The sequence below is a fragment of the Chenopodium album genome, chromosome 12 (genome assembly GCF_948465745.1).
Source record: "Chenopodium album chromosome 12, dcCheAlbu1.1, whole genome shotgun sequence".
Classification (NCBI taxonomy): Eukaryota; Viridiplantae; Streptophyta; class Magnoliopsida; order Caryophyllales; family Amaranthaceae; genus Chenopodium; species Chenopodium album.
Genome location: NC_137845.1, coordinates 2,539,771 through 2,609,249, shown reverse-complemented (window position 1 = coordinate 2,609,249; position 69,479 = coordinate 2,539,771). Strand labels below are relative to the sequence as shown.

General features: G+C 34.5%; 11 protein-coding genes and 2 long non-coding RNA genes across 13 annotated transcripts in view; 4 read left to right on the top strand and 9 right to left on the bottom strand.

Moving 5' to 3' along the window:
• The window catches only part of LOC145570018 (glucan endo-1,3-beta-glucosidase-like), a 2,508-nt gene extending 668 nt beyond the window's left edge, over positions 1-1,840 (top strand). Inside the window, exons 1-3 of the mRNA XM_081628999.1 lie at positions 1-426; positions 905-1,193; positions 1,448-1,840. The exon at positions 1-426 is cut by the window's left edge and continues 668 nt beyond it. Of these exons, the coding sequence (XP_081485125.1) occupies positions 1-426; positions 905-1,193; positions 1,448-1,476 (744 nt within the window). The 3' untranslated portion in view covers positions 1,477-1,840. The remainder of the gene's footprint in view (positions 427-904; positions 1,194-1,447) is intronic.
• A 2,508-nt stretch (positions 1,841-4,348) lies between these two features.
• Positions 4,349-8,009, bottom strand: LOC145570016 (pentatricopeptide repeat-containing protein At1g07590, mitochondrial-like). The gene is made up of 2 exons (XM_081628998.1): positions 6,974-8,009; positions 4,349-5,892 (listed from the first exon to the last, which is right to left on the bottom strand). Exons 1-2 carry the CDS (start codon positions 7,307-7,309, stop codon positions 4,642-4,644), a joined length of 1,587 nt encoding a protein of 528 aa, XP_081485124.1. The 5' UTR covers positions 7,310-8,009; the 3' UTR covers positions 4,349-4,641.
• A 300-nt stretch (positions 8,010-8,309) lies between these two features.
• LOC145570017 (uncharacterized) lies at positions 8,310-9,171 on the bottom strand. The gene is made up of 2 exons (XR_014096370.1): positions 9,033-9,171; positions 8,310-8,570 (listed from the first exon to the last, which is right to left on the bottom strand). It is a non-coding gene; the product is annotated as an uncharacterized LOC145570017 (long non-coding RNA).
• Positions 9,172-12,860: 3,689 nt separating this feature from the next.
• On the bottom strand, positions 12,861-16,250 carry LOC145571593 (bifunctional protein FolD 2-like). Its single transcript, XM_081630627.1, has 7 exons — positions 16,091-16,250; positions 15,449-16,003; positions 14,357-14,712; positions 14,025-14,261; positions 13,765-13,932; positions 13,357-13,535; positions 12,861-13,254 (listed from the first exon to the last, which is right to left on the bottom strand). The coding sequence occupies exons 2-6, from the start codon at positions 15,597-15,599 to the stop codon at positions 13,365-13,367; spliced, it is 1,083 nt and encodes a 360-aa protein (XP_081486753.1). The 5' UTR covers positions 15,600-16,003; positions 16,091-16,250; the 3' UTR covers positions 12,861-13,254; positions 13,357-13,364.
• A 1,080-nt stretch (positions 16,251-17,330) lies between these two features.
• LOC145570015 (uncharacterized) lies at positions 17,331-20,888 on the bottom strand. The gene is made up of 4 exons (XM_081628997.1): positions 20,723-20,888; positions 20,573-20,637; positions 18,121-18,472; positions 17,331-18,032 (listed from the first exon to the last, which is right to left on the bottom strand). Exons 3-4 carry the CDS (start codon positions 18,469-18,471, stop codon positions 17,448-17,450), a joined length of 936 nt encoding a protein of 311 aa, XP_081485123.1. The 5' UTR covers position 18,472; positions 20,573-20,637; positions 20,723-20,888; the 3' UTR covers positions 17,331-17,447.
• A 1,391-nt stretch (positions 20,889-22,279) lies between these two features.
• Positions 22,280-23,123, bottom strand: LOC145570014 (uncharacterized). Its single transcript, XR_014096369.1, has 2 exons — positions 22,864-23,123; positions 22,280-22,599 (listed from the first exon to the last, which is right to left on the bottom strand). It is a non-coding gene; the product is annotated as an uncharacterized LOC145570014 (long non-coding RNA).
• A 754-nt stretch (positions 23,124-23,877) lies between these two features.
• LOC145570013 (putative GTP-binding protein OBGM, mitochondrial) lies at positions 23,878-27,758 on the bottom strand. Its single transcript, XM_081628995.1, has 6 exons — positions 27,640-27,758; positions 26,502-26,668; positions 26,268-26,376; positions 26,065-26,147; positions 25,899-25,961; positions 23,878-25,795 (listed from the first exon to the last, which is right to left on the bottom strand). The coding sequence occupies exons 2-6, from the start codon at positions 26,649-26,651 to the stop codon at positions 24,548-24,550; spliced, it is 1,653 nt and encodes a 550-aa protein (XP_081485121.1). The 5' UTR covers positions 26,652-26,668; positions 27,640-27,758; the 3' UTR covers positions 23,878-24,547.
• Positions 27,759-28,506: 748 nt separating this feature from the next.
• LOC145571591 (protein TRM32-like) lies at positions 28,507-31,525 on the bottom strand. Its single transcript, XM_081630626.1, has 5 exons — positions 31,388-31,525; positions 30,974-31,169; positions 30,824-30,894; positions 29,454-30,420; positions 28,507-29,337 (listed from the first exon to the last, which is right to left on the bottom strand). Exons 2-5 carry the CDS (start codon positions 31,137-31,139, stop codon positions 28,745-28,747), a joined length of 1,797 nt encoding a protein of 598 aa, XP_081486752.1. The 5' UTR covers positions 31,140-31,169; positions 31,388-31,525; the 3' UTR covers positions 28,507-28,744.
• Positions 31,526-33,107: 1,582 nt separating this feature from the next.
• Positions 33,108-34,710, bottom strand: LOC145571590 (protein STRICTOSIDINE SYNTHASE-LIKE 10-like). Its single transcript, XM_081630625.1, has 3 exons — positions 34,410-34,710; positions 33,724-33,990; positions 33,108-33,620 (listed from the first exon to the last, which is right to left on the bottom strand). Exons 1-3 carry the CDS (start codon positions 34,685-34,687, stop codon positions 33,182-33,184), a joined length of 984 nt encoding a protein of 327 aa, XP_081486751.1. The 5' UTR covers positions 34,688-34,710; the 3' UTR covers positions 33,108-33,181.
• A 1,894-nt stretch (positions 34,711-36,604) lies between these two features.
• LOC145571589 (fasciclin-like arabinogalactan protein 4) lies at positions 36,605-38,456 on the top strand. Its single transcript, XM_081630624.1, has one exon. It carries the CDS (start codon positions 36,910-36,912, stop codon positions 38,371-38,373), a length of 1,464 nt encoding a protein of 487 aa, XP_081486750.1. The 5' UTR covers positions 36,605-36,909; the 3' UTR covers positions 38,374-38,456.
• Positions 38,457-41,420: 2,964 nt separating this feature from the next.
• Positions 41,421-44,161, top strand: LOC145572784 (patellin-2-like). Its single transcript, XM_081631751.1, has 4 exons — positions 41,421-41,960; positions 42,972-43,066; positions 43,390-43,525; positions 43,844-44,161. The coding sequence occupies exons 1-4, from the start codon at positions 41,421-41,423 to the stop codon at positions 44,159-44,161; spliced, it is 1,089 nt and encodes a 362-aa protein (XP_081487877.1).
• An 11,528-nt stretch (positions 44,162-55,689) lies between these two features.
• Positions 55,690-60,799, bottom strand: LOC145572783 (uncharacterized). The gene is made up of 7 exons (XM_081631750.1): positions 60,465-60,799; positions 60,206-60,396; positions 59,428-59,591; positions 57,370-59,340; positions 57,195-57,272; positions 56,145-57,128; positions 55,690-56,055 (listed from the first exon to the last, which is right to left on the bottom strand). The coding sequence occupies exons 1-7, from the start codon at positions 60,797-60,799 to the stop codon at positions 55,690-55,692; spliced, it is 4,089 nt and encodes a 1,362-aa protein (XP_081487876.1).
• A 3,917-nt stretch (positions 60,800-64,716) lies between these two features.
• LOC145572782 (uncharacterized) overlaps positions 64,717-69,479 on the top strand; it is a 9,679-nt gene continuing 4,916 nt past the window's right edge. Inside the window, exons 1-2 of the mRNA XM_081631749.1 lie at positions 64,717-65,071; positions 65,512-67,028. Of these exons, the coding sequence (XP_081487875.1) occupies positions 64,717-65,071; positions 65,512-67,028 (1,872 nt within the window). The remainder of the gene's footprint in view (positions 65,072-65,511; positions 67,029-69,479) is intronic.

The window sequence follows — 69,479 nt, the reverse complement described above, 5'->3', positions numbered from 1 at the left end:
TTCAATGCTTCAATGATTGAATTCGCTATATTCAAGAAAAACGACGGCGTTTTGGACAAAGCAACTGGGTTAAAGTACTACAATATGTTTGATTACTTGATGGATGGGGTTTACTCTGCTATGAAAAGGTTAGGCTACGATGACGTGGATATAGCTGTTGGTGAAACCGGTTGGCCTTCGGCTGGTGATCCGGCTACCGAACCGGCGGCTACTTTGGATAATGCGGTTTCTTATAATGGGAATTTAGTTAAGCATTTGAAATCCGGTAAAGGAACGCCGTTAATGCCGAACCGGACATTCGATACGTATATTTTTGCTCTGTTTAATGAAAATCTTAAGGAGAGTGTTAGTGAGAGGAATTACGGTTTGTTTAGACCGGATTTTAGCCCGGTTTATGACGTCGGAGTTCTGAAGTCGCCTTCTCAGGTATGGGTATATTCGTCTTTTTACTTCTTGTTTGTGGTAGCTGAATTGATTAATAACCTGACATTAAAAAAAAAAAAAACCGTCCTTTGTAGTTTGTACAGCAAGGTGTAGGTTAAGCTACTTTATCAAAAACAGTTTTTAAAAAATTGAAATAAAGGGTAGTATTGTCATTTTACGTCTTTTTATTGGAAAATGTTTTCCCGGGTTTCTATAGCATGGGTCCCATCTCCCTAGAACGGGAACTTTTTCTCTAAATCACATAGGATCTCGCTAATGTGACGACTATCTTTGTTTTAAGTTACTTGTAACAATTTTATGTTAAATTGTTATAGTACTCGTAGTAAATAATTTGAATTAAAAATATATATAATTTTTTATTTTAAATTTTACTAGCATTAATTTAAAAATGCATGTCACTGACTGAATTGATGATGATTTAATGTTGCCAAAATCAATTGTTTTTTAAATTGAATTTTAGGCGGGAGGACCCACAACGGCACCAACAGCTCCATCGCCAACGGAATCAGGTGGGAAATGGTGCGTGGCAAAACCAGATGCAACTGATGATAAATTACAAGGGAACTTAGATTATGTTTGTAGCTTAGGGATCGACTGTAAGCCAATACAGGATGGTGGGCCCTGTTTCGATCCCAATACTGTTAGATCTCACGCATCTTACGCGATGAACGCTTATTACCACATCAATGGTCAGCAAGATTCCGATTGTTTCTTTGATGGCACCGGTGTCGTCACCTCCAGTAACCCTAGTATGATCTCTACTCTTCACTTATAGTCGCATTCTCTTTCCCGTACACAGTACACTATGTGAATCGTGTTTAGTGTTTATGCATAACTTTAACCATAATTGTTTTTAGAAATTGCGAGTGATGTTTTGAAAATTGGTATCGAGGAGCATCTAATGAGAAATGTAAAATTATCTTTTTAATACAAATGTGCAAGTAAAAAGAAGAAAAATATTTTATTTCAAACTCTAATTTCATTTATTTTTCCTCTAATGAAGGTTATGAAGCATGTCAGTATGTGACATAACGACATTGGTGGGATCGTGGGAGCTCCAGAATTATTAATAAATATTCAAACTACTACGGAGTACGTATTTAGGTTAGTAGATCATTAATTTTTATTAGTTAATCATAAAATGTCAGTAATTAGTACTTTAAGATGAGTTGGATGTATTGTAGTTAGCGAAGAGAGTATCGCTGCAATATTCTTGCAGATGATACATTATGCTGTTGTGAATGTAGCATGGTCATGCTACGATTTGATTTGTGTTTTATAATGTGTACTACCAGTACTGTACTAATTACTTTATTTCTTGTGTTGCAAATTTGCAATTACATTAAAGTATATAGGTTTTTTCCTCCCTCGGGTAAAATATAAATGGTAAAGTATAGATCTTAATCTAATTAAGATAGTTTTATATGAAGTCTTATAGTAGTAGCTTAGTTAATTGGAATGTGATCAAATTTCAATAGCCTAGTGTATTGTGTGATTTGTGTCAAACAAAATTCAATGTATCACATAGGATTTAATAAACCACCAATTCTATATCCCTATACCTTCAATACTTTAATAAACAACTTGTTCAACATCAAATCTATACTCACAAAAGTACAACATCGATCGATTCTTACCCCTGTCCTTCTGCTCTCTAAACACTAAAAAAAAAAAAAAAGTACAAAACCATGCTCGACTACGTTCTTCATATGGTTGTTTCTTGGTCCTTCATCCCAGTGAAGTCAGCTGCGATGACAAATCATCTTCATCGGTATGAGAACATATTTGGCACATGTATCAATTAGGAAGCTCAACAATTTAAAGAGAAAGCCCTGAAATTAAATCATCATATGTGATAGGACCGCGACAAATAGGACAAGTAGTATGTGTCCTTAAAAACCAGCTGTTAATACAAAAAGTGTGAAATCTATGTCCACAGTGCCTCAAAATTGTTCCAGAAAAAGTATTACGTATAACTTCACCATCTACTTCCATCGGCTCCGTGTCATACGATTCAAAACTATCTAAACAAATCACACAATCCAAGCAACTTTGAGTAATTTCATTTCTCCTCTCTTCGTCAATTTGTAGTATTACTGGATCCTCCTCGACAAAGTAGTCTGTTTGAATTTGTATCGTGTTGGCGGTAGGCATTGCACGCAAACTAGGCATAGCTTGAACTTGATCATGATTGTTCTGGGCTGAACCGGTGAAAAAACATCTGCTGTAACAATCACGAATTATTAAAATTACTACGAATACTAAAGCAGCAAAGAAAACGAAATTCACTGGTTCCATTGTTGAGTGCTAAGTTGCTAGATCTCTCCACCTTCTATACAACATATATAGATATTCAACCTTGACACTTAAATTTATTCATCGTATAAATATATATCTCCGTAACATAATTAAAATCCTTGCTATTCAAGATATTATTTTTAAAACATGATATATTTTTGGAATATTTATCTTGTATAGGCCGAAAGATGTTAGAGTTGTAATTTTTGGATCTTAAAAATAAAATAATAAGAATTACAATGATAATTCTAACTATTTCAACTAGATATTACCCTGTAAATTATAAAGATATTTAGGAAAAAATTATCATAAGAAGAATATTAATTAGCACTAGCTAAATAATCAAACTTTGGTGAAACTACAACTAGTCACGTCTATTGTAAAGAATAAGATTGATTAAAAAAAAAAAACCCTACTATTATGACACTTCTGTAAATGAATCGATTTTACTTAATAAAAAACCATACATTTTTACAGATTTTTTTTTCCTTTAAATGCAACAATTCTCATTACACATTTGTCAGTGCATTATTTCAATCATTAATATCTTAAAATTTTAAGAAATTAATATTAATAAACTATAAACCGAAACGATCTAACAAGAACCTAACTAACAAGAATGGAAGAAGTACATTAGATTGTACTCCGTATACAAGTGCGACAGACACGTTTGGTGCGTTGTTAGCCATCTCTGAATACAAAAACTGTGAAACCCATGCCCACATTGCTCCAAAACCTTAACACTACCGTTGTCAACATCATGGTCGTTTTTTGCAACGTCAAAACTATCCAAACATATTACACAATCACTGCAACTCAGAGAATTTTGCAAGATTTTCTCCACGTCTAACATTATTGACTCCACATCTTGCTTGGGCTCCAGTTGGACTTCCCCTAGACATCGAGGTTGTCCTGGGTTCACTGGTATACTTTGGGCTTCTCGAAGGACTCGACCTTGAGGTTGTGTTGGGTTGGCAGACACATGAATAACACCACGGTAGGAACGATTCTGGATGCAGCAGCAGGAACATATGAGATAGGAGATACCCATACCGCCGCACATGCCTAACGTTAAATATAAAAAAAATAACCCGCCACTCATCTCCTGATACATGATTTTTGTATATGCTTAAGTATCAAGATAAGAGTTCTAAATATGATACATGAATAGGCAAAAAGATAGCACTTCTGAATTTTTAATCTTTTTTTTTTTTGGTGGTCACCTTTTTTTGAGTTCTAATAGAACAAGGAGTATTTCCTTTAAAATCAGGATAAACTTTTTCAGGCTTCAGCCTTTAAAGCCCTTTTTCGGTCCGGACTTAATTTTACAGTTCATATTCTAAACAAGGTATTTTCTCACATTTTATAAAATTTATCTATTATCAAAATTTCCTTGATACTTAAGGCCTAAAGTCTAAACCCTAAACCCTATATACTACACCCATCATTCAAATAAAATGTTGAAGGCACAAAAGTTCACTAAATACCACACCCATCATTCAAATGCAAAGAATAACAATAATAATAATAACAATTCAATATCCACTAGCATTCCAAAATTAGTTTGAATAGGATGGAAAATACAAAACCTAGAAGGAATTCAACTACAATGATTTGACTGTTTAATTAGTGAATTAAGCTGAGAAGTCTTAAAGATTCACCTTTTCAAATATTCTTTAACCTGTGATAAAAATTTCTTCACAAGTGCAAACCTAAAGATTCAAGAAATTAGGACAGACCTGAAATTAAAGATCAAAGATGTCATCTTCTATCGGCCAGATCACTCAAATATCCACCAGCCCCTCGTCCATTTGATTGTACTGCATAATTCCAATATATGATTAGAGTTTATTGTTGTGGTTTTTTACTCTACAACCAAGCAAAGGATGCAGTTTCCACTCAAGTCCTAAACTGTTCGACAAGCTTAATCAAGCTGTAGGTCTCAGCATCTGGCCTAGCCCCACCGAGAATCATTCTTCTTAAAAGGTTGGGATTGTAGACCTTAGCACGAACATAAGCTTTTATTAAGCTGTTGTACACAAATGTATACCTAGTATAGTTTGCTTGCTTAAGCTCTTCAAACAAATTCTCAGCAGTCTCCACATCTCCGTTCTCGGCAAACATCTCAAGAATGGACAAGGTAGTCTCCAGCCATGGGGTTGATTTTTTCACCTTGCTACTGGTGAATTGCTTCGAGCCCATTTCTATTGTTTTCAATGCTTCCTTGGTCAATCCAGCTTTTAAGCAGCCCAAAGTAAGATGTCTATAGGTTATGGCATTAGGTTTGCATCCATTCGTCTTCATCTCTTTAAAAAGACCCGAAACCTTATCAATAAATCCATTCTGGCCATAAACAGATACCATGGAGTTATAATGTTCGGTTGATTTCATAACCTCCCGCGACTTTATATCTTCCCAAAGTTCCTCAGCACGATTCAGCTGTCCAATCCTACCAAATGCCTCTATTGCCAGCAAAAAGCTCTTTGACCTAACATGAGGGAGACCTTGCACAATGCGCCAGATCCGATCAATCTCCTTTGCCTTCCCCATGTATCCATACAAAATGATGAGGACATCGAATGTTGACCAATTATTGCCTGTTTTCGACTTCTCGACAGCCTCTACATATGTCTCACATCCACAGTACAACCTTGCAACTGCATGTGCAGTCGCTAGAATGCAATATGTAACTTCATTTGGTTCAATGTTCGCCCGCTTCATATCCCCAAAAACTTTCATTAGTCCTTCTATGTTATGATCATTAGCTTCAATCTTCAAGAGAATGTTGAAAGTTGAGACATGAGGGGAAACCTTATCTGCCCTCATTTGAGCAAGGATTTTGGGGATCATTTTCCTACGCCTAGGAGAGGAGTGAAGAATAATGAGACGGTTGAAGATCAAGTGAGAGATAGGATGTCCTAATTCTCTCATTTTTTTCATGTACTCTAAAGAAAGCCTGACCACTCCTTTATCCAAGCATGCAATCACAAGATTGTTGTAGAGCAAATCATTCTGGAATTCAACAGGAATATTAGTAAACAGTCTCTCACCATGAGATATACCGTGAAGTTTAATGGTAAATTCCAGCAGATATGAATAATCCAATTCCTTTGGCCTATATGGCTTCTCTCTAATCACCCACTCCATTACCTGTCAAACCATAAGAAAACTTACATTAATGACATTCGGCAGAAGGTACTTCTAAACTTTGTTTCTATTCAACTAATCACCAGCAGTTATCAAAATCATACTCTGTAAGAAAACTCACATCAATGTCAGTTGGCAGAAGCTACATCTACAATTTGTTTGAAAGTTCTACAAATTAGAAGGAATAATCAAACACACAGAAATCATTAACTAGGTGAAAATGCATGCAGTATCATACTCCTAGGGCCAGGTTTATGTTGAAAAGCAGTTCAGAAAAGAGGTAAACAGCCAAAATTACCCTTCTTTTGTACATTCTTGATGTCTCAGCATATATCATACTTAAGGATGGGTGATTGCATTCAATCCTGATGTAGTATGATTGAAATGGTTAGTCAGATGTCCTTAATTTTTACAGCAACAACATGAAGTCAGCCATATGATCTTTTCTCAATTCTAGATGATGATAAAAGAAAGCAGAAGTAGCATCCCATAATTTAGCCAATGAACTTTTGAATTCTAATTAACCTTTCAGTTATCAAGACCCTTTCCAACGCCTTTTGCAATTGCAACTTCGCCATCTAAGTGTAGCATAAAGTAGTTTCTACATTAAAGAACATATCCAGATTCAGCTCCTTAAGAATAATTTCAAGCCTTAAAGAGGTTGATGGTTATCTTAGACATGAATAGATAATCTATTTGGTTCTGGGCTGAATATACTGCAGCCTATCACTCATTCACTCCTTACTTTTTACTAAGAAGTAAGATTACCAATGGTTATTTCAATAACACAATCAAAATACCCAGTTCTATGGTCTGCACCGAAGGCGGCTATCATTCAATCAATGCTAATATCTGAGCATCTATAAAGGAAACCTCTTTCCAAGCAAATTTAGGCAAGTTCAATAACTGAAGTTCAATGAATAACAAATATTATAATACAAGATATAAACTCAATAAAATTAAGCAAATTTAAGCAAGTTCAATAACTAAAGTTCAACCAATTTCAACAATGAATATTACATAATAATAATAATGCAAGGTATAAACCCAATAAAATTAAGCAAGAGGGAAAGAGAGAAGAGACCTCAAGAGCGCGTTTATGCAACCGGAGCTTCCTCAAACGATTAATGGCATGAAAAATATCACCCCTATGAACAGGAAAACCTTCACCCATCCATTTCTGAAATACATACCCAATTGATTCTCCTCTTGGAAGCCTCTCTATTCTTAAAGACAACATCTTGGGTGCTTCTTCGCCATTAGAGCTCGAATTCTTCAAATCCAATTCAGATTGCTCACTGATTGTTCGAGTACAGAATGTAAATGGGGCTAATTTGTTGCTCGTTTTCAGAGGCACACCACCTGTTCGATGAAATGCCGCAGTGAGCGAACGCCCTAAAGCAAGGGCGATTACTCTCATATTCGTTAGATGTAAGACCAACCCAGTTCATTGGAGAGGTGTTTCAGGATTTCTACAGAAATTTAATGCCTTGTTTAACGTGTTTTTAGCCTTCTTTCTTTTTGAGCTTAAGTTGCGAGAAGTATACGTGAAAAAGAAACTTTCACTCCTTCAAACTCTGCTTACCAATATGTAACCACCTTGTTTGTTGCTATGTTTAACTAAATATGGTGAAATTATTGACTTTATTTTTGTACAAGTCTTGGCATAAACAATTGTATTCACCAAAGCTAAGAGTGGTTAGCCTTTATCCATTATATAACTAATTTATTATATTATTTCTTTTTATTCAATTATGTTTTTGGTAGCCCCCAAATTTTTTAGTCAATTCTAAGAGCATCCTTATTCAAGAACAAAAAAAAAAAAAAAAAAAAAAAAAAAAAAAAAAAAAAAAAAAAAATTGTTTATATTACTATTCATTAAAAAAATATTTTCTCTCTCATATACATAAATCAAACAAATAATTTCCAAAATCCTCCTCTTAACCATGAATAAAAAAAAAAGTGTTCATGTTACTATTCACCTACCACACCTCAATTTATCTTTAATTAAAAATTAAAATACATACATAAATAATAATATTATAATCTCATGGATGGACAAACAATTTTCATAAATGGTTTGGAAAACCAAACCATTCATACTTGTTCATCCCACTATTCACCATCACCTAATTTTTTTTACATTATTTTATTCAAATAGTAACCCAAACAATTTTATTTATTCATGGTTAAGGTTGCTCTAATGATTTTTGGTGGCAAACATGAATGATGTGAAATAGTCAAATGTTCTGAGCATAAAATATGGATATAGCTTCATTGAAATTGTCTCTTGGCTACAAAATCACCTGTTGGACCAATGTTCAAGCTTTTATAAAGACTAGAAGGAAGATCACACAAACAGTAGAAGTTTTTATAAATGCAGGTCAATAGTTTATGAAACAGAACAGGCAAAATACAAATTCAAATTAGATATTTCTTTTAATTCAGCAATCAGTATTACACACAATAAGAAATCCATGGACCATGAAACATCACAAGATCTAGTTATACACTGCATCTGATGATGCCATGGCCCATTTATTCAGTTCACAGCACAATCTTTTTGACAAGTAAGCAAATCACACGTATCCATAACACAGGATGGCAGGCGAGTTTAATCGCAGTTGCATGGGTCACAGCTGCAGTCGTCTCCACAGCCACACTCAGTCCTTCCGTACATCCTGCAAAATGAGTACGAATCAGCATATTATTCACGCAAACAAATTTTGTTTCTTAGACATTCAATTTTCTTAGAAGAACATCATTATACACGACCTAAATTGAGTAGCCAATCAAGATACATGACAAGTATTTCAACAAGCTAGAGCTAATCAGTAATTGCTGGCTAGGAAGCAGCACACACAAACAGTCTGACCAATGGAGTTCAGGCCAGAGATCTACTGTCCAAACCCGGCCAGGCCAATTAAACCAGGTCAGACTTTGTGCAGCATTCCATCGAGCTTACCAATATTTGCTCATCCTTTAATGCAAAATCAACATGAGTATTAACTCATGTTAGCCTACAAAGCAATTAAGTTAAAGGCCTAGGTGTACAATGATCATGAGTAGTTACTAATACTTGAAAGTTTTTAGCATGAATGTTCAGAGTCTTCAGACTCCAATAATAAAGAAAGGGAATATACCTGTTGCAGTTGCAGTCGTCACAGCTGCAGTTGTCACCACATCCACAGTTTCGGGCCATTTTCTTTCTTGGAGATTGCTGATTACAATTGGGAAGAGATGTTGCAAAAGATTGATATGAGAGCAATGCAGTTTGTTGGTGATTCAGAATGATGAATATTGACAACTATATATAGAAAGTAGGAGGCAACATAGGATAGTTTCAATCATACACGTCTAAGAATCCTGGCCTTTCAAAAGGTCAACTGACCCCAAGATGTCACCTTTCACACATCAATGTCACACTAGTAATGAAGGGTAAGTCTTAAAATATTTTACAAACGTAGGGGAAGAAATGGTCGGCAGAGCTAAAAAGATTCTAACAGATTAATCTGTCTTACACATTTCTTACTATATATGTATGTTTCTTTTTCCGTCATACAACCTAAGACTGGATCCTTTTGTTGTCACATTACTAGTTCAAATTACATTGTCAATGTAACAATCAAATACGGATCAAAATATATATACTCCTAGCTTCTTGTTTTACCCACATATAACCCTCAGCTAAAAGGCAGATAAGTCTGAAGTAGTGCACATCAGTCATTTGCAGCTAACTTTCTACTTCTCAGTCCTTCAATCTCATCAAATTCACCAGCACTTTCATTTTTCTAGTCATAGGTAAATCTATAGTATCCAGAAGCTTGTAAGTTTTAACAAAGTGGTCCCATATGTTTTCATTATAATAAACATTGAATATTTAGATGTTTAAATGACTTGTGAAAAGCAATCAAAAAATTTAAACTTATAATCTGAAGCAATTGACTCTGGCTACAAGTTTTGTATGTTCTTTACAAATCTAGAAACCTCTAGATTTAACTCTAACACAACCAGAATCTTTTGCACCAGAGCTGCACAATTATTATGAATTAAATAAGTTAAGTATCCCACAGAAGTAATATCCAGGTTGATAAATTCAATTACAAGAATATAATATCAGGTGATGCTGCTTTTAAAATAATCAAAGTCAAAACATTGAATTATTCTAACTCAATCTTCTGATACAACGTAACTGTCATAAAACAGCATGAAGCATGCTTCTTTGCAATTTGAGATTGAAAATTCTGGATACAAGTCCCAAATATAAGAGAATTTTGAAATGCTTTTATCCATTATTAGTAAAATTGTCATAAATAATTGGTTTGATGTGGCAATAAAATATCTTTCATTTTGAAAAATCCAAATGCATAATAATTAACTAATCTTAAGCTCCATTAGAAAAATAAAAAGAAAGAAAGATAGAGAGAGAGAGAGAGAGATATAACAGATCTGCCCCTTCTCCTCTAGCAAACAAGTTACAAGATCAACTAAGCTACTTTGTTTAAGCAGGGACATTCCTCTATGAGCATGTCTTGGGTGAAACTTTTTCACAATATACCATAATATAGTTAGAGTCAGCCTCTCTCACAATATGTTAGTGTGTGACCATCTCATCCTAGACTTGGCTTTCGCCTGTTCATACAGAAACAAAAATTTGAGCTGTGCTCAATGCAGAATTTTTTTTTTTTTGCTGTCTTTAAGAGCAGCAGCCACGTATGCTAGATTTTGGTCCTTGCTAGAAAATGCATATAAAAACCATGAATCTCATAAGCACACTAAAAATTAAGATCAGAAGCTATAGTGCTGCTTATTGTAAGGCTATGTAGTTCTATACAGCAATTACAATTTTATACACGTATTATGGTAAACATCAGAAACTTGACCTGATACAACAATTCAGGTGTATAACTAGAATACTTGTTGCAGAGCACATAATGAGAATTTACGAACCTGAACAAAAACTTCTAGCACAATCACCAATTACTAGAACAAGCACTGTTTCATTAAAATCTGTTGATCAAAGCTCCCGAATATTGCATTATGTTCACAACGAAACCTTTGCCCCACACCACAAAAGAAAAACAAATGTGAGAAACTATGTATAAGAAACAGAAGCAGAATCATTCTAGATCTATCAGGTGCAAAAGTATCATATACAGACTCTCAAAATGAGACCAAACCCACTGCCACAATAGCCTTACGATATCAGCCATAACTCATCATAGTTAAAATTTTCATGCGCAGTCTCAAGGTTGTAATATGTTAATCAAAGAAAGGTTGGCTCTGGAGTCTGGATGTAGACACCAAAAGAACGCACTTACAAGTCTTTTGACATTTTCACAAGGCCCACATCAGAATACCAGCTAGCCTTGGCTCAGACAAACCAACACTTAGGTTAGGCTTATATTTATCATGGGATTTTAATACAATCATTCTTATCAAAACCATATATACATGCTACTCAAACAATCAACAGCAATCAATTGGATTATCTCCAGAGAGAACTCAGAACAAGGGAGTCTCTGCTTTCAAAGGGATTTCACTTTCTACTTGACAGATATGAGTAAACACAACCTGCAGCACAAGACTTGACTAACTTGATGAATCAACCACATCACCAATATAATGACCCTAGTTAAAAAAAAAAAAGGAATCATCACTTTGAAAAAGTGAACCAAAAAAAAGAAAAAGAGCTTATGTACTACTTTGTCCCAGCAACAGGTTTAGTCTTTAAGGCTCCATGTCCTCAACATTTGTCTACTTCATTTCTTTATTTTAGTCTACTATTATGATCATTATCTAATGTCCATCATTCAAGAGTAAGGCTTTCATTCGAGCAACAAATGTGAAGAACATTATCTTGTGTCTAAGAGATGATAACAAATAATTAGCCAGCAGAACACCAGGTGGGAAATGGGTGCTCTCATACTCTCATTTCATAATTTACAAATATTAAAACCTGATTAATCAGTCACTCCATCCTAGCACTTATTACAACACATTGTTCAGTTAGTCAACAGAATCATGGCTAAACAGCTTTCCATCATACCATGTGTCTCGAAGTCTGATCTGGCATTTATATGACTTCTCAGTCATGAAAACTTGAGATTCACCTAATGTTTACTACAATATGCTTCTGATTCAACAAATCCAAAACTTTATTTTTTAATGACAACCAAGAAAACAACAAATAATAAACTCAAACATAAGAAACTCAATGTATAAGGATTGCTATGATCAAGTGTTTAATTTTAGTCTACAGACAACAACTTCCACATTAATTGATCACCCTTAAAAAATATACAGATAGATACAGTAACAATATAAAAAACAATTTGTCTAAATGGTGAGAAATTTCCTATAAGTTCTATATCAGGCAAGCAACTGAACTTTTCTTTAATCAGGCTCATCATGCAAGTACAATATCTAAAACTAGTATTAAACCAAACATAAGACAGAAGTAGTTGTTATAGCATTTGTTAGCTACCATACATACACTTACGCCTAAATGTTAGTTACGTTAGCTACTCGGGGTTTAACTATCGAAGTACTGGTTTTAGAGCAAAACTAATATAATGATTTTCACCCTAAAAAAGTCAATCAACCCCATGAGCTGCATTTTTCAGCTCAGCCAAAACAGGGTGTAATTAGTTGCTGAAGAGTAAAAATAAAAACAAGAAGAGGACTTCAATAAGAACAGGAAATAAAAGGCAGCTACAAGCTAGCTAGCATGGTGTCATTCCATCAAAAATTGAATGATATTGCAGTAGTGCTTAGTGTACTAGTTTGTGCCCATGATATTGGGAACTCCTCACCAAACCTATATAACGTTGTACTTTGAAGAGCTGAAAACTATCATTTGGCTAATCTTTTCAGAAGAATTATTTAATCATGCTATGTTTTTTTTTTTTTTTTTTTTAGTATTGGATCACTACATAATCTACATAAATTCAGAAGCTCAAAATCCTGAATCGGATTTGTATACGTACTTCTATTGTAGCACACCCACCTTTAACCATTAGGCCGTGTTTGAATCTACCTTTACAAGTTGTACTGAATCACAATTACACCATGAATTATCACAACTCCACAAGGTTATTGAAAGAAAACACAGCTTAATGCTAAAAAAGGATATTGTCCCTAATGAGATGGTTTGTATTTTCACAATTTATAGACAATGCATACTAAAATCCTAAGTATACACAACTAAGGAAACATAAATAGTATTTTTACAATTTTTAATTTGGTATTACTACCCAAACAAAGAAGCTAATACAGTAAATCACATTTGCATGGAGATTAGAACCTCAGCTGCTGCGGGTCAGTTCAAATAGATTAGCCTTCAACATCCAAGAGACACTACAACTGCAAATAATTAAGAAGTGTGTTGAGCTAAATGAATTCCATATGATAGATAGGTAGCAGACTTTATAGGAAGGAGTGAGAGCTACTATTAAGGATACATACCTAAGAAATTAGACAAATTTGTAAGCACGTTTGGCTGAATCAAGAGTATTGGAGAGCAGCATGGAGATTGTTACAGGTCCCAGCCCACCCGGAACAGGGGTGATTATAGATGCCACCTTTACAGCTTCTTCAAAACATACATCACCCGTTAAGTGGAATCCATGTTCCCTGTCTGGATCCTACAATCAAAGAATTATTCAGTGCATCAAATAAACATTTTAAACAAATATGAGCTACAACCCTTATTTCTTTTGGAAAAATGTGCCTGGAAATAAAGATTGCCATAATTCATAAACAGGCCTTTCATATCAGATATAAAGCTGATAATTACAAGACCACGCTTGGTTTCAATGGAAACAAAGTAATGCATTTGTTTTTAGTTTCCTGTAGGATGTAGCAAGTTTTTACCTTGACTGCATTGGTTCCTGTATCTATAACAACAGCGCCTGGTTTTAACCAATTGCCTTGAACCATGTTTGGCACACCTACATCTGTAATGACTATATCTGCCTCACGGGTTAATTCTTGTGGATTCTTGGTGAATGAATGCACAACACTCACAGTGGCTTGGTGCCTCTTCAAGACATAACGAAAAAAAAAAACATTGCACAATAAAAATTCTGCTCTTAAAAGAAACATAAAATAGACTAGTCATATGTGATAAGTACCTGCAGCAATAATGAAACAGGCAATCCAACAATTTTGCTTCGCCCTATCACAACCGCATTCTTTCCAGAGATTTCAATACCAGACCTCAACAACACATCAATACAGCTTTTGGCAGCACATGGAACAAATAAGGGCTCCCGCCCCTTTATGGCAAGACATCCCATATTCAAGGGATGAAAACCATCAACATCCTTTTCGGGATTAATAACATCCATAATCTTCTCCTCATCCAAATGCTAAGCAAAAAAATGTCAGCTAGTTACAAACACAGAAACCAGGAAATGATAAATGCCACAGCAAACATTACTGGCACCAAGGATTAAAAAAATACTTCTGGAAGAGGAAGTTGCACAAGGACACCGTGAACTGATGGATCTGTATTTAGACTTGAAACAACATGAAGGGCTTCATCTTCTGTACAGTCAGCATGCAACTCAACAACGGACGAAGAGATTCCAACTTCATTACAAGCTTTTATCTTGGTGCGGACAAAAGAGTGAGAATCATCTCTTTCACCCACCAAAACAATAACCAAACAAGGTTGTTTCCCAACAGCATCCTTCATCCTCATAATATCACTAGCTACTTGTGACTTAATTATTGCGGCAATAGACTTCCCATCAATGATTTTAGCAATCGGACCATCAAATCCCTCTTTAACAGAAAAGCAGGGAAAGAATCTACGCCCTAAAACCAGTATATTCAAAATGCATAATCAGCACAACTCATACTTATTGAATAACAAGCAATCAACCAACACTAAGCAACTGCCTTTTCAAAGGCCTATTTTCTTAGAATGAAGGGATAGTACTTTCTTTCTATAATAGTACTTCTTGAAATGAACAAAACAAAAGTAGTTATGAAATCTATGTGTTTACACGGGATTCAAATTCCATCAATTCACATGTAAATTTACCCAAATTAAAACAGGCTCTAATTAAAGGATGATTTAGAAAATTAAGATTAAACATGCCAAAGAGGCAAAGATCATTGGTTTAAGCACACAGCAGGCAGCCATGGTTGCTTAAAATCAATCAGCTAACAAAAAATGTCAAATGAACCTAACTAAATACTACTTACTCCCTCTGTCCCTATATTTTTGCTCCATTTAACTTTTCACGGTCGCTAAAACGCACCTTACATGTATATTTTCATTTTTTTTACACGTAAGAATTATAAAAATGCGATATTAATAAAATATATATTGAGACAATTTAACAAAATTCCACATGAATATATTATCTCTTATAGATTGACGGTAAAACTATGGTCAAAGTTTCCAAAATTTGACCCAAAATATAGCAATGGGGCAAGAATAAATGGGCGGATAGAGTAGTAATACTAAATGTGGACATTTTGGAGCCCTCTAATGAGAAAAGGATAAACCAAATTACATGTTTCAATAGAGAGAAAGAGATATTACAGTGAGGTTTAGTGGAAGGTAATGAGGAGGTGCTTGAAGGCCATGCATCAGGAAGGTCAAACCCCAGATGACTGAGTCTATCAGATTGATGTGACCTGTTGCAGTCATCACAACTGAAATTGTGCCCACATCTACAATATCCCGGGGCCATCTTCTGATCTTCTTTCTCAGAAAATGCAGACTCTGATGGAGAAGAGAGGTTGCGCGACAGCAAGACAATGATTTACAAGAAGTATAGTTTGAACTTTAAAGATAACCCAGAATGATGAACATTGACACCTATTTATAGAATGTAGGAGGCATCAATTTTCATAAGATTACTCCTTATAATCCAAGAATCCTGGCCTTTCACAATGTCAACTGTACCCGAAATAGTCCCCTTCACACATATCTCTGTCAGCATTGGGTAATTCAACGTTGGTCTTGAGTATTATACATATTTAGGGAAAGAAAATGGTCGGCTGAGCTCAAAATACAATTTCTTAAAGACTTGACTAGTTGACTTGCCTCCATACACGTTTCTTGCCATAGATGTAATTTTGTAACACTTCTCCTCTACATGATTTAGTTGACACGTTATTAGTTCAGATTACACTATCAATGTGACAATAAAAATGCATCCAAAGGAATACTGACAGCTACCTGTTACTCGGAGTCAACACAGCTCAATTACAGTAGTAGCTCATTTCGGCTGCTTGAGGTAGGCTTTCCATGGGCTGGTGCAGAGATGAGATTGTGTAGTGGGTTTGAGTTGTTGCTGAGTCCTGTCTATATTACTCCATTAGATCACAGAGAGATCATCTTGCTAGGATTGTGGGCAAGCAGTATGCGTGAACCGGAGATTTCCAAATATTAAAGCAATCTGGCAACTTGGCAAGGAACCTTGGTTTCCTACAGACATCAGGATACTTAATTAGGAAATAACAGGTGTTACGGCCCTAAATAAACTAGTTTATAATAATATAACGTGTGTCAGTTTTTTTGGATAAACTGGATTAATTGGGGAATAACGTGTTGGTTAACATGTTCAATGATATTTATTTAGAAGTAAACATCTGAATTACACAACATATACTAAACACCAGACATCTGCATACACAAAAAGAGAAGGGCCATGCTTCTGAAACTACAACTGGGCACTGTAAAAAACTCCTATTAAGTAAGTTCGATGGCAGAATCAATACATTAACATTGATAAAGAAAACAGAACAGAACAGAAACATTCGGTAGCTAAAGTATCAATCCAGAACAACATTGATAAAAGAAAACAGAACAGAAACAGTAGGTACCTAAAGCTTCGATCCAGAACAATGTTGATAAAAGAGAACAGAACAGAAACAGTAGGCCATGTAGTCTCCTTTACATCGATCCAGTCCCAGAAGGCACACTCACAGCCATGGCCTTAATCCTCAGCCTCATAAGTCATAGCTCATCATAGTTACATTTAGCCTTGAGGATGTATAGGCATAGAGACCATAGTGACCAATTTAAGGTTGCCTCTGGATATAGCACCCAAAATAGTGCTTTTGCTAGCTCTGGCATTCCCACAAAGCCCACATTGAACCCTTTCAACCACAACCATGAAGCTGGCCTCCGACTCAGACAAGCCAACTCACAGGGACCTTTAAACTTTCAAAGTAGCCATTCCAATCAAAACCACAATTCATGTCAGGTGTCTCCTAACCGACACACTACGTAAAGCATCTACAATTACATCATCAGTCAGCAGCAATTATTTGCTGCTCTTCATCAAAATGTTCAACATTAAACTGTATTTTTTTTTTCCCAGTCTCCTGCAACTCTTATCAACTTCCACATCACTATCACCTAGCATGCTTTAATAATGTTATTTTTAGTCAAATTGCAAAACTGAAAGCAAAAGTAATAAATTATACATGTACTTCGTATTAAATGGAAGAAGTATAGTTTATTTACAAGATCATTTTGAAAATACATAGGACCTCTCTCCTACAAGGTAGCTGCAAGTCTGCAACAGAGTTCAGGAACAACCATTATCGCTAGAGCCAAGGAGACTTTTGACATACTGCTTTTTCAAATAGGTGGGACAATTAAAAAAAATATTGAGCTTATTTGGTTGAGCGGTTAAAATATTTGCTGCCTCCAAAGCCTCAGCTGGGGTTAAGCCATCTAACTTTAATAGTTCACCCAAGACTTTGTTACACTTATCCGCTATATCTTGCTCACGGTCATCAGCACGAGACCAAACCTTAGCCATGGTAGAAAGATGGGCATTCATATCTTTCATGAAATTCTGCAAGCATGCTAACTCTAAACCACTGGAGCACTGAGCCACATTATCACTTCCTTTTTTCTTAGAAGTCTTGTCTCTTTTCACCTTCTTCAACGGAGGAGCAGATTCCGTAGTTAGGATTCCACTACCACCCACATCATCATCACTTGATTCAACGTAAACTTGCGCAACTTCCTCTTTATCCATGTTGTCTACAGCATCTAGAAAACCCTCGGCAGGCTTTCCAGTAGCAAAATCCTTACCATAGATCTCCATCATAACATGCAAGTGAGGGAAAGACACTCCATACAAATTTTTGCAAGTAGGATGCGCCTAGGGGAGAGAAAGACAGCATATATATTAGAAGAAAAGTTGAGATTAGATTCATGCCTATATAAAAAATTAAATTAAAAAAGTTTACCTTGCAATATTCTTCATACACTGATCTCTCCACACATATCATGTGCTTCTTCTCATCCCATTTGAATCCCTTTGTTGCCAACATTTGAAGGATAGCTCTAAATTTGCCCACAAGAGTTTTTAATCTAGAATCAATGTGAGGCGAAGCTTTAAGCCCACAACCTGGAACTGACTTTCCTATCATCTCCTCCAAGCGAATCATATAGCCATTTCTAAATCCATAATCACATTTCCAACGTGGATCGGTGGATAATTCATGCAATGCGTCAATGAGAGCCTTGTCTTCTTCACTATTCCAAAATCGCTTGTTTCTACCCCTTCGACTACCAATTGCACTACTACTTTCATCCATCCTATTATAAGAATCAAAGGTAATGAAATGTGCAAAATCCAACATAATCAAACAGAAAAAAGCCAAAGGTCATAGTTCAAATAGCACAATATAACATCCAACAAAACATGATAATCAAAATAAGGCATCAATAAAACAACACGCTACTACAAGTTTAAACCAAGAGCATCCAATACAAAATAGTATAGTCACTCTCCATGGCCTCCAGCTTGCCAACTGTTAAACATAGTTTGAGCCAATGAATTTCTAAAATTGGTCCAAGGAATTAATGTATCAATAGAACTTATATATTCAACCTCACTGTCTTCATCATCATCGCCACCACCATCACCATCATCATTCTCATCATCAGATATGTCTTCAAATATAGAACCAGGAGGCATGTATCTCTTTATTAAGTTATGCAATAAACAACATGCCAAAACAATACGACCATGAGTTTTTAAACTAAACCAAGAAGGGCTTCTAAGAATCTTCCATCTTCCCTTAAGTAACCCGAAGCATTGTCTCGTCACGTTTCTAGCCATTGCATGTCTTAAGTTGAAATTCTCTTCCACGCTTTGTGGTTGGCGAGACCCATTGTTCCACTCACTAAGATTATAAGGATGTCCTCTAAACGGTGCAAGGAATCCCTCTCCACTATATCCAGCGTTACACAGATAGTAACAACCTTTGCACATAAAAAATGAATTAAAAAAAAAGAAAAACATTTATTACGTACTCATCTTTATAGTATTTGACTTGAAAAAAATATTACTTTCAATTACTTTACCTTGTGGAGCAACTAACCCATTAGGCCTAGAAATAGCATCACATAGTACCCGACCATCATCTACTGAACCCTCCCATCCAGGTAACACGTAAATAAATTCCATATCAGGTGAGCATGCTCCTAAAACATTCATAGCAATGCTACCTTTTCGTGTTCGATATTTAGATCGATCATCAGGAGGTACACTTACACTAACCAATGTGCAATCAACTGCACCTACACAATTCTACAAAACAAATAAAACTTTTTAGATAACGTGATGGCAGTATCGTTGTTTTCTAAAAATGAGATTGCATTTGTAATACCTTGAAAAACTTCCACTTATCATCACTGCAATCTTCTGTTACAGATGAAGGTTTCTTAAGCAACTCAGTGTGCAACTTTAACACAGCCTTTAAGCACAAATGAAACTGCCTACTCACAGTTTCACCACTTCTGTAAAAGTAAGCACCAACATATCTATTCGTCTTGTGGTGAGCTAATATATACAAGAAAATCGCAACAATCTCCTCCACACTCATGTGTCTTGTCCGACTCAAACCACCAATCCCCTTAACCATCTCACAAAGTTTATTAAAAGTAAAACGATCCATACGAAGATGTTTCCTACACAAATCATCACTCTCTCCTATAAACCTATTTAAATTACTCGATCTCAATCTCCTTCTCATCCTCTTCTTTCCTTCCAATCTTAGTGAACTATTCGATACCTCTTTCATTGAGTACCACATCATATAAACCAAAACCACAACATTAATCATGAGTATAACATATTGAAGGAACTCCAATTCTCTTCTCCTTTTCAAGGAAAGACCACGTCGAGCCATTTCTGTGCATATATTATAAATTAAATCATGCAAAAACCACACTACACGCTGTAAAAATAAAATAATAAGACACTCATAGGGTCCTAAATCGTAACCATGTGCTACACACAACAACAAGAGGTTCTTTCTTTGAATACACTCATCAATCAACCATTAAACAAAACAAGGAGTCCATAATCATTGACCATATCATATCATACAAATTATATCAAGCAAATACATTACAATCTTGCAGCTAACAAACTTTGCAAATTTCATGTTACACCAAAAAAAAAAAAAAAAAAAAAAAAAAAAAAAAAAAAAAAAAAAAAAAAGATAAGACATTTTTCAGAAGCATTACTTAAAACCAAACAAAAATAGAAATTAAAAAATAAGGGCTAAAGATTTGAACTTTTTCACAATAATTGTCAAACACAATAACACAAAAAATAGAAATCAAAGAATATGGCATGAATAGATGAGCGTCGAGGTTAATCAACACAAAAGGGAAAAAATTTTATACCTTGAACAATTAGCAGAGGATATCAAAAGTTTGCCGGGATTCTGCCGGAAACCACCAAGTTTTACCTGACGAAACGGAGGAGAGAGAAAGAGAAAAGAAGGGGTTAGAGAGAGAAATGTTATGGGAAAGAAGATGGGGAAAATTAGGTACCGCCGTGAAAATCGCCGGAGATCTGCCGGAGGTGAGGACGACGGGTAGGGTTTGAGTGAGAGAGTTTGAGGTTGTAGAATTGAGGCGAATGAGGGAATTCAAGTCTGGGGGCGTTAGAATTAGGCCGTACGATGCAAGGGTTTGGGGGAACTCCAAACATGAATTGGGGAAATGGAATTAACAATAATAGTCAACCAAACGGCTCCAAACTCACACACTTCACACTTTGTATTTTTGTTTCAAATCGTGTTATACGTGGGTGACGAGTCATTTGATTTGGTTTTGATCGGTCCAATACTATGTGATATCATTCATACTCGTATGAAGTAGTGCAAATCATTAGTGTATATAAAAAACATTTGTACTCCGTATAAGTTAGTATTATACACAATAACATGTGTTTTAGGTAAACGTCAAAGCTTTTTATTTCAAGTAGTTTGTATTATCTTTGTCAATTAATCATACACAATCCAATTCTATCAAGTCCAATTTGGATAACTCATTTGTTATTCATTTGGAGTTTAAAGAAATAATTCTTTGTTATTTATTTGTTATAGGCAAACTATCTCTACATTAGTTAATTTGATTATTAACGGTGTGTTTGGATTGAAGGAAATGGAGGGAAAGGAAGGGAAGGGAAGGGAAATGGAGAGATGAAATATCTTTTATTTGGATAACAAATGAGGAAGGAAGGGAATTGGAGGGGAGAGAAATGGAGGGATTAAATTGTTGAAAATTGATCCCTCCAACAATAGAGATATTTGGAAGGAAAATTCAACATTCTTCCCTCCCCTTCTTTTCCTTCCTCCTTTTTTTTTATCCAAACACAGTGTTAACTAAAACTTAATATGCGTAATAAATATGGTGACTGTGTTCCTAATAGTGATAAGTTATATTATGCATCCAAAAACGTCAAGTATGTTGCTGCCACTTTTAGGTTCAATAACTAACCAACCTTTACTAATCAAGATTTATCAACATGAATTTCAAAAATTGAATTTGAATGATGAATGATACATTCATTATGTGTACTAGATGCATCATGTATGAATTACCGGCATTGTCTGTCTTAAACGAAGTATATGTGTGTGGACAACTTGAATTCTCTTTCTTTATTCATTTATATATATATATATATATATATATATATATATATATATATATATATATATATATATATATATATATTTAATTTTTTTTTATCTTGTTGCAATTTCCCTTAATACATCATAGAGTTTACATCAACACCTAGCCACATAATTCCACGGGTTTTGGGAATAAGATGGCAAAATGCTAAGTTGCAATCAAGTTTCCAATTCTTGTTGTCAACAAGGATCGATCCCTATTCTGCAACCGAGCACTTGGGATTTTGGGAAGATGGGATCATGGGAGTACCACTAAAATTTAAGACACGGATATACACAAAATCCTAATCATTGAGGTACCAAACGGAAAAAACCAATTCCTTTTCTTCCACTTCATTTCAAAGGTCATCCAAATTGGAAAAGTTCCATAAAACGTCAAAACCACAATATCAACAAATCAAAAACCAAAGCAGACAAGAAAATATTAAACTGTATTTTTTTTTTTTTTTTCAAATCACAAATTAATATGAAGTTTTACATAGACAGTTACACAATCCATTGAACATCTCTAATTAAGTAATTATAGATCTACATCGGACCAGAAGAAGCCATGGCCTATTTATTCAACTCACAATACACTCAATTTTTTCTTTTCTTGTAAACTTTGACAGCTTAGCAAACCACACATAATTAGTTCATAATACAGATGAGACAATTGCTCGTCTTTAATCACAGGTGCATGGGTCGCAGCTGCAGTCATCTCCACAACCGCACTCAGTCCTTGAATACATCCTGGAAAAAAAATAAGTTCAAAAAATGAAGCATGTTATGATGTATTCTTGCAAGTTGCAACCAATTGCCCCTACTAATGGGCATAGAGAAAAACGATTGATATACAACAAATACTATAAAAGAGCACAAGTTTAAGTCAAATTTATGAACTGAAAAGTCTAAGGGCATTAAGGAAACTAACAGATAGGGAAAAGCGGTAAGACAAATATCGTAGTTTACTCCATATTACAAAGGAATATTGAACTTAGAAAGAAGTAAATATACCTGTTGCAGTTGCAGTCATCACCACAGCTGCAGTTATCGCCACAGCCACAGGTTTTTCGGGCCATCTTCTTTCTCAGTGAATATTGATAGCGTTTGGAAGAATGATTGCAAGAATATGTTGTAAAGAGAAATGAATTTGTGGATGATTCAGAATTGATGAGCAATGACACCTTTATATAGAACCTTGAAGGTACTTAGCAAAAATCCCAATCATACACGTCTGATATCTAATATCTTGGCCCTTCACCATGTCAACTCTACCCCACATACATCTCAGCTCTAAGAAATGTAAGCAAAGATATTGATAATATTAAAAATAAATAAAAATAAAAATAAAAATGGTGGATGATATGGTCATGGCGGCTGAAAATTACATATATGACTTTAAATTACCATATAATACATGTTTCGTCTTGTATAATAAATCAATGACAACCACTCGTTGCATTGAGTCTTACACTCTATTAAACACTGTACACACATAAAACCTCAAATGAAAGATGAATACGTCTCAAGTGCAGCAACTTACAAGTCAATGAATTTTAGCCACATTTCTAATTCTGATTCCTTCAATTAAATGAGGGAGGTGGGAAAATGGAGTGCCAAATGAGCATGAAGCACAGGTAACCCAAAAATGAAGTCAAGCTCAGAGATAAAAACACACGCAAAAAAAATATCTGAAATGAACAAAATCAATATCAATGATTAACATACAGCATGTATATTACAAATACAGAGTATATAACATACTCATTTTGAGTCCAATACATATCATATTCATTTTTAAAAAGAGATCACATTCATCTTGAAAAGATAGACTACTTATTTGGAGCAAAATCTGGGGGTGTAGCTCTAAAGATCATATTCACCAGCGTATTATCATTACGCATCACATACATTCATAAGTTCAAAGCTTTGTCAAAAGCAGCCAAACTTACCCACCTTTTTTCTTTTCATTTTCACAAAGATCAGAATACTAGATGATTTCTGTCAGGAAGCAATTAAGATAAAAACTGAAGCAATTGACTATGTCTGACAGAGCGAACCTTTCAGACACTTAACATTTTAAGTGCAGAAACATCCTATGTCATGATACAGTTTTAGATAGAAAAAACTATAAGAAAGAATAGCTAATGATGATTTTTTCAAATCTAATCATAGTCCAGATTGACTTATCCCAACAAGATCTTATGCTGCAATTTCAACATACTAAAACAGCATGAAGCTTGCTTCTTTACAAGTTGACATTGAAAATTTGGTAATTCAAGCATCAAAGCTAAGAAGAAAGACTTCTTGTAAACATGTCTTATTAGCTGAATCATATAATGACAATTGACTTCAAGATGCGGCAAAATCCATAACTCTAGCCATACCAACAGAATGGCACTGTATAAGAAATCTAAGCACTGCCTGCCAGAAATAACCACCATCTCAGACATTTGGAAACTACACTCCTCCCCCCAGGGAAAGGGGTAAACTTGGTGTGTTGACATGAATCTTCAAAGAGGACTAGCCAATATACTCAACTCAATCCCAAGAATAATAGTAAAAGATAAGATGTCTATGTTCTAAAGTTCTAAACAACAGAAATATGGAATAATATCAACTAAGATATCATTTTCTTCCTCTTCCTTATCCCAACCCAACTCCCAACTCTCCCCTTGGTGACTTAATTATGAAATAGTTAATCAACTAATATATTATCTAGTGTCAGACTGGCAGGTTCCCCACCATTAACAAGAACTCTTAACCCAGCTTTCAGATCCGGTATCCCCTCCTCCAAAACCGCACAAACTGGGTAGATAGGAATTCCGCGCACCCTTCTCTGTAGCTCCTCCAAAACACATTCAGCCCCTGCCTCATCAGTTTTATTTGCCACCACTATAGATGGACGGTCAGATAAGCCTTCTTGATAAAGCTCCAACTCTAAGACCAAATCTCTGAGCTGCTCCCAAGGTGGAATTCCTTTGCGGCCATCAAGTGCAGCAGCCAGGTCAACCACATATGCCAGGATTTTTGTCCTTTCTATGTGTCGCAAGAAAGCATGTCCTAGACCACGATTCTCATGAGCACCCTTAATGAGTCCTGGGATGTCAGCCACTGATATTGATAGTTCATCATAGTTTAACTTCCCTATATTAGGTCTCAATGTTGTAAAAGCATAATGTCCTACAGCAGGTTTGGCCCTAGAAATAGCACCCAATATAGTGGATTTTCCTGCATTAGGCATTCCCACAAGCCCCACATCAGCAATACTCTTTAGCTCCAGTATTATAGTAGCCTGTGACCCAGGCAAACCAATTCTTATGTTAGGTTGATTATCATCATCAGAACTTTCTACGTTATCATTCTTATCAATAACAAGATTCTTATTTTTTAAGTTCTTTAGATGACGCTTCCCAGCTGACACACTGCCTAAACCCCCTTCTCCCCCATGAGCAACAATTAATTGCTGACCCTCTTCAGTCAATTCAGCAACATTATATTGTATTTCTTCCACATCTTCTTGAAACTCCTCTTCAAGCATACCACTATCAATTTCCAGATCACTGTCGTCAGCCAATGTACTTTCACAATCACTTGTATTCTCATAGTGGGAAATATGTACATCCTCAATATATGTCGATTTACCACGACTATGAGAAGGTGGAGAACAAGTAGGAAGAGGTGATACAAGAGAGGGTGACTTAATATACACTGAACTCTTAGCAGTATCATTAGTACAAGAAGATGAGACTTGAGCGCCACTCTCCACCAGATCCATATCTGGACCCCGCAAACTAGAAGTGGATAACTGATCAGATTCAAGGAAATCAGAAGTAACAGTACCTAGAAGATCCCAAGGATGAGTCACAGAAGATGGTTTCTCCACAGCTGAAGGGATTTCACCCTCCACCAGATGGATAACAGTACCAACAGGTACTTGCACAACCTGTGGAAAAAGATTTGAGCAATCAATTAACCACAACACAGACACACCTATACTAATAAACAGATATGACCAATAAGAAATTAAAAAGTCTATAGATCATAACCTTGTCTTCTCCACGGCTGCCGATCTTATTCTTTGAGGCTCCATGCCCACCATATCCTCCAGTCTGCCATCCGCCACGATGACATCATCAAAAGTGAATCAATTAGACTAAACTAATTTTTTAAGCATTTAACTGTTCAATGACACAAAATACAGCAGATACATACAATGTGATGCTGCAGACCACGGAAGTCCCAAACTGCAGAGGTGCACTGTAAAATCACATCACCGCCTCTTCCACCATTTCCGCCTGTAAAAATATGGGAGTATATAGATTGTGTAATTAGTCAAACTATGCTTCTAATTAGAATATGTTCAACTAAAATTTATATCACCAAGGGTTCAGAACTCATGCTAGAGTCAAACCCACCATCAGGCCTGCCATAGCGATCAGTTCGACTACGACGCAAGCTGCCATTTCCACTTCCACCATCACCTCCTTTAACATGCAATCTAAATCGGTCAATCATTCTCCTCTCCTGAAATAGATTAGCAACCTCAATTCAACTCTATGCCTAATAGAACAATAAGATGAGCAAGAGCAACCACTCTTTTCTTTGAATGTCAGCATTTAATGAAATACCTATGAATATAAGTTACAAACCTGCAAAGGAGTAGCTTTAAAATTCTTTCCAGAAGCATTAGAATATGAAGCAAATGACCAAAGAAGCCTCGGTGATGTAAAAAGTTTTCTCAAAGATTCTTCCTGATGAAGGCACCTTGTTTTGCATAACAATGTTCTCGAAGCTAACATATTGGTTTTCACTCTCCCTGCATTAACAATACCACATGAACAATGCTACATATCAATCATTTCCGCACCGATGTTTTGGTAGTTTGCTTGAAACTAGATACAGAAAACATATAAGAGCAAGAAACTAAATTTGACATAAAGATCCATCCTTTCTTCAACACATACAGATTGATTGTAAAACCTCAAAGAACAACAAATTACCTAAAATAACATGGCATACACAGAAAAGCATTGCACTTTTCCATTAGTGTCAAAGTTCTTCAATAAATTATCATTCATCACTTTTTCTCTACTCTATTCCAACTTCCAAATCCCACATATGTACAGAGAAATTTAAGTGATTCAACGACTACTAAAATCAATCGCCTTGAAATGTTTGTTTTTGCCTCTATTAACAATTGATTGATGGAAGACATTCAATAGTAAGTCCTCCCTCTAAGAGGTTCGAACTCACAAATCATACATCCATTTCAATTGACCAACCTCTATCATAAAAAAGATAAATTGAGCAACTTTTAACAAGATTAAATAAAACCCTTCAGCTAGCTTACACCCACAAATGTCATCTCAATAAGGGTGCACAACAGAAGTTAAAAACTACAGTTATCCTCTAATTCAATTGCATTACGTTTCAATTTTTGCCTCCGACACAAATAAGCTTCGGTTAATGCTAGTTCAAAGCTAATGTCATTCAGTAATAAAGCTAGAATCAAATGAAATTCAAATTATATATCATCAAAATATCATAAACATTTCATCAAACAGGTGGTATGCATAACTAATATGACATTAGGGTACACCCTAAGAAATTAAATCAAACGAAATTCAAATTATATATCATCAAAATATCATAAACAAACAAAAATTGAACATTTAAAAGAACCAAGTATTGTTGAAAAGCACACTCAAATATTTAAAAGAGGGAAAAAGGGGGATTGTCATAGAACTTTGGTACTGAAATTATAATGTAAAAATTTAAGAATCATACTTTTCTGGGCGACTTTGTGATTAGTGACAAGAAACTCCGGCTCGGCTTCGGAAGCTGAAACGGTGCTCTGCCTCACCGTTTTTTTTCTCTCTTTTTGAAGAGGCTTGATTATTTTCTGATTTTCTTTACTCCGTACTTCTTTTTTTTTTTTTTTTTTTTTTCAGTCGTACAGTCGTACGTAAATTCTACTGAGTACTATTGTTGTTTTCCTTTTTCTTCCTCAAGGTAGAATTTGTTATACACACCCGGATGTACGATATATCCGCATTATTTGCTCATTTAATTAACAAATAAGCAATTAATATTTTTACTTATTTGTTGATTGAATGATCAAATGACTTCGGATGTATAGTACAGTGGAGTGTATAAAATAGAAATTAAACACAAACCACTATGAGGTATGAGTCTTATGACCTTATTAGATGATTAGCGTATTTTAGAGATTTTACTCTATCCCACTGAGAAAAATCAAACTTTGTCAAAAAAATGTAACAGTATCATCCATTTTCAAATAAAAAATTGTCCTACTTCTAATCTCAAGTAAGTGATTGGATATGTGCTTAATGTCTAACTCAAAACAATCTAACTAATTGTTGTGAATGAAGCACGATTGCAAGGAAGTAACCTACCTAGCCTTGTTAAGTCCCTAATTGAAAACATTCAAAGCCTCTTGGTGCGATAGTTGATTGGCGGTGCCTACTATTCGGGAGTTTTACGACTTGGGCTTTATTTGAAAAGTTTGTGTTACAATGTGGCGAGATAGGGCAAGTGATTGATAGCACTTGCAATGTTTTGCCTTAACTATGCCTTATTTTTACCTTTTTATAATTTTTAAAGAAAGGGCACGTGCTTTATCAGACAGTTCAATAAATTTGCAATCATGTAGTAAGTTAGAATATAATACAAGTAATACTATTATATTAATTATGATATGTCATAATCTAATAACAATTTATACTTTTCCTATACCTTAAGGCTTAAGTATATACGGAGTAACTAATTAATGATAAACAAAAGAATAAGGCACATTACTTTATACAATATACATCATCCTGCATGAAGTATTAATGCAGGTGAGTGGTGAGCCAACCAAGAGGCATAACAATCAATAACTAACAATTTCATCCAACAACTCATTGAAAACCGAGTCCTCCAATTCAAGAGCAAGACCTTCAGTATATGTTTGAAGATTGACCCAACCATTTTTGTCCTTTGACAAGTCATGAGCCACTGCAACATCAAGTGAAGGGTCTAACTCCGGCATCCAACTCAAGTACTCCCTAACAAATTTCCAAACTTCCCCCACACCGCGCCTTTTTCCTTTTGTTGTAGGACAAACATGGCACCAGAATGATAAGGATTTGGGGTAACATACATAGGACCGTTCATTAATATCAATCAAAGCCTCATTGATTAAATCAAACACGAGCTTGCGGTGAGAGCTTGACATGAAAATTTCATCTTTGTCTAATGATTTGGGCTCAAAAGGACAGCAAACCTCAATTCCATCAAATAGTGCAGGATCAAGTGGCTGAGTCTGTGAATGCCATTCTTCGCGTTTGTTTTCTGCTGTTGCCAAGCCTGCTATATCAAGTACATATTTCACATACTGTAAATCATCGTTGAAGTTTAAGTCTTGAGTGTCATCCTCCGTTTTTCTAGAGAATGTAGACAGGCGGTTTAACTCTAATGGTGATCCTGAACAGAAAAGTGACTGATGTTATAACCTAGTATTAACTTGTTAAATTCAGTATTAAGTTGCATACTGTATATTTCTAATAGAAATTTTAGTACTTGAATTTCTAAGAAATTACCTTCTGATGACATAGGCCAATCCACATGTTCAATCTCATCATTCTGAGTACAAATTTCTAGATGAATTTCGCGACTAGCTATTGCCATAGCATCAAACTGTTCCTCAATGAACCTATTTTCCTTTCCTTTTGATAGTGATTTGGCTAAACTCAAATTTTCTCTAGGGGAATCAAGCCTTAATCCTCTAGCCTCTCCATAATTCATGGTGTACCATCTTTCAAGACTAGCTCGAGATGCTTCATTCGTAGTGAGCATATGAGACTCAATCTCAGACAAATAGAGTCCCTCTTTAAAAGATCTCTGCCCTTGAAGATCATTCAATGTTCCGAATTCCTTCTCATTCCTTAACCTTACGCTCTTAGATAGATGCTTCTTAATCGCTTTATTACTACTAGTATCAAACAAATAAGCATATTTATCCAAGGAGTGCTCAGTAACAGACAATGATCTTGCAATGTTGTGTGACTTGGCCTTCTTCAGCTGACGCGCAGTGCCAGACACAGGCCAAACTTCATTGTACTTATGTTCAACTTTGGCAGGTCTTCTTTCTCTTTCAGAATTCGAAGAATTTAAGGAAGGAAATGTCCCACACTTAACCAACTTCATGTTTTTTGGAGGACTATTCTGCATAATTCTTAGGAACAAGTCATGATCCACTTTGTACAACTCCAATACACCCACATAATCATTTTCCATCTTCGAATCCTTGTGATTAACCTTTGTTTCCGGCTTCATATTACTCGATTCATCAACACAATTAATGCTTTTGATCAACTTCGGATTTGCCTTAAGAAGAGACATTAAAGTTGGAGCATAATCATCATCATCACATGACTTATCCTTAAGAGTCTCTTGATCAGGCAAATCTAATTCTCTTGAATTGTTTTTTTCTTTCATTAATCCTCTAATTCTGGATTTAATAGACCTCTTACTAGCCGAACCATTTCTTGAAGAGCCCGAATTAACCTGCTCATAATTCAATTTACAAGTTAAATACTCTTGTGAAAAGTGTAACAACAATCCAAACCATAAAAGTTCTATATATGGAGTATGTTTAAAAAAGACTATTATATATCCATCAAAAATAGTAATGGTTTTGCGATCATTATTTTTTCTTAATTCAAAAATACGCCAATAAAGTTAAAGAAGATGTTAGGATTGAAAATCTCCAACAATTATTCTTGTTACAAAAATCATGTCATATAACCACCAATAATAAATAAAGGTTGAGACGATATGATAATCAAGGGAGTACTTGAATTTCTAACGAGTACTCGTGCAGATAGGACTAATTCATAAAGCTACATAATGTCAAAATGAGAATTTTCTTTTGAATCAAAACATAATCATTTAAATAAGAAAAACTTACAGAAACAGAGTACTTTAACATAAAATCCTCCTCCAATTCTTCATGCTCTCCTTCTGACTTTATTCCTTTACCTATATAAAATAAATATCACATATAAATTGCTATTTATTTCAATATACCCAACACAAATAAATAGAAAAAAGGGCTTACTTTTGGTTGATTTATTATCATGGGATTTATGCTTATTGTAAGGAAGCATTTTTTTGACGTTATGCCATGGATGATAATTAAACATTTGGAATACGGTCCAAATACATCCTGGGTGATCTTCCTCCACTTTGACATACGAATGTTTTCGCCATATATATTTTCTCATCTTCAATCACCCCTGAAATTTTTATGAAATCTGGGCAGAAAAACAGAGGATGAAACAATAATAATATGAAATGAGAATAAATAAGTAACCTGATGGAAATATTCTGGTGAAGAAGTTGTGAGGGGGTTTAAGAGGAGAGAGAAAAAGGGGATTAATTAATAATGTTATAATTAAATGAAATGAGTTGGTAACATAAGAAAATAAAAATAATTAGTAAAACACGTAGCTTTAACGAAAAAAGGGTTGACCTGAGAAAAAGTTATTCAACAATTCTCCATCTTTGAAAGAGAAGAAGGATTTGTTGAAGATTGAAGACGAGACTCGAAGTCTTCTTTGTCTGCTCTTTTTTTTGTTTTTCTTTTTGTTTTTGTTTTTCTTTTTCTTTTTCTTTTTGTTGTTTTGGTTTGTAAGTTAGTACTAAGATTAACCAGCGAAGACCCGCCAGAAAAGTTAGTTGGGGTTGGGAGGCTTTCCCTTTTTACGCGCCATTGCCAAGTCAGTCTTTCTTTCCCTTTTTTTTTGCTTCCAACTTCTATTTTTATTGCTTTTTTTTTTTTTGTGATGGGTAATTTTCAAATTAATTATCACTCTAATTATGAAGTATACTTCAGCTCAGTTTAATTTAGTTTAGTTCAACTCCAATCAATTCAGTTCACTTTAGTTAGTTCAGTTCATTAAATTAAAACAGACCCTAATAGTACCAAAAATCTTAAGCATCTTATGTTACAATTAGCGGTGTTACGATTAAGTTCTAGATTCTCTTCTCTAGAGAATCGAACTAATTCATCGTATGTTAAAATAGATTATAATTGAGGCTATGTTCGACAAAAACGTAAATATGAAAGCAACAGTTAACCGTGGTAGTAGATGTCAGTTATGAGATTAATTTTTAGCTAACTAACTATCAACAAATTGTTACTTGTAAAAAGAGATAATTAAAGTATGAGTAATGTTTAGTAATATAGTTGTTGATTAGATGTTGTAAAGATTTTTTTTTTCCCCCTAATAATTTTAGCTTTTCATAAATGCTAGCTCTGCCACTATAAAATATTCTCACTATTACATTACAAAACACTCAAATCTAAGTAGTCAAACTAGTAAAAACTACTCAAAACGAGTGTTGAACACGATTACCTTTATCGTTTTACAATCTATTGTGCTTCATAATTTATTTCCAAAAAAAAGGTTTCTAGACAAACCTCACATACTGACATATATTCATACTGATTACTAACTACTCTTAGCTTCTAATTACCCATCTACCTCTTTATTTGTACATTAGTTGGATAGTTGGAAAGGCAATTTGTTCAACTACTTCAGTAATTAAAAAGAGAATCTTCTTCACTAATACCTAGCAAATAGCAAATTTGAGTATGTGATTAATTAAGAATGATGTATAATCTTGACTAAGAGCCAAATAGTAGGTATAATGTAACTGTTATAGTCTACTTATAATATTCCATTAGTATGCATACCAAATTACCAATAAAGTAACATATTACAAGTACTATATTATGAGGTAATGTGATTAATTTAGCATCAAGGTGAAATTGCATTATCCGAATCTCATTGTTGAACTGCTTACTTCAGTTGACCAACCAAACCCAACGTAAGGTTTGTGCATCATCACTTAATTATATTTTAGACGTGTTCAACGGGCTGAAGGATACTCCGACCCGAACCGGCCTATATATTTGGCCCAAATTCAAGTTGTATTGAGGAGAGGAAAGACCGAAAGATGAATAAATTTGGGCTTGGGATTATAGTGTCGTTGTACATTTTGCAACAAACGATGAGTAACTGTCCAGGATGATGGTCCATGGCTTGCTTTGAATTGGCCTTATTGTAAAGCCCAAATTAGAGCTTTTAGGCACAAAACCTCAATTTAATCATACCTCGGATATTAACCATTCAATTTGAACATGAAAACAGAACAAAATTTAGAATTCATAAATCACTTCGTGCAATTACAAGAGAAGACAACACTAACACATGAATATAATTTTCAAAACAACAATGTACGCACCTAAAAACACAATTCATCATGTAGTGTATATAACATAAGGTTGATTAACAGAAGCGATCCATAGATTACCATGGATTTCTGTAACCTCACTCGAATCCACTATCTCAAATGTATCTAAACTTTCTAATATCATTCCAGACTCATCAACTCTAATTGGTTTAGTTGGATTTTTTGCAATCCAAAATTGTCCGTTGATATTTCTATTGATATTATCGGGTAACCCAGTAAGTTGGAGAAAAATCTCATTAATTCCAGCTTTAGGACCCTTGAGCCAATACTTTAAAACACGGCAAGCACTTGTTTCAGCTATTAGAATAAAATCCTTGTTCTTGCTTAATGCAACCCCATTTGCAAAATATAGATCTCTCAACAAAACTGTCAAGGCTTTTGTCTTCATATCATATTTTATCAATCTTCCACTCCGTTCAAATGTGGCTATTGCCTTCGGATACTCCCTGTGACATTACATACATTTTATTAATAATACATGTAAGTCGAACAATAATATGGGTGATTTGAGAATATTAACTTTATGATGAGTTTTGTAAAATGGCATACCATCGATGATAAGTAGAACTTGTATCGGTAAAATAAACAACTCCATTCTCAGAGTCTATGTCTAGGTCATTTAAGAATTTGAATGGAATCTCCTCGGCACTAGTTGCAAGTGAAATAGCTACACCACCATTACGATCTACCTTCACCAAGCCATAACTAGAGTCCACAATATACAATTCACATGTTACCATATTGAACTTTAGGCCTAATGGTCTGCCACAAGTTTGCTCATTTGGTGAATTGTTGGTCCCATCACACAATTTAGACCTGTAGATAAATCATAGTACATACGAAGTATAAAAAAAAAATAGATACAAACTAAAAGAAACATACAACATTATTAGACTATTTTTCAATGCAAAAGTGGAATTGAATAATTAATTACACAGGAACAAAATAATTACACAAAAGAAAAAAGTTTAAAGACTAAGCGAAAGTAATTAGTTGCTGCATGCAAAAAGGTTAGTAGTATCCTGTCAAACATCTCTTGTATAAAAAGGCCAGCTAGCACCAAATTTAGAATTAAGTCTAAATTAGCATGATTATTATCCTGTAGCCGTAGACTAAAACTATTAAAACCGACATTTAAATTAATTTGGTGTTAAATATATTGTTAATAACCAAGGGAAAAAAAAATTTCCAAATTAAATAAGATAGCTTTTTCCAAATAAGATAGCTAGGCATACCTGTTTGAATTGGTTATAGCAAAAACAGTCCAACTACGTCCTTCCCACTTGAGTATTCGACCATCAGAGACTCCCACGTATGGACCCGTACCTTGGCAATCGAATGCTATGGACTCGGGTCCAACTGCATTGAGTCCTAGAGGAAGTCGATGATATTGTCTCGTACGAGGTTGCGATCCAACCTCATATCCCGTGAAGGGAAAGATAGCTTGAGCTAGGAAGATTTTAGAAATAAATTGTATGAATAAAAAGACCCATATTGTACGTTGCAACTTCATAATAGCTAAATTAACTATGAGATTGGAGTACATAAACTATGTTATTATGCATTATGTACGTCTGAAGAATTTATAAACAAAGAAAGTGCATTAATTTTTGTTCAAGGAGCATTAAAAGCACTCAACAACTAACAAAATGTTGTGCAGCATAAAGGCTAATTATATATAGCAATTGGCGAATTAAGATAATACGACTTGTATGCAATTATGTATGCATTATTTAGGAAATAGTGTCTTGCACGACTAACCTACAATTAAAGCTAAAATTGGAATTTTTTTTTACCCAATTCGAAATTGGTTGAGAGTTGAGAACGAGTTTTAAAAAAAATAGGTCCGATCCCTATTAGCTATGTGCTATTTTTAAAATATGGTTTATTTTTATCTGCTTTTAATTCCATGAAAACCTAGATTAAACAATAGGCAATAGGCCAATACAAGTGTACATTATTGAATAGTTGAATAAACTATTAGTAGTATATATATATCTTCAAGAGCCTACACATAAAGCTCATGTTTGACTTGATCCAATTTGGTCAACAATTCTCTAATGCTCGCAATAGAATATAGAATTGGATAATTTATTTTTCTTTCCTTTTAATAGTATTACGTACGAAGTATATTGGAAGGATTTTAAAGGATAATAGAAACGCACATCCTTCCCTCTCTCCTTCCACAAAAACTATGAAAAATTGTGTAAAACACAATCACGAGCATGAAAATGAGGATGATTCATTGACATATTCTTCTGAAGATCTTACCCCAAATGAATTATGAAATGGATGAGGATGACACATTTGCTAAGAACTTATTCTTTGCTAGCTAATTTAGAACACTACGGGCCTATTCTCTTCAACTTAATTTCAGTTCACTTCAATTCCTAATTTCCTTCTCTCAAAAAATATTCAGTTCAGTTAAGCTCAATTCAATAAATCAGAACAGGCTCTACCTATTATTGTTATATATATATTCTAATTAAGCATCATAGTACTTCTTACTCTTGTTTGCTTAATATATCATTAATTATGGGTTGATAATAGATTGAAAAATATAAAAGACGTCGCGTGTATATCTCAAATTATAATTATGATGCACGGGTCTAAAACATGGCCCAAGGTTAACTAGAATAGGACATTTAGGGGTTGTTTGGTTGCACACAAAAAATGGAGGAATTGAAAATTCCCATGAATTTGGAAATAAGGAACTTGTTTGGTAGACCATAAAAGTGGAGAATGTGGGAAGTGTAAAATCATGGGAATCTAATTACCAAGGTCCCCCTTAGTAATTCAAAATTCCCATGATTTGTAAATACCCATATAACAACCGAACAAGTTTAGTTAATTCCTAGGAAGTTTTAGGTGGGATTTTAATTTTCATGAAATACAAATACCATAGGAAATTAATTCCTTTGCCAACCAAACAACACCTTAATTTGATCAGATCATAGTATGCTAGAGAAGAAAATGTTCTTGATTCTGTAGTGAATGCCACAATTTGGTCCAAATACTACATTAAAGTTCTCAAATGATCAAGCCATCAATATTGATAAAGGACCATTTCAATCAAAAGATTAAGCTAATGGTTTCCTGGTTGACGCCTATAATCGGTTTATATACTCTATCACGCTCCCTCACATGAGAGTTCTTGGACCAAGATCGATTTATATACTCTATCAAATATGACTCTTGGACCTTGAAGTCTGGATGTAGCATTGCCCCAACATACCCAGCGATTAATATTCTCTTTTGAAAGAAGAGGTGGATGACATTCGAAACTGTGACATTTTGTGTCACACTGGCTCTTAATACCATGTTAGTGGACCAACTTAACCTAAAATTTAAACCGATGGTTGAAATTCAAAATCGATATATATACTCTATCACAGTTGTCCATGGTATTGAATTAAATTTGAAGATCATAAAATAAGAAAATACTATTCCATATAAAAATAAATAAATAAGAAGGGGCAAAAAATATTCTAGGAAGTACTTTATATTTGTCCTCTAACACCAAATTGACTGGTGTCCAATTGTCCATACCACATGCACAGCATCTCACATTCTATCCTCCTCCTCCACTATAATAACTTAATTAACTTATACTATCAGTCTATTATTATTATTATTATTTTACAACTTGCAACAAATCACACCATTCATTCAAAAAATAATCATAAAATAACAAATTAATAATTACTTATAACAATAATAATTTTTACAACTTTGATGTTTTCCTCATCCAACAGTCCAACACCATCATCATCATTCATCAACATCATCCATCATCATCATCATCATCATCACATCTTCTTTTGTTCATCCATTTTCACTCTCTCTTCTTCTCTCTTTTGTTCACTTCACTACACTCCCACTAAAAATCTCAAAAAAAATAAAATGGTATCACTCCATAAACCCCCACTAATTTCCCATTTTACCCTCACCACATTCATCTTCATCATCTTCATCTTCATCCTCCCAATTTACAGCTTCAACATCACCCAGATTCTCTCTCATTACCCAGATCTCTCCGATTTCACCTCCCTTCTTTCAAACTCCGGCATCTCCTCCGACCTCAACCGCCGCACTTCCCTCACTATCCTCGCCGTCCCTAACTCCTTCCTCCGCTCTTCCTCTCCTTCTCTCCCCTCCGATTCCCCCTCCACTCTCGCTGACGTCATCCGCTACCACATCTTACTCCAATACCTCACTTTCTCCGATCTCCGGCGAATCCAACCCGCCGGAACCCTAGTCACAACCCTCCTCCAAACCACCGGAAGAGCCCCCGACAACCTCGGATCTCTCAACGCTACCTTCAACCCTTCTTATGGCGGCATTTCATTTCACCCTCCTAACAACAACTCTGTTTCCTGTAACATTCTCTCTCTCCTCAAAACGGTGCCGTATAATCTCTCAATCTTCACCGTTGATTCCCTCCTCGTTCCGTACGGATTCGATCTGATGGCGTCGGAGACTCGCCCGCCTCCGCCGGGGTTGAACATCACCAAGGCATTATTCGATGGACATGATTTTAATGTCGCGGCTTCGATGCTTTTAGCTTCAGGGGTAGTTCAGGAATTTGAAGATGATGAAGGTGGTGCTGGAATTACCCTTTTTGTCCCTACTGATGAAGCCTTTGCTGACCTTCCACCGACTGTTCAATTGCAAGCATTATCGGCGGATAAGAAAGCTTTGATTCTCAAATTTCATGTACTACACTCCTATTATCCTCTGGGTTCGCTCGAGTCGATTGTGAACCCGGTTCAACCCACGTTGGCCACGGAAGATAACGGTGCTGGTAGCTTTACTCTTAATATATCCCGGGTTAACGGCTCGGTTGCGATTAACACGGGGATAATTCAAGCCGTGGTGACTCGAACCGTGTTTGATCAGAACCCTGTTGCTATTTTTGGGGTTTCTAGTGTACTGTTGCCTAAGGAAATCTTTGGGGATGATGGAAAGGGTAAAGAGGTGAATTTGAGAGGTGGAAGTGGGAGTGGGCCATTTATGGGGGCCCAACCACCGGTGGTTGGGCCTGCACCGGAGAATTCGCCCGGTGATGGGTATGGTGGGCCGAGCCATTTGTCGTCGCCGCCCGGGTTTACATCGGAAGGAGGAAGAGGAAGTGGAAGGAGTTGGAGTTGGTGTTGGATGATGTCTTGTATAGCATTGTTTTGTGTATTGATATCATAAGAAATTTGGTTGATTGATTTTGATCCTCCTTGGCTCCTTCATTTCTTGGTAAATTATATACAAGTATAATTTATTTGATTTGATACTATATTTATTTTTCAATGGATTATTTATATACATTATTTATGTGAGTTGATATAATATTAGCTAGCTTAGGTAGCATAAAAATTGGGGAAGTTGGAGCAATTTCTATTGAGAATTGTTAAATAACCCAGGTAAGAATTTTCTTCAAATTTTTGTTGTATTCTTTGTTATTGAGATTGTATAAAAGCATGAGAAATGAATTTCAAATTCTTGTCATACTATTGTTGTTATACTGTAATTTTAAGTACTCAATATTGATGAAATGTAATGTATGCAAATTGAGTAGGAGTAATGAAAATGTGGATGGATAATCTGGTGCTGATTTTGGTGGTTAAGAAAGTGGGTGTGTAATCTGTGTATAGATAGAGTGGAAGAACAGGTTGGATCTTTAATGTTGTAAGTTGACAGCTTTTAAGAATGAAGACTTTGAGACACCAAATTGTACAACTACTGTACTATATTTCGATGTCCTTATGTTTGTGTTTGTTGTCTCTCTCTTTCCGTAAAACGAGTAGAGTACTAAATTTGGTGATGCTGTTGCTGGTACCCAGTATCTCCTGAGGTACAGTAACCCAACAAATTCTTATGTCATTTGGCTTCACACATGCGAAAGTATTCGTATAATCTTTCATTAGATTTTGGTTCTGGTAAAATATACAGGTAAATACTCCGATAATTAATGGTACGTTACATACATCCCGGTGTACTATAACGAGGTTTAATGTTTCTCCACCCGTCTTGAACAAATTTGTTAAGTGTTAGTGTCACTTGTAGCCTTCATCACTTTTGTGTACGGGTGAAATGGGTGTATGGAACTATGGATAGTATGCATTATGCCTGAGGTGATAATGGACAATCTGTCAATGATTGAAGCCAGCATGAGCATGAGGAGGTCAGTTCAACAACTTATTTGTTACAGAAGCCCTACCACGGGAGTAGCTTTGTTAGGTTAGCCCAAGATATTTGGGCTATGGCCCATGAATGAGGCTTCATTCCCCTTTTGTTTAGGCCCATCTTGAGGATTGTTGTTTACGACTTAACACTTCTCAGTTCTCACATATGCCTTTCCAAAATCCTAAAATTTTAAATTTTTACTCTAAAATGTATTTTATAACCAGTATCAAATTATATGGTTTTCATACTTGTAAAGTCATAAAAAAAATTTGAACTTTATCAATTTCATCTTCTATATTTTGCAAATTAAATTAGGACCTATACACTTTTTGTACGCAAACCGTTATTTTATGGACTAATTACCTACTACCTCTTTTTTTTTTAGTTGACACGATTTGACTTTAATACTATTCATACACTTCTCTTTGACCGTGTTTTGTGCTTTATACATGATGAAAAATATAGTCGTGTGAGATCTTGTTAGATTCGTCACAATATATATTTTCAAAATATCAACTTTTCATAATGAAAGAAAGGCCTTTTAGGGGAGTTGCCTCGTGTGTGGCCTGGGACAGGGGGAGAACCTTCCGTTGGTTGCGCCCTTTAAGTGCTGGTTCGTCTCACCGATTCAATCAATGCGACTTCGTCCCACCAGTCGAAAAGTATTAATGGTTGACTTTGTGCATTGACAAACGTGACTAAAGAAACATGTCAATTTAAAAGAAACGGAGGAAGTATATTTTTATATTACAATGAAGAAATAATCATCTATTCCAGATCATGTTGGGAACACGGTTCAAAGAGATTATGTTAATACTTGGAAATATGTCAACTATTCCGTGTAGTTCAAATTTAGCTAGTTGTTACCAATCAATTTGAATAATTAGTTTTGTGACATGCATGTTTTGTTCAAATTTCCAGATCTTTTTTGACATGCATGAGACATATATGAAGGATATACTGTATATCTTTTGGCTAGCTTCTTTGAGGAAAAAGAAAAACAATTATATGTCTTCGTTAAGACAAATGCATTCTACTGGAGTAGCTTTATCAGGTTAGCCCAAAATATTTGGGACATGACCCATGAATGAGGCTTCATTCCCCTTTTGTTCAAGCCCATCTTGAGACTTATGCTTTTCTGGTTAAGACTTCTCATCTTAGACTTTAGAAGGGGCACGTTTAAAAATTACTAAGTAATAAAATTTTACAAAATTAATACTCGTAATATGGTTTTGAATTTTAGTAATTTCATCTTTTATCACTAAAATTTTTTGATTGAATAATACTCCGATATATTTTCTTATCTTTATCATTGATAAAAGATAATTACTTATAAAATAAAATTAATTTTGTGTGACATAACTATATCCTTAATAATAATTTTATATATAAAAAAAAAAATCTAGAGTCTAATTTATGGAAATATAATTCCTTGTTTCACGAGGAATATCCTTTGTTTAGGTAATCTTGCAAGATTTCTACCTGAATTATGTATATATAATATATTACAAAAAGACTTGCATGGACCTGGTTCACAATAATATTATTGTGGACCCGAGATTTATACACACGTAACTGACATTATATTGAACATAGTGACCATTATATTTAACATAGTAACCTTATTTTTAACATAATAACCTTTATTAAAACTTGTATAACATTTAATATTATAGTGAACTTGAATACAACGTTATGACCCTAATTTTAACATAGTGACCTTTATTATTCATATTGACCAGTATATAAAATATTTCATCAAAAAATTAACCTCTTGTAACCTATATATTACCAAAATGACTTTTTTTTCAACATAGTGACCTTATTTTTATTATAGTGACCTTTTTTTTTATTAATAAAACAACCATAGTTTCTATAATATTAATGGTCCACAATAAATTAGTGTGAACCAGGTTCATTTAAGAATTTGTAAATATATTATATGTGTTTCAAATCTACAATGATAAGTGTGTGAGCTTAACCTAACAACAAACTAAACCACAACCAAAACACAAAAACAAAAAAAAAAACCTACATAATTTTTTGCATTCAATTCAACACCAGCCATAATGAACATGTCCAAAAATCTTTATACACTAAGCCCAAAAGAGTTCGTCTCAAATTTTAGGGTGAGTATTCAACTACGTTATCAAGGTAGAGATAAAGTTATGATATGGGGAGTCAACGTGTTTGATGACAATGAAAAATCGGATGGAGTATTGATCAAGTTTTTAGAGTCCGAAGATTTCAAGCTTCATTCGACAATGCAAAAAATAGTGTCAACAATTAAATGGAGAGAAGAATTTGAGGTCGAAAGTTTGGTTAATAGAAAATCGGAATCAGGGTTTCGGGTGTATGGTGTGGACTACAAAGATCAACCAGTTTGCTATGTTAACCTTTCAGATTGGTGTGATAATAACATGTTGTCTATTTTTGGTTGTTGGGTTCAATTGCTAGAAAAGACAGTTCGAACTCTTACTTTTTCGAAAACACATTCAACTGTCTTTAGGATTGTTGATGTTTGCAAAACTTCCAAGGCCCAACAGCAATCTATTTTTCATGCTTTTCAAATCACCGACCAATATTACCCTAATATCGTCAAGGATGAGGTACGTATATTCAACTACCAATTACGAAGTACTTTTTTATTTTATTTTATAATATCCTATACTCGTTCTGTTAATAGTGTATATGTCAATGCACCAACTTGATTAACATTGTCTTTAATGATAATAAAAAATATTTACTGTGATGACTCTAATAATTAATCACATAATCACCTTACTCAATTTATTCTTCTTGTACTTGTATATAAGATTATAAGCTATGGAGTACTAATCAAAGTGTATTGTGTGATTAGTGAAATATTTCATAATTAGACGCGTAAATAATAAATTGTAATTTGTATTTGGATAACTCTTATAAAAACTTAATCATAATGATTTAAAAACTATATTTTAAGTTAATGAATATCTGTCTTAAATCAATAATTCATGGTTGTGTATTTTATGACCCAAAGAATTAATTCATACAATCATACGTTTTCCGTTCCTTCAAATGCAGCTTTTCCTACCGATTTTGTGGACTCTATCCTAAATTGAAAAAATTTAATTGATGCCCAAAAATTTAAAGGAAACCGATCTCATTGTTTTATCAAATCAATTCTGTGAGTTTGTGACCTTCTAACACCACCAAAAAAAAAAAAAGCTAGCACGAGTTTACTCTCATCTGATAAGAACTATGGTTTGATAACATTTTGCAATTTCATTTAAATATGTTTTTTTTCCTAAATTTGCTTTATTTCTTTAATAGTAAAGAAAATTTTCATATGTTGAGCTATTTTAAAAAGCGTAAAGAGATTAGATAAAGAATAAAAATAAAAAAATAAATAATAATAAAAAAAAAAACTCATGTGACAGAAATAAAAGAAAAAACATTTGCAAATAGGAAAATGATACTCCTACAATATTTGTGAAACTTTCATTCTGATATGATAATAAGGAAAGAAGTATTTTTTTTCCCTTTTTTTTTTTTTATTATTTTAGTATTTTATTTCTTTTTTATACTCCGATCCATTACTCCATACTAATTTTGCAAATTTTATGTTTTGTTTTCTTAAGATTTACATAAGTGGACTCTTCAATAATATTCCCCGCTATATTCGAAAAAGAAGCCCTTGTGAATGTAAATCAATTGCTCATCGACAGATTTTCAAGTGAGTCTCCTTCCTATATACGAAGTTTTTTTTTTTTTTTTTTTGACTTGGCAATGACGAAGTATATTCTAAGGAGTAAATTGTAAAATCTATTTTACCCAAAAATCATGCTTAAACTAAATTGTTTTTAGTTTTAGTTAAATCTCTGTTCTTTCCACCTAACTTGTTTATGTTAAAAATGAATTTGAATTATTTTTACATTGTTTAAAGTGTTGTTGTAGTTTTTCTTTTAGGAAATGATACTTTTGTAGTTAACATGACTGTAAATGTTTGGCTTTATAATCTTACAAAAATGATTAAATAGTCAAATATGTATGTTGCAGGTATGTACCTATTGTGCATGTTCCTGTTGAATATGGTGGCATCCCCCCAATTGTACAAGATAAAAGTTGTGAAACTATAGCACGCCATATTGACATTTGTTCATCACGACAAGATGTGGTGTTCTACTGTTATAAGGTTAGCAATTATCTATAGAGTATATGGAGTTGCCTCATGCTTTATGATCTAATCTGATAAATATCGTAAAAAGATAATATTTGTCGTATATTTAAGATACGAGTATATTTTAATTTTTGTATATTTTATATACTTATCATTAGAATATATCTTAAATCTGTGATAAATGTTACTTTGTATTGTTTTTTATAATATCTATCACTTAATATTAATTATTTTATTATTTTATTTTCTTGGACAGGGGAGTGAAATTACATTGCGAGCAAAGGTTATAGAATGGTATGATGTGTCATATGGCATCAACTTTTTTGGTGAAAGCACACAAAAGCATATTGGCCTCTTAGAGGCATGTCTCAGAAAGCATATGAGGAATGCAAGATCAAAAATCTCCCAGAAGATGGGATACTTTTGCTTAGTGTTAATAATACCAGTTTCTTTAAGAAGACACTAGTCTACCTTTTGACTTCATTTCCACAAGGTTCTTTTGTGGAAATACAAATACAGAAAGGGAAAGCGAAAGGTAAAGAGAAAGGGAAAGAGGAGCTAAACGATCTTCAAGGACTTCAAAAGAAGGCGAATGAGATTTATAATCGAGTGCGTATATTGCTGCCTCATGTAACGTACGAGTTTAATTGATATGGTTTTCATAGTTGACTTGCTTCACTTATCCGAATTCTTCTGCTTGATACATCTTAGTGAAAACACTAGTTTGGTGCCCCATGTGATGTCCGGGTTTTTTAATTGAATTTCAAGATAACTTTTTAATCTATATGTCAAATTTAAAAATATATCATTGATACAAAATTAGTTAGGAATTGATGTGATTTAGTGACAATTAAACTATCTAGTAGACATATAATGACTAATAATAATGTTGGTGAAAATATTCGATTAAATACATTAAAGAACAAAAAAAAATAGCAAAGTAAGCACGAAATATTAGAAACTTCCAAAATTAGCAAAAATAAATTAATTAAAAAATTATTCTAAGCTCGTTAGCCGTTGGGTTGACTCGAACCCAAAACTTTTGACTAGCTAGGTTTGAACATTTCTTGACCCGTAACTTGAAGTGACTCGATTGGAAATGAGTCATGACCCAATCCGATTGACAAGTCTACATACAGTAATAAAATTATATTAGATTGTGAAGTATATTAATTATATTAATCAATTAGAAAATATTATAAATGGATGTTGTACGTTTGAACTATTTCCTTTTCTCCAACAAATATTATGACATATAGAATAAATATATTTGAAAATTATTGAGAGTTATACTGTAATATTTTTTAAATAAAATTATAATCGAATTTGTACATATGAAATATTGGTATTTTATCAAATATAAAACTCTAAAGTAACAATTTTATCCTAAAAGTTTTCAAAAATAAAAAAAATCTAAAATTCTATCCAAATTTGGTTGAAAAAAGAATTCTAAACTAACTTTTTTTTTATCTTATAAAATCTATATAAATCTATCCAATATGGCGTGACATTTGGCGAAATGTTGGAATGCCAAGTGTCGTTGTCTTATAACCTGGCCAAAAATTTAGCTTTATATATTAGTTATATGATAGGATGATTTTATACGTACTACGTAGTACCCTAGCCGAAGTATAAATTTTACATTAGGGGAGCTGAGATATTTTTTTTATTATTATTAAGATACAAATGTGTTTTATACTCAAATATAATTTTAATTGGATCATAAATAAATTGTATACATTTGGTGTTGAACTGTTGATGTGATATCCATAAAAAATTAAAAAGGGGTGAACAAAAATAGTGTAGCAGTACTGTAGTAGTCGAACTCTGGTCTAGTGGAAAACATCTCTTGAATTCTAAAATGTAAAACCAACTAAGCCATCAAGGGAATACTAATATAATCTGCAAAAATTATTTTTAAAGAAGATTATGGGGGTGGCCATGGCCTACGCCAGCCTCCCTTGATTCCGCCCCTGCCTACCTTCATCTCCTTTAATCTCTCTTTTCTTCTCTCATGGGTAACTCAAAGTCTTCTTTTCATCATACGTTGGCTGTTTCAAACATTCGAAATAATATCAACATTACACTGGAGATGGAAAGTGTACAGTATGCGACATGGGCGGGGCTATTTAAAATTATTACAAGGTCTCATTGAGTCTTTTGTTTTATCTCCTAGCGATTAGCCTGGGATTACTGTTGTACTTTGTATATATTAGGTTAGGTTTCGTGTCATGTACGGTATATTTTAAATTTCATTATTAAATTAGTATTATATTTAACTAAAAAAATCTACAACTATTAAGAACAAATTTGAGCAATTATGTTAACGGTCAGTAATTAGCAACTGTTTTTAAAATCATTCGCTAATATTTTATTTTACCGATTTATTTGACGCTCATCTGTAATATTGATCGCTAAAAATGCGTTTTTTTGTAGTGGTCTTTGACTGTATCGGTAATTTTAAATTTTCAAAGACAAATTGATGTATTTTTTTTTATATTTCTTACTACTCCGTATTAATCAAAGAAACATTTATAAATTATATATATCCTTTTTATAGTTTTTTTTCCTAATTAAGTAATTATGCTTGTCAAGTATACAAAGATTATATTCTTAAAAAAAAATCTCAAAAATTGTATTTTTTATGTAATTATATGTTGCCAATACACATACCTATATACCTATATTAGTTGCATTCAGTGGCGGTTCCTGTATAGGTTCAGTACTAGTCTTCTAAAACTTTTGTACAATCTGAAAAAAAAAATAGAAAGAATATAATAATAGTAAAAATTTATGTGCCACAATTGTTTGTAAATGAGGACGTGGATTAGTGGTGAAGGCCCGAGTGCAAAACCAAGTAGCTCCATATTCACTAACGCGGGGTTCTATCCTTTACCTTGACTTTTTTTTTTTTTTTTTGGGTTTTTAACCCCATCTCTCGTTTTTGATGGCTTTTTACTTTTCATTTATTTAATTTTACTTTGAAAATTCTTTAATTCACTATATAACTCCATTTAATCATTCACTAGTGAATAACTCGGACGTTGCCCCAAACTACTACTGTTGTTGTGTTGTAGACGTGCAATCGATAATTTTATTAAAGACTTTTTAAAACTGAAATTGTCGTTGTATGTCTTTGATTTTTTTTTTTTTTTTTTTAATTGAACCTTGTAGGCTTGTAGTATACATTTATATAAGTTTTTTCACATATTAATGACATAGTTGATGATTGGCTAAGATGGTAAAATAGTCACCTTTGTTATAAAAGGTTGAGGGTTCAAATCTCCTTACATTTTCATACCAAATAATATTGGTTTCTTCGATGACGTGGCATAATGGTTTAGATTGTTTGAGTGATGATGTAGCATCATAAAATGTTGGAAAGGTGATGTGGCACAATAAAAAGGCGACTACGTGGCACATTGATATTTTTATAAACGCCTTTTAATAGATTAGTATAGATATAAATATTTTTTAAACCAAGCCTATGTACTGTTATTGTTATTCCCTTCATTTTACTTGGTCATTGTATTTGTTTAATAACTATATATAGTTCCAAATTTGTGTAATTGGTATCTTATTCTTTGTTATTTTTTATTTGACTTGCTACGCACATTATCATATTTGCCAATGCATAAATTTAATCATCAATATATTTACAGTAGTTCCTAATAGTTAAACAAAAATTATAATCGATAGATACTGTGATGAGGTTTTAACCTAAGTATAATCACAAAAGGCAATCAAAGGTAAGTGTGAACTATGTAAAAGTCGAATTAAATCAAATAATAAACAACGAAGGAAGTTCTTTCAAAAAAATAAAAATAAAATAAAAGGAGATATATTATTTTACGTTCGAAAACTCCAAACCCATAACAAAAAAATTCATGGAATTGCCACTGGTTGCATATCCATCTATAGAATGTAAAAGATGTTTACTTATTTACTACGGTTACCTATGACTATTATTATTATATATAATAATTTCCTAAAATATAAAAGTTTTATACGGATTTTTTTATAAAAAAAAAATGGGGAAAAAAAAAACCCAACTAAGGACATACCAGAAGTTGACACATATCATTACTGGTGTGGCTTTTAGTATATAGATTATTGATACACGGTTTTGCTAATGAGAAAGTCAAGGAATTAATCTCTTTCAATGGCCTAATAATCAAACCGAATTCTTTATAACCCGACTCGATTACAACCTAATTCACCTGATTTGTTTAACCCACTATTCAATCAAATCACCTTGTTTTATGACCTATATTAACTGCGACTTTGTGATTTTATGACCAAATCCCTTTATGGATTGCTACAATGCTACCCAATTAACCTACTGAGTTTATGACTAGACCAATTACAACCCGATCTGATTTGAATTGAAACTCGCTTCAGAATGGGTGAACTCATTTTCAAACTAACCCAGTTCAAACCAAACCAATTATAACTTGAACAAATACATAATTACCCGACCTGATTTCATTGATTTGTTTTATACTGAAACCCGTTTTCAATCGGCTTACTTCAACCTTAACCGATTGTGAAATGGACAGATTTTACCCGATTTGTTTTGAACAAAAACTTGTTTTTAAATCGATTGAGCTCAACCCGAATCGATTATGATCCGAACCGATTATAGCCCAACCTTATTAAGATTCGATCTGTTTTAACCTAAAATACGTTTTAAACAGGCCTGTCAAGGCCCGTTTTCAAACCGATTGAACTAAGCAATTATGACATGAACCAATTACACCCGACCCATTTAGGACCTGATTTGTTTTGACCCAAAAGCCGCTTTAAACTGATAAAAACCGTTTTTAAACCGATCGAGTTTGAACCAATTATGACCCGAACCTAGCTATAACAACTAACCCGAATAGAAACTGTAAATAAAAAAAATAAAAAAAAAACCAAACCTTACCATCCCAAACTGAGAAACTAATTATTTCAGCCCGTTACAAACCAAAAATCGATAAAACAAACCCAAATCCGAACCATAAACCCGATTGACACCTCTACTAAATTGAATAGTCTAAGGCCTTGTTTGTTTGTCATGGACAACAAATTCCTATATGAAGTTGTATTTCATGGGGAATTATTTCCCTAATGATATTCCTATTTGTTTGGATGGCAATGTACGTAGGAATTATAAATTTCCATGAATTTCGATCAATTGACCAAGGGGGACTAAGCTAGGGAATTTACTTCACATGTTTTGTGGGAAGTTGAAATTCCCATAAATTTCTATTCCCATCATTTTTATTTTTGAGTGTTAACCAAACAACTACATACCCAACACATTAATTCTCATGAATTTTTATTTCCCCCATATTACATTGTCAACCAAACATGCCCTAAAAGTTAACATGTGGCAAGCCATAAACTAGGGGATTTATCTTTTAAAAAAGCATAGCACACATCATTAATGAAATGTTAATCTAAATTTTTCAAAGAAAATGTGAATATTTATTTTACTGTAAAGAAAGTTTTTTTAATTATTTACAATGATTATTTGTAAAAGAACAAAGTAACTATAATAAGTAATTTTGACACACCAAATTGATTATGGCACAACTTTATGCGAGAACATAGTTTTCTATGCTCTTTTCATATAATGGTGTGCCAAAATCAAATTTTCCTTATAATATTGACAGAGTAACTTATATTAATTGGTCACTGTGTGACTAACCCCATATAAGAGTTATATGTTGTTATTTTATTACTCCGCATTTTGGTAGGTCGAAGGTATGAGCTAGTTTTTGGTGGTTTTATTATTATTGATGTTGTTTTTATTTATTTATTTATTATTACTGCTATTATTATTATTACTTAAAATTTTTATTTTTGATTGGCTATTTGATATGTCTATTTTATATAGTATTTTACCCCCATCTCTTGGTCATAATTAGTAGTGTTTTTGGCTCTTTACAGCCACTTTTATTACTAATTTGTGTTTTCTAGTGTTTTCGTAGTTTTGGTTGAGTTTTGTAGGGAATTGCACTTTTGAAGCATTTTCCCGGGAGTTTATAGAGCGACTACGAGCATTGGAGGAGCACGACCAGTTTCGTAGCCCAGGGCCGGTTAGAGTCATCAAACCGGTGATTAAGGTCTTGGCATTTGAGATACCGAGGCATTTGGACCGAGTATTCAAGACGCGAAGAGGAAATCCAGATTGGGCCAAGCTACGAGCCCAATCGAAGTCCAAGATAGCCTAAGTGGCCTCGCCTATCCGGATAGAGCTCCGCCCGAAGGCGCGCCCGGCCGGGCGGGGCGGATGAAGAAAAGAGTCCTTCGACCGGGCGCGAGAGAAGACTATTGATGCAAAAAGGCGGGCTCGATCGGGCAGTGTGGTGCCCGATCAGGCGCGTGTCTCCGAAGAGGGTTTAGGCGTTGTTTAGTTTGTTTAAGTTTAGGATTCTCTTGCTTGATATAAATACGATTTCGTTAAGCAAGTTTAGTATTCTTTTTTTTATCTCTCTCTTTTACCTCTTCTTTTAGATTTTCTCTCTCTACTTAGTTTTACTTTCTCTCTCTACTACTTTACTCTTTGTTCCTGATTCAACTCATTATTTCCGTTAACTTTAGTAACGATTTCTTCTTTATTAATTTCGGTAATTTCATTTCTTTATTTCATCATGACTTATCTAATTGCTTTGATTAGTTTAGATTTATTTATGCGTGAGTAGTTTTCTTTCCAGGGTTTATGGGGATCCATAAATAATATGAAGGGGTAATTTATTGTTGTTGATTGTCAATGCTTAATTAATTTCCTATTGATTGATTTAATGCTATGCAACTAGATTTGCGCAAATCTTTTATGTATGAGTTTAGCAATATTAATTCGAGATTCGAGAGATGAGAATTGATATTTAGGTTTAGTTTCAATAGGCAGGTTAATTTATTAATTTTTAAGTCGAGATTTAATACCGGTAAATTAATTATTTGATTGTAATACGTAGCGAAAGCCCTTTATGATCTGATTAATTGATGCATTGATGATTGATTATTATGTTTTACTTTGAATTATTATTTATTGGTGAACCTACGCCCTAGGTCTTTTTTTTTTTATTGATTTTCTCTATTCTTATTATTCCCTACTTTTACTCACCGTAGTTTAGATTCCTTTCGTCATAATATTATTTGTTTACTTAATAAGTTAGATTGCTTTAATTAATTAGGAATAGAAAGACCAGTTTTCCTGTGGATTTGACCCTAGTTTCCTATCTACTTTAGTTAGAGGATTTAGGTAATACTTTTAATTAGGTGATACGACTTTAACCTGTCACTATTGCGCCTTATGTACAAAATAAATAAAAATCAATTATGACCTTGTAATTCTTGTTAGATTTGTTTTTATTTGCATTATCAATACATCATATATTCGTAATTTTTTTAAATATGTACGTAGTAGCGAGTAGTTTAGCCTATAATTTGTCAAGCTGGTGCGTTGGAGATTGCTCAAAATGCAAGTGAACAAAACAAAAAGTGTAATAATAATAACAATAATAATAATAATAATAATAATAGGGAGATGAGATTTAATTCATGCTAGGGCAATCAATTTTATTTACCTACTCCATGGTATTTTGACAAATGAGATTTAATATATTTTCACATATATGACTAATATGAGTACTGATCGTACAACTGTACAAATGTATAGCAATAAAATTTGGCCTTACATTCAAAGGTTTATTTCCGAAGTTAGGAGTAGGACAGAGTAGGAGTGTAGTACACTATAGGCTGTACACTTGATTCACCTGTATGTTGCAGATGATGTAAAGTTATTCGTTTAACCAAAGTCGTGAAAGAGCTACTACGTATATATCAACACAAGGAAAGAGCTATATATCAACACAGGACCCAAGGAGTAGTAAATATAGTTTCCTCAAAAAAAAAAAAAAAAAAAAACCCTTAAAAAAAACCTTTAGGAGTAGTAAATAAAGTTATTTAAAGGGTTTTTTTTTTTTTTTTTTTTTTTTTTTTTTTTTTTCACTTAGGGCCTGTTCACTTTTATTGAGCTGAGCTGAATTGAACTGAACTGAACTGAACTGATAGGAGCTGAACTGAATATTTTATGAGAGAGGAAAATTAGGAGCTGAACTGAACTGAACTGATTGGAGTTGAACTGAACTAAACTGATTAGAGCTGAACTGAACTGAAATTAAGTAAATATGAACAGACCCTAAATTACACAAAGTTTTTGGAGAGTAATATTGTGAGTGGGTGAATAAATTATTAGTAAAAGTAAGATGGAAACCATAAAAGAGAAAGTATGTAAGAGAGGATAAATATTTTTATTATTTTAGTGGGGATTATGGATGAGAAAGAAATGATAAAAGCACACATATAAGTCAAAGTCACCTCAACCCTTACGGTTTTTTTTTTTTTTTTTACGATATTTGCGCGTCAGACACTTTGAGAGTGAGGGGGGAAGGGTAAAGGATCCCCACCCTCAAAGTGCCTCTAATGGAGATTGAACTCCCAACCTCAAGATTGGAAGGTGCAATCTTTCCTAGTAGACTAAGCTTAGCTTGGTATACTGTATGTTAATATGTACACATGTTTATGTATTTTGCTCCGTGCGTGTACATATCTTATTGTGACAAATGAGATTTAATTAATTTTAATGAATAGTACAATGTACAACAATAAACTTTCGAGTTAGCACAAGTGCACAGCTCCACAACTACATCTACGCTACTGAAGTACATCCAAAGGTTTATTTCGTTACGAGTAGGATCACCTATGACATGTAAGACTGCTGTAAGAGTTAATGTTGTTTACTTGTAGCCTTAGGTGGGTTTTTTTTTGGGGGGGGGGGGGGGGGTTGAGAGATTGTAGCCTTAGGTTCTACGACATGTAAGAGTTAATGTTATTTATTTATCTTCACGCTTATTTTTATTTCTTTTTATTTTTTTTTAACCAGCTATTGTGGCTTATCCGCTTATGTACAAAATAAATAAATGTGGAGTATCCCTTTAAAAAAAAAAAAAAAAACTGTAAATAAAGATGGAGTACTTTGTAATTTGTATCAATTACAGTATGATCTTGTTATTTTTGTTAGAAGTATTTTTATTTTAATTTGCTACATCAAATATATATATATATATATATATATATATGTATATATATATATATGTATATAGACCCGTTTTTAGATTGAGTAGTAAATTTGTTTATTTTTATAACTTGATAGTTTAGGATTTTAGGTCACGGTCTTGTGATCGAGAAGACATACCTAAACTCCTCCATGTTTCTTACTTTTATTAAAAAAAAACCATGTAATGTAGTGTTTTAAGGCTTGTTCATATTTACTGAACTAGACTGAACTGATTGGAGCTGAACTGAACTGAGCTGAAATGAATGTTTTATGAGAGAGGGAATTAGAAGCCGAACTGAACTGAACTGATTGAAGCAAAACTAAACTGAACTGATTGGAGCTAAACTGAACTGATTAGAGCTGAACTGAACTTAAGTAAATGTGAACATACCCTTAGATATTGCTTTAAAATGCAAGTGAATAAAACAAAATGAAACAAAAGATGTAATGATATTATTATTAGTACTAGTAGTAGTATTATTAGTACTAGTAGTAGTATTATGCGGAGTAGTAATAAGTTAATAACTCATCCCTTTTCTTTTAAATGCAATAAATTAACTTTTACACTATATACGTACACAATTGTACTTTGTACATACTTCAATTTATATACTGTATTGTTAAGAATAAAATGTATTCTTGTGAGATTTTGTTAGCTTTGAAAATCAACTTCATACTCCAGAAGTCCAAAGTCCGAAGTAGTATTCCGCAACATTTATGTCAAAGTCCCACGCCAACAAATACACTAACTAAAATAAAACATTTATTTTGAAACAAAAAAAATGCATTAAAAAAAGAGGGGAATATTATTAAGGATTGTGTGTGTATTTCCTTAATTAACCTCCTCAATTTTTTTGTTATCCAATGTGTTGCACTACTCTACTTGTCCCATTAATAATTCTACGGAGTAAGCTTTAACTTTTTTTTTTTACTATTTATTTATTATTTTGTTTCAAAAAAAACAAAAGTTAATTTTTTTTTTTTTACCAACTCAATAATTAAAAAAAATCGAATGTAAAATGTTTTTGGATAAATATTACTTCATCGGTCTCAAAATAATTAATATGCGTATTATAAATAATCTAATTTTTAATATTTTCAAAGTCATAAGAGCAATGTTCTACTCTCTCCGTATTTTATTACTTTGTACCTTGCTTAATTTTTCTTTATTTATTAATAAGTAGAAATTCTAATAACTGAAATTAATAATCTATTTATTGATACAATTTCAACAAGTATTCATAAGATTATATTTTTTTTCTTATATATAAATCATTAATATTAGTCAAAGTAAGTAAAATATACAGTGTAAAAAGTAGAATAGAAACAAGTAATAAAGTACAAATAAAGTATATATTCATCTAATTCTGTAAATCGGTATATCGTGTTCCTTTATTCCTTTTTTTTTTTTTGGTGAAAACCTTTATTCCTATTTCATTATGTGCGTACAAATCTTACTTTGACAAATGAAATTTAATTAATTTTGACAAATAAGTGCAATGTACACCAATTATATTTGGACTCAAGCACAAATACATCTAAAGGTTTATTTCATTAAAAAAATATATATATATAGAGTTATACAGTTATACGAAATTACAAAGTAGGGCAGTAGGTAGTACCACAGCCTAAGCCTACCACTTGATTTATTTGTATACTTATAGGTTCCAGAAGATGTAAAGTTAATTTTTTTTTTTTACCAAAGTTATGAAAGGGCTACTATCAATACCTAAATAAGGTACAAACCATGATTTATTATGAAAAAAAAAAGTACAAACCCTAAATAATGTAAGCAGTAAATACTTCTTATGTCCTTATCTTTTTTTTGTTTTATTTGAGTTTTTATGGGCTCTAAGCCTCTAACATACTTCGTATTATTTGCAACATGGAGCATATATTTTTATTTTAAGTACAAACCATAGTCAAAACTTTTAAAATTTGACACAAATAATAATATTACTCCGTAATAGTTTGTAATAATAATAATAAATTAATAATGGTATAAAAATAAAGAGATAGAAGGTGTAATTGTAGTATGTAACGTACTAACGTGAATTAGAAGGCAAAAGATATGAGACAGAGAATAGAGATACACCAATTTTTATTATTTAATCAGAACAGAGGCTCAGAGCTGTTGTATTAATTCGTTTTCGTTGAGTCACATCATTTAATTTTTTTCTCTGGAAACATCAGTCTCACTATAATCAGATCTGGCCTGTTGTAGTATTTCGTTCAGTCACATCATAGAGATCGCCTTGTCTTTTCTCAACACTCATCTCTCTCCGGTTGGCATCTCAACATTTCAAATGTCAGAATTTTGGGAGTGCTGCTACATTTTTTGAGGAAGACAGAGAAGTAAGCGCAGAATGAGAAACACAAAGAGAGACGGTTACTGTTAAAAGGTTTGAAAGAGAAAGGGAAAAATAAGTATATCGGAATCCAGGAGAGAACACCCGAAAATAGTTCAGTTCAAAATCTTTCAAGGAGAAAGAAACAAGTAAGTATACTTATTCTTCCTCTTTAAATAGCTACATCTGAAAATTGAAATTGTCTTGCTCATTGCCTTTTTTATTTTCTATTAGTATATTCGTTAGTATTATTATTAGATCAATTTACTTCCGCAATTCAAAAAAAAATGATACCAGTTCTTCTTTTCCAAATTATTAACTTCATATGGGGTATAATACAAACCCCCTTATTTTAGGTTTACGAGTTCATCAAAAACGTTTTTACTGAGTTTGTGAATCCTTGTTTGGAGCATTTCTATGAGAGTATCAAAAACTTTTTTACTGAGTTTGTGAATCCTTGTTTGGGGCATTTCAATCAGAGAATCAAAAACTATTACAATGACTTTCTAACTTATATGGTGGAGTTAAGAGTCAAAGCCCAATCTTCTACCAGTTCTAGAGTGTGGGCCTTTGTAGCCGGTATTTTTGGCATTTCATCAGCTATAATGTTGAATTTTTTTATTTTTTTATTTTTTATTTTTTTATTATTTTTTTTTTTTTGACAAAAGAGCTATCAAATAAAAGTAACAACAACCAAAAAACAACTGTCAAACCAAAAAAAACTAAAACAGAAAATACAACAACTGACGACGTCGGGCACAACCAGACAACCAATGAGCAGGATTGACCCACAAACGAGGAACCTTTTGAACCTGGCAAACTAAAAAAGACTGAATCGAAGCCCGCAACTCCTGAATGAGCCACCAAGCAGAGATTTTCATTGAACCAGAAGGAGGAAGAAGAGCAAGGAGGGCAGCACAATCTGTATAAATCCGGATTTTCAAAAAACCTTTACGAATCGCAAACTCCAAACCCCATATACAAGCCTGAAGCTCAGACTGCAACACTGAACTAGCCATAAAAGCCCGACAACCCCCTCCTAAGACCTCAGAAGAATCAAGATCACGGACTACCCAGCCTGCACCCGCCTGTTAGTAGAACAATCCCAGGCCCCGTCTACAATCAAGCATGTCGTTGGAGAAATATAAGGTAACCCCCGCAAACACAACCACTTAACATCGTGCTTGGCCTCCAAACTAATCAAACGAGAGGACCTCACAAGCCGCTTCCAATCTAGAGCCTGCATATTACGAAGAACCCAATCTGACGCCAGGCCAACAATTGACCCAGGCGACCAAACGGCTTTCCTAAACCTCAATTGATTCCGAGAAATCCAAATCGCCCAAAGGAGAGCAAAAAACGAAGCAATACCCTTCCAATTTCTCGAAGACGAAAAGAGAGAAATTGTTCTCGAGAACCAAATACTAAATGGAGGAAACTGCATAAGATCCCATTGGATGTCCAACGCTCCAAACAGCCAAATAGTACAGATAGCAGGACAATCTCTGAATGTATGAGACACAGATTCCACATCCATATGACAGAATGCACAAACCGAATCAACGGGGAGACCTCGAGAATTGAGAATAGACGCCAAAGGAAGCGCGTCGTATAGCAATTTCCATCCAAATATTTTCCACCTAGGAAGAATTGGTAAAGCCCTAAACTTCCTCCACCATGCTTGAGAGATTTGAGATGGATTACCTAACCTGACCCCAGGCTCATAAAGAAGGGCATACGCAGATTTCGTTGTAAAAACACCTTCCCTGGCAAACTTCCAGTAAACAAAATCATCCATTAAATGCACAGGTCGATCCAACGAAAGAATTCTAGCAGCAGAGCTAGAATCAAACAACCCATGTATAATAGTAGCATCCCACGCGCAAGAACGCGGATCAAGTAAAGAAGACACAAGAGTCGGACGAACCGACTCGGACGAAAGATCCTTAAAATGAACTGGTCCCCCCGGAACCCAAGAATCCTCCAAAATACGAACTCGAGAACCCGAACCAACCTTCCAACACAAACCCTTCGACAGCAAGGACATCCCTGAAATAAGACCCCTACAACCCCAGGAGGGACGAGAAGCCGAAAACAAATCAGTAGAACGAAGAGCCGGATACTTCGCCGACAGAAGCCGAGAAACCAACAGCTGAGGGCACTGAATAATTCGCCAACAGTGAAGAATTAAAAGGGGAAATACTACGAATTCCCAATCCTCCTAAACCCTTCGGAAGATGGAGCAACGACGAAGACCGAAGAGCCAACCCTCGATTAGAAGAAGAAGATTTCTACCAGAACCTGGCTAGCAAATTATCCATTCTGGAACATATAGAATCAGGAATTTTGAAAACAGACACGATATGATTAAAGGAGGCAATGAGCACTGAGTTAATAATAACAAGCTTAGCTGCCGGCGAAAGCCGAAGAGCTGTAAAGGCCTGTAGACGTTTGGCCACCTTGTCCAAGAGAAAACCAAACTCAGAGCATTTACTACGACCTAAATCCACAGGAAGGCCTAAATAAGATCCCAATCTAACTTCAGAGCGCATTTTCAAACAACCAGACAGATAAGCTCGGTAATCCTCAGCAGTGTTAGGACTAAACTTGACAAACAACTTTTGCAAATTAAGCATTTGACCTGAAATATCCCAAAAGTTAGAGAGCACCTGCAGCACCTGTTCACAAGCCTGAGGAGAAACCTGGAAAAATAGCAAGGAGTCATCGGCAAAGAACAAGTGTGAAATGGAAGGAGCCCCCCTAGCAATTTTAATACCCTGAAAAAGGCCTTTTGATTCTGCCTTACTCAGCATAGCCGAAAGAACCTCCATGCATAATACAAACAAATATGGAGATAGCGGATCTTCTTGACGTAGACCACGTTGAGGACGAAAACCCTCTGTAGGTGACCCATTAACCAACACCTGGTAAGAAACCGTAGATACACACTGCATAATCAGATGAATCCAATAAGGAGGAAACCCAAAAACCTGAAGAACCCGACACAGAAAGTCCCACTCAACTCTGTCATATGCTTTATTCATGTCTAGCTTCAGTGCCGCATAAAAACGTTTCCTAGCTTTGGAAGCATTCATAAATGAAAGAATCTCATGCACCATTAGGCAATTGTCAGACATCAACCTACCAGGAACAAAGGCATTCTGAAAATCCGACACAATGTCGGGTAGTATCCAACGTAGACGGCGAGCAAGACACTTAGCTATGCATTTATATAGAACATTACAGAGGCCTATCGGTCTAAATTGAGAAACAAGTTCAGGATGATCAACTTTAGGAAGCAAAACTAAGAAAGTCCGATTCCAGTCCTTAAGTAAATAGCCATGAGCAAAAAAGAACTGGACAACATTCACCACCTGATCCCCCACCTCAGTCCAATAGGTCTTAAAAAAAGCTGAAGTAAAACCATCGGGTCCTGGAGATTTATCATCATCAATACTAAACATCGCCTGCCTAATATCATCAGCCGAAAAGGGAATTAGTAGGGACTGACGATGTCTATCAGACAAAGAAGGGAGGTCAAGGGAATTCCAAGGGAATTGAGAAATAGGAGGTCGATCCAAATTCTTACTGTATAAGGATCTGTAAAAATTAAGAACCAAAGAACGAATATCCCATGCATCCGAAAGCCAGGTACCTTCATTGTCCTTAAGCCCTAGAATAGTGTTCTTCCGACGTCGTGCCTGAACTGCAGAAAACAGCAACCTAGAATGCTCATCACCAAATGCATCCCACTTCACTTTTGCTCGTTGTCTCCAAAAAAGAAAAGCTGCTTCAGCCTCCTTTACTTTTTCCATTCTAAAAGTGCTAAACAGACAACGACTACTCTGTGAATCAAGATTAACAGAAGCATTAGTGACATCCGCAACCAAAGCTTTCCAATCAATGCCCCACACCTTTTTATGAGAAACACACCAAGCTAGTAGACGATGACGAAGAACACATAGTCTCTTAGACAAAGAAAACATAAGAGACCCAGGAATATGTTCAGCAAAAGTATTTCGAACCATAGCAGCGACGTCCATAGAGTGTAGGCACCAATTTTCAATTCTATAAGGACGTTTGAATCTACCAGAAGGCAAAGAGTCACATAAAATAATAGCCGCATGATCAGAAAACAAAATGGGCTGGTGATGAACTGAGATAGCCGGCCAATCCTGAAGCCAATGGGAAGTAGCATATGCCTTTTCTAATCTCTCAAAAGTGGGGTCCATAACTGTTCTCCCGTTAGTCCAGGTGAAAGAAGGTCCAGAAAACGGAATATCAAGTAACCCATTGTCCAATTTCCACTGTATAAAATCATGACGACCTGGAATATCAAGATTACCTCCGACCTTATCCGATAAATATTCAACCTGGTTAAAATCGCCAACTAACACAACATTCGGATAGGAAGCTTAACTATCAGCAATTTCCGACCACACAATCATACGATCAGAAACCTGAGGCGCCCCATACAGAAATAAAACATGTTTTATAACCAAATTTTTCACAACTCGACACAATATTATATGCGAAGAAACCAAGAGAGGGTCAATCAGAATTGGGGCAAACCACAGTACACAAAGCCCACCACTGAGACCCGCTGAATCCACACCAACAAAACCTGAACATGACAAAGAAGATAACTTATGCATTACAGAATCTACAGACACCATAGTTTCAGCCAAAAAAATAATATCAACACCACAAGAGCGGACTAAGGACGCGATGTAAGGAACTTTAGGGGAGTCCGCCAGACCCAAACCCCTACAGTTCCACGCCATAATCTTCATCTATCACCTTGTGGCCTTGAATGGGCGGCCACCTATTTTCTCATAATAGAACAGAAAATTCATAGCAGACCTCGAAGCCGATGTCTTCTTAAAACAGAATGATATAACCCTATCTCACAGCTCGAGCACTGGCTTTTTCATTGAAACTGACAAAGAACTAAATAGATTTGGCCGTTTAAGCAAGCAGAATCTCGTTTTGAACCTCGAGGGTCGAGGGGAGTGAGCTGATTGGGTAGTTGATTGGGTAGTAGTATTGGTGGATGATAGTTGATAGGACTCTCGACCAAGGTGGTTTTTTTTTTGGATCGTGTAAGGGATGCTTGTGGGTTGATAGTAGGTTGGTTCGGTGTTTGGCCTGATTTATTTGGAGTAAGGTTAATGTGTGCTGTCTCTGATTGTGATCTCCTTTTGTTTACGGGAGAGAAAGATGTAGTAGTAAACTCACGGGGTCTTTTGAGGGGGTGACTGCTTTGGGGTTGGGGTGGGACAATGTTTTTGGAAAAGTTCTTGAGATTCACGATGGTCGTTCTGTATTTTTCAATTCGTTTCAGACCAATATTTAAATTTGATAGATTACGGTAAAGTAAACTAGCATGCTTACACAACCCATTCTTATCAACAGCAAAAGGAGCAGAGCTATAGAGATTCAAAGGGCAAGCATTCTTCTTATGTCCAACTCTATTACGTTAGAGCACAAAACAAACATATTCTCATATCTGAAATTAATCCATTTAAACTCAGATTGTCTAAGGTCCAAGTAAAAGCCTGATAATAAGGGTTCCAAAACACGAATGTGAAGTTTTACTCTAACCACGCAATTAATGGATCCTGGAACAGGTTCTTCACAACACATAATTTTTCCAGCCATAGTAAGCACTGGATTAACGACATTAATGTCACATAGGTTCAAAGGTAACTCATCAAGATGAACCCAAATAGTAGCCTCGTCAAAAATCACATCTGTGATTGACTTACCCTGAGTCCAAGGAGTAAAGACCAAGAGAGCCGCTTGGTACGCCGCGGAGCCTTGTTTTAGCATAGCTTCTCGATCACGAACGTCCTCACAAAGAAATAAGAAAACACTATCGAATTTCTGGACTTTAATTTCCCCAAATGTAATCCAGTCGTTGGAAACCCACTTTTGGATTCAGGTCTGGGAAAAACTTCTGTAATCTATGAACTTGCCCAGTACAAGATGATTAAGGAAACAAGGATTACCGCTTGAGGGTGAGCGTTGCCGATTCATATGTGCGAATTTCATGATTGTCATCTTCTACGAAACAGGGGAATACAAAAAGGGGAATTTAATGTGATGTGGGATCACCGACAATAACAAGGAATTCAAAAATTAAAGTGGTTGTTGTGAACTATAAACTGATCTTAGCTTTTGTGATTAGAATTAGAGATTTGTGGTGCCATGGATGAGTGGGAAAAGGTGGAAAACGGTGGAAGACGGTGGAAGAAGATGGGGTTTTGGGGATAAGGCTCTAGTACTCTAGAGAGAGAAAGTTTTTTTTTTATAATAATGCTGATTATAATGTTGAATTTTGCCTTAAATATATTTGATTTTCATAATCACAAGAAGGTATGGAGTAAATTTCTTTTAGTTATCCGTTTATCTTAAAAAATTTAATGATTTAATCTTCTATACTAAATAAATTATTACTGGTACTTGATTTTTGCATTATTTTATGCTTAATCTATCAATACAAATTAGACGTGAACATTTTTGATATAATTGTTTAAAAAATTACTTGATTTTTGAAATTTACTTAATTCTTCGTACTTGATATATGTTTTGTCGTCTTCAAAAAAGATATATATGTTTTGTCAAACATTATTCCATTTAGAATATTTCATAATTATTACATAAATAATTATTTATGACACTTTTTTTTTGTTGTTGTTTAGGAATTAGAGTTTTTTGAATTTATACTTTATTTTTGAATTTAATTATTCATTGTATTTATAATGTACTTGTTATTTCCATGTAGGATGCTCACAAACTCGATAATAACAAGATCATATACTTAGGGCATGTTCTCATACGTTGAATTTCAGTACAATTCAGTTCAATTCAGTTTATGTCTAATGATATTTGGGGTAGTAGTATGCAGTACAATTGATATTTTTTGTTTACAAATGGTTGCCTTATTTAACTATGAAATTGTATTGGTTAGGGCAATTGGAACTGTGGTAATGCCATTATCACGGGGTGAAGATCTTCAATACTTATGGCTTGCTGTTGATGCGGTTGTTTGTGGAATTCTCCTAGTTATCTATCATTGGATAACTAAGAGAATAATTACTGATGAAGACATTCAAGGTCCTGAGGATGAAGGTTTAAGTTCAAGAAATTATTATAAAATAAAGCTTTTGGAGGAGTTTTATACATGATTTCCTTAATAATTGTAATTCAAATTATTAGGTATACTTGTAGAAATTAGTTGTAATTTTAGTTTTATCATTAAAAAAGATGTGGCTGGTTAGATTTGTTTTAGTTGTTGTAAAGCCACATTTAAATTATGTAATTTTTTTTTTATTATTGAGTATTAATGAAGTACTTTTTCTTAGAATTACCATTATTTTCTTTCATGGCTTATGAATGGAGGAAAGTATTACACATCTCTATATTTGAAATAACGCAAATTTCAAGAAAAACAAAGTTAATGCTTGCATTGTATAATTTTTTTAAAAATAAAAATATGTTGCATGGGATAGTATTGGTTTTGATTTAAACTAGTTTGAACTTAAATTTTAATTTTTGCTTTTCGTAAATTTGGGGGTAGACGTAAACAAAGCACGTGTTTTGTATATAAATGTTTAAAATTTTAAATTGAAAACATCATAATTTTTATTTTTTTTTTATTTTTTGAGGAAGAAAAACATCAATAAATTTAGTTGATAATAATAGTGTTTTTTCACTCCATTTGCAAAAGCTTTTTTTATTTTATTATTTTGAATACTATATAATGTTGTTCGGTTGTTCCACTTCTTTTATTTTAAGGGACAAAACTTATCAATAAAATCAATATATAAATCATATACTTATATTTCTTTTCTTTTTTGACGGGTAAACCATATTTCATATTTATTTCAAATTAAGAAAATTTCGTAAACTAAAGTATTTAGGAAATGAAATGAGTATCTAGCTTTCCACAAAATAAGTGACCATAAACTATAAGATTGCTCTTGAAAGTGGTGTTAATTCACGACCATTCGGCCCATTTATGTATAAGTCGTGTATATTTATGGGTTTTGGGGTTTATCTTATTTCCTTTGCTGCTAATGCATATGAGATGCAAACCCACAACTAATTTTTTGTACAATTGTACGTACTAGGAAGTAATATATAGATCACAGCCTTAATTCACTCCAACATAAATTTTCGTTTTCTTTTCTTTTTAAAATTTTTATGGCTATAATTTTTAATTTTGAAGCACTGTACTAGATTTGAGTTTTATCCATGTTGAGCGCTTGCTGCTTGGGCTGAAGTGTGTGTCAATTATTTGTATTATGAAATTCAATCTAATTCTTATTGAATTATTAATTTGGATCTGGTCTCAAAACAAAAAATAAATAAAATAATTTAGATCAATCCAAATTAATAATTGGATTGGATTCCCGAAATATTAAACCATGATTTTACAATTATGGATTTTTTGTATTAATCATGTAAACTGTATTTAGAAATAGATTATATTAATCAAGTAAATGGTAGAGAGTCTTATAAAACAATTATCCGAAACCAACAAATGATATTGTAAGATTATAATTAAGGCCTTATTTAGTTGCAACTATTTCATGGAAGCACTTAAAATTCCTAGAAACTACAATAATCTTGTATTCTTTGGTTAACCAAAAAAAAAAAAAAAAAAAAAAAAAAAAAAACCTACATTATGTAGAAATTAGTTTGCCCACCTTCCCTATAAAGTAACAATAAAAAGGTCCCTTGCTTAGGGATTGTGGTTTCTCGCTGATTTTGCTTGTTTCGATCGAAAAACCTGTTAATTGGATTACTCTGTTTGCCAATAAGAAATTGATAGTCACAATGGAAGCAGATTTAATTAGAGACTGGGAAAAATTTAAACTGACGGATGATGAGAATGTTGTAATTAGGGGAAACGGAGAGATCGAAGATGTAAATGCGTCGAAGGATCAACTCCGATTGGTGCTAGTAGATAAATCATGCACTGTTTGGACCTTCAATGTTAAAGCTATGGCGCCTGAATGTCAATAATGCAATCCGAATGGTGGAGACAAATCTTTTCGTTTTTCAATTCTTTAATGATGCTGACAAAGAAAGAATCTTGGAGGGGAGTCCATGGTTCTTTGACGGTAAATTGCTTGTGCTAAAGGCGGTTCAAGGTGAAGAACAACCTTCGGAGGTGGTTTTTGATAAATCACCGAGATGGATTCGATTATTTGATGTGCCTTTCAATAGAAGAAATCACTCGACAATGTTTGACATTAGTGAAGCTCTTGGTGGTTTTATCGAGTTTGATGACTCAAATCCTCTTGGATGGGGCGAATTCATGAGATTAAAGATTATGATTGATATTAAGAAGCCTTTGAGAAGGGGTGTCTTCATTGCTACAGGAGGATTGAAGTCAAAGTGGGTGGATAAATATGAAAGGCTTGGGGATCTTTGCTTTTACCGTGGAAAGATCGATCATACAGATAAAGAATGTGAAACAAAGGAGTTGGAGAGGGAGTCTACGAAAGATGTGGTGTATCAGTATGGCACTTGGATGAGGGCATCTCCACTTAAACAACCTGAGAAGAATTATGCTGCTAGAGAAAAGGAAAGAGTTTGGGGGGAGAAGTTGGATGTGATTCGAAGGGGTGGTTGCATTGAACCTGATAAGCAAACGGTGAGGCTTGGTCCGGTGGGTGTGGCACGTAAACTTCACTTTTTCTAAGCAAAAGGATGGCAGCCCTATTACTCAACCTAAGATGCGGGAGGCTAGCTTGGCTTTGGTTTTTGATGCCCAGAAAAACAAAGAGGTCCTACGACCGCAAAAAATTGTGAATGGTGCTGATAGAGGTGTTGGTCAGGAGTGGGGTGAGAAGAATATAGGAGACAGTGCAGTAGGTGGGGGGAAGAAAAAGGGGGAGGGAGTGGTTATGGGAAGCGCTGAACAAGGTGGGAGTGAAGAGTTTCTAGGGGGAGGGGAACTCGTGGGGTGTGTGGGTCAGGGTGTGAGGGTGGTGAAGGAGGGGGTGAATGAAAAGGGGAGGGTATCTAAAGGGTGGAAAAGAATAGAAAGAATGGAGGAGGGGTATAAGAGGGAGGGCAGTGGGGTAAGTGGTATGTTGGCAGGGGAGTGGGATAAAAAAAGAGAGCTTTATCTATAATGGAGTATGAAGTGAGTGGAAAGTCAATGATGGTGGACGAAAAGAAAAGGAAAACTAATGTTCTAGCTCAATCTGGGGACAGTTATCCAAGTAGAGGGTGTTGGTCATAACCAAATCCTCGAACAGAAATGAAAATCTTTAGTTGGAACGTCTATGGGATTGGCAACCCATGGACGGAGAGGACTCTCCAAGACTTATGTTGGAGAGAGAGGCCGGATGTAGTTTTTCTAATGGAGACTAAAATAGGTAGTAGTGTTATGGAGAGAATTAAAAGACAATGTGGCTTTGAGAATGGGATTTGTCTTAGTAGTACGGGTCGCTCGGGTGGTATGTGCTTTTGGTGGAGGGAGTTGAATGTTACTATGTTATCTTTCTCTACAAACCATTTTGCAGCCAATGTGTGTAGTAGTGATGGTACCCCGTTATGGTGTGCTATGGGTATATATGGTTGGCCAGAGGCGGATTATAAACATAAGACATGGGATTTAATGCGAAACCTCAAAAATTCATGTAATATCCCGTATATTATATTCGGAGATTTTAATGAGATCGTTAGTATGTCAGAAAAAGATGGGGGTGCAATCCGCAGAGAGAGCTTGATGGATGCTTTTCGTAACGCAATTGATGATTGTGAATTACGAGATCTTGGCTACAAGGGGTGCATTTTCACATGGCAACGTGGGAAGTATGTTGACACGGTGGTGAGAGAACGATTGGATAGGTTCTTGGGTAATGATGGTTGGTGTAGCCTTTTTCCGGACTTCTCAGTGCAACACTTGGCAAGAGTAGCTTCGGATCATACTCCCATTTTGCTTGATACTATCAATTATTATGAGAGGGGGAGGAAGAGGAAATTATTCCGATTTGAGGCTATGTGGCTATCAAAAGAGGAATGTGCGGAGACTGTCTCGAAGGCTTGGAAGGAGGGGGAGGGGTGTACACCGCATCAGCGAATTGCTTTGTGTGCCGAGAAGCTAACTAAATGGGAAGCAAAGTCTTTTGGCGAGTTAAAGAAAAAAATCAGCAAGTGTGAGGCCGAATTGCAAGAGGCTCAGGGTGCTCAAATTTACGCTATGATGCTGGATAAATGTGAAAAATTGGCAGGTGAAATTAATGAGCTTCGAAGGATGGAGGAGTCATACTGGTATACAAGGTCTCGGGCAAACGAAATGCGGGATAGGGATAAAAATACGGCTTATTTTCACAGGAAAGCAAGTCAAAGGAAGAAGAAAAACCGCATCGATGGTTTGTTCGATTCGAGTGGTGATTGGCGCACTGATGAGGGGCAGATTAGAAGCTTTATCTCGGAGTACTTTGGGTCACTTTTTTCTACGGACAATCCTACTGACTTTGCAGCAGCTTTGGAGGGTGTGGAACGGGTTGTCTCTGATGAAATGAACAATGTGATGGACTTGGTACCAAGTTCGGAGGAAATAAAAAATGCTCTTTTTCAAATGCACCCTAACAAAGCCCCAGGAACGAATGGTATGCATGCTCTATTTTTTCAAAAAAATTGGCATATTATAGGCCCCGATATTGTTACTTTGGTGAAAAATTGGTGGAAGGGTTTAGTTTATATTTCGGATATTAATAAGACTTGCATTGTTTTAATTCCTAAATGTAATGACCCGAAGTATATGACTGAATTTAGACCAATAAGATGTTGTAATGTGATATATAAAATAATATCAAAGACTTTGGCTAACAAGCTTAAGCCATTTCTTAATGATATTATATCTGTGAACCAAAGTGCTTTTATCTCGAGGAGGCTGATAATTGACAATGCCATGATTGCTTTTGAGATTTTCCATTCGATCAAGCGAGGAGGTGAAGGGAGAGATGGAATTGTGGCTCTAAAATTGGATATGAGCAAGGCTTACGATAGAGTGGAATGGAGTTTTCTGAAGATGGTTATGTGTAAGATGGGTTTTTCGGAGTTGTGGATCCGTCGGGTTATGGAGTGTTGTAGGGAATATTTCAAGCATTAACCCCAAGCTTGAACCCCATTGTGATCATACATTTAAGCATGGTGGCGTCCAAAGGGAAGGAAGTTAGAGCAAAAGAGTCGCCAACAAGTTTTAGGAACTTGTAAACCGTTCACAAGGTGAAGGTTACACCCCTTAACGATCCAGGAGATCGTCAACTCCAAAAGGTCTTGAACCAAATAGGGTCCGGGGATGAAGGTACAAATCCAACCTAAAAGAAATTGAACCTGGCCTATAAATAGGCCTTTACTTCATTCTTCTCATATTCATGTGCGCTTTCTGACTAACATGCAAACAATAGATTAACCCTAAACCTGTTTATCTATGTTGGTTGAATTTAATGCACAAGCAAAACTACTATTGGCGATCACTTGAATTATAATCAAATTAACCCTAAACAAGATTGTTAATTATCTTATTAAGCGTGATTACAAGTACGAATTCCCTTTAAACATGCATAAAAGGCGTGATCAAGCAATAAAATAAATAAGCATCAAGCAACATAATAATAATCATAATTAAAATAATCATGACAATCATAATAATAACAATTAAAATAATCATGTTAAAAATAAAGCATAATATTAATAGCAAGACCAAACCCAGTGATGAATACCTTTTGCGTCGAATGATTATCGAATAAGGTGAAAGTGTGAAAAGTCAAGTGTTGCGGTTGGTTTTTATTAAATTCTTTCTTTCTGTTTTCGAAAACAACTCTATTTTATGAAAACAGTCAATCCAGTTTAGTTTGGTCCAAGACAAGGGTCCAATAATAGTGTAGTTGGATGGGTCTTGCAAAGAGCTTTCCAACGATATATTATAAGCCCAATTCCGATGAATAATGAGGAAGTTATGGCCAAAATACTAAAATGGGCCCGGTTTTATCTTTACATGCGGCCCAATCATCTAGGGGAGGGCCCAATATTAATTATTATTCCTAATGTTATTAGAATTAATTATAGTCTTCTAGAATTCTCTAGAGGGTTCTCTTTAATCCTAATAGAATTAGAATTAATAATTATATTTTGATAAAGTTTTATTTGGAATAAAATATTATTTAATGAAAGATATGATTTCAGTTTTCATACGGACTTTACAAATCGATTTTGACTCATATGTGGACTCCGTGTTTGAAAGCGCGTAGAATTCCAGGCTGTCGCCAGACGACAGGCCTGTCGCGTGTCGCCACGCGACAGACCCTGTCGCCTAGCGACAAGGTCGGTTTTGCAGCGACAGCGTAGAGTTTTATTCCTTATCAAATTCTACCTATTTCCAGACTGTTTTCTTATAAATAGGGTCATGAACCTCCGTTTTTAGTCATCTACAATCATCAATAATCTACAACAATCATCTTTCTCTCTCTAAAGCTAGAAGCTTTCTCTCTCTCTTTTTCTAAACCTTCCTTCTCACAAAATTCCGCATACACGAGATCTAGAAACACCTAGCCGAGTTCGAAGTTGCCTTCGCCCTAGACGTGAAAGGTTATAATTTCTGAGGGTTTGGTCCCAAATCTCTATTTCAATTATTTAATTTAATTTTTTGATTTTATATTTTCCTTAAAGTTACTAACGCGTGTATTTTGTTATTAGAAAGAGGTACGAGGCATCAAAGTATGTAGTCTTATTGCTCTATTCTTGCAGAAAGCATGTTTAAATTTGTTTAATTCCTAGTATCATGTTAGGATGTTTTCCTTAGTATGATATTTAGGGTGATTGCTTATATCAATTATGATTCCTGCGATGCTTCCTATTCTCTTTTCTAATATCATGTTAGTACCATGTTAGGTTTAAAGCTTTGATCTTTATTGTTTAGTGACATGCTAGGGTTTGTTATTAATCTTGTTAGTATCATGCCTAGGATCTTGTTATTAATATTATGCTTTAACATGATTATGATTATAATTGTTATGGTTATTACCGTGATTATTATGTTGCTTGATATATATTATTGTTATTGCTTGATCACGCCTTTTATGCAGGTTTAAAGGGAATTTGTACTTGTAATCACGCTTAATAAGATAATTAATAATCTTGTTTAGGGCTAATATGATTATAATTCAAGTGATCGCCAATAATAGTTTTGTTTGTGCATTAAATTCAACCAACATAGATAAACAGGTTTAGGGTTAATCTGTTGTTTGCATGTTAGTCAGAAAGCGTACATGAATACGAGAAGAATGAAGTAGAGGCCTATTTAGGCAAATTCAATCTCTTTTAGGTTGGATTTGTACCTTCATCTCCGAACCCTATTTGGTTCAAGACCTTTTGGAGTTGACGGTCTCATGGATCGTTAAGGGGTGTAATCTTCACCTTGTGAACGGTTTACAAGTTCCTAAAAACTTGTTGGCGACTCTTTTGCTCTAGCTTCCTTCCCTTT

Bases quoted from the DNA above. Each gene is read 5' to 3' on its own strand.
- LOC145571589 (XM_081630624.1), top strand. From the start codon at position 36,910: ATGTTTTCCTCATCCAACAGTCCAACACCATCATCATCATTCATCAAC.
- LOC145570013 (XM_081628995.1), bottom strand. From the start codon at position 26,651: ATGTTAGCTTCGAGAACATTGTTATGCAAAACAAGGTGCCTTCATCAG. The intron at 26,148-26,267 runs GTGGGTTTGACT...ATATTTTTACAG, and splicing joins TCGCTATGGCAGGCCTGATG to GCGGAAATGGTGGAAGAGGC. The intron at 25,962-26,064 runs GTATGTATCTGC...GGCGGATGGCAG, and splicing joins GTGGTCTGCAGCATCACATT to ACTGGAGGATATGGTGGGCA.
- LOC145570016 (XM_081628998.1), bottom strand. From the start codon at position 7,309: ATGAGAGTAATCGCCCTTGCTTTAGGGCGTTCGCTCACTGCGGCATTT. The intron at 5,893-6,973 runs GTCTCTTCTCTC...ATGGTTTGACAG, and splicing joins TGCATAAACGCGCTCTTGAG to GTAATGGAGTGGGTGATTAG.
- LOC145570015 (XM_081628997.1), bottom strand. From the start codon at position 18,471: ATGGATGAAAGTAGTAGTGCAATTGGTAGTCGAAGGGGTAGAAACAAG. The intron at 18,033-18,120 runs GTAAACTTTTTT...TCTCTCCCCTAG, and splicing joins TGTATGAAGAATATTGCAAG to GCGCATCCTACTTGCAAAAA.
- LOC145572783 (XM_081631750.1), bottom strand. From the start codon at position 60,799: ATGCTAAAACAAGGCTCCGCGGCGTACCAAGCGGCTCTCTTGGTCTTT. The intron at 57,129-57,194 runs GTTTAGGAGGAT...CGAATTATTCAG, and splicing joins GTTGCTCCATCTTCCGAAGG to TGCCCTCAGCTGTTGGTTTC. The intron at 56,056-56,144 runs GTTAAGTGGTTG...TTCTACTAACAG, and splicing joins GTTTGGAGGCCAAGCACGAT to GCGGGTGCAGGCTGGGTAGT.
- LOC145572784 (XM_081631751.1), top strand. From the start codon at position 41,421: ATGAACATGTCCAAAAATCTTTATACACTAAGCCCAAAAGAGTTCGTC. The intron at 43,067-43,389 runs GTGAGTCTCCTT...TGTATGTTGCAG, and splicing joins GCTCATCGACAGATTTTCAA to GTATGTACCTATTGTGCATG. The intron at 43,526-43,843 runs GTTAGCAATTAT...TTTTGGTGAAAG, and splicing joins TGGTGTTCTACTGTTATAAG to CACACAAAAGCATATTGGCC.
- LOC145571593 (XM_081630627.1), bottom strand. From the start codon at position 15,599: ATGGCCCCGGGATATTGTAGATGTGGGCACAATTTCAGTTGTGATGAC. The intron at 13,933-14,024 runs GTACTTATCACA...TATGTCTTGAAG, and splicing joins CTGTTTCATTATTGCTGCAG to AGGCACCAAGCCACTGTGAG. The intron at 13,536-13,764 runs GTAAAAACTTGC...CTTTGATTGTAG, and splicing joins CAGGAACCAATGCAGTCAAG to GATCCAGACAGGGAACATGG.
- LOC145571591 (XM_081630626.1), bottom strand. From the start codon at position 31,139: ATGAGAAAATATATATGGCGAAAACATTCGTATGTCAAAGTGGAGGAA. The intron at 30,895-30,973 runs GTAAGCCCTTTT...TATTTTATATAG, and splicing joins TGATAATAAATCAACCAAAA to GTAAAGGAATAAAGTCAGAA. The intron at 30,421-30,823 runs GTAAGTTTTTCT...AATTATGAGCAG, and splicing joins TGTTAAAGTACTCTGTTTCT to GTTAATTCGGGCTCTTCAAG.
- LOC145571590 (XM_081630625.1), bottom strand. From the start codon at position 34,687: ATGAAGTTGCAACGTACAATATGGGTCTTTTTATTCATACAATTTATT. The intron at 33,991-34,409 runs GTATGCCTAGCT...ATTTATCTACAG, and splicing joins GCTATAACCAATTCAAACAG to GTCTAAATTGTGTGATGGGA. The intron at 33,621-33,723 runs GTATGCCATTTT...GTAATGTCACAG, and splicing joins AGTTCTACTTATCATCGATG to GGAGTATCCGAAGGCAATAG.